This window comes from Marmota monax, unplaced genomic scaffold (assembly GCF_021218885.2).
Source record: "Marmota monax isolate L192 unplaced genomic scaffold, Marmota_monax_Labrador192_F-V1.1 WCK01_AAM20220418_F8-fsc00014, whole genome shotgun sequence".
Classification (NCBI taxonomy): Eukaryota; Metazoa; Chordata; class Mammalia; order Rodentia; family Sciuridae; genus Marmota; species Marmota monax.
The window spans coordinates 29,057,887-29,119,545 of NW_026695222.1; the positions used below are offsets into that span (position 1 = coordinate 29,057,887).

At 43.7% G+C, this 61,659-nt stretch overlaps 1 long non-coding RNA gene across 2 annotated transcripts; it reads left to right on the plus strand.

Moving 5' to 3' along the window:
• The first annotated feature begins 20,780 nt into the window (after positions 1 to 20,780).
• Positions 20,781 to 48,327, plus strand: LOC124085757 (uncharacterized). Of its 2 annotated transcripts, none has more exons than XR_009225794.1 (4): positions 20,781 to 21,790; positions 27,458 to 30,042; positions 41,762 to 41,933; positions 42,303 to 48,327. It is a non-coding gene; the product is annotated as an uncharacterized LOC124085757 (long non-coding RNA). The 2 variants fall into 2 exon arrangements; XR_006849548.2 differs by having other exon boundaries at positions 20,784 to 21,790; positions 27,458 to 29,986.
• The last annotated feature ends 13,332 nt before the right edge of the window (positions 48,328 to 61,659 follow it).

Genomic DNA, 61,659 nt, shown 5'->3' on the forward strand with positions numbered 1-61,659 from the left:
AAACAGACTCAGACACCTCCTGAATTAGCACTAGGACATTCAAGACAACCACCCAGTGTTTACAGAAAGAAAATATCTGCAACTGAGCCAGGGCTGATCCCTAGAGACTTGATGTTTTTGCTATTTAAAGTAGATGGGGAATTTATTAAAAAAAAAAAAAATAGGTAAAATTCTGTACTCTTTACTCACTAAGAGCTCTTAATAATTACTAAGTAATAACAAGACAACTCAAATGCTGACATTATTTACAAAAAAATGCCTTCCTCATCTGTAAAATGGGGGTAAAACTAGGTCTTACCACACTGGGTCATTGTGAAGTAATTATTTTCTTTTCTTCCCCCACCCTCATTGTCATGAAATGAATACTTTGCTAGCTTGTTTCTGATGTTGGGATGAACCCTGAGCCTCACATATACTGAGCACAGTGCTCTGCGGCTGAGCTCCACCCCAGCCTGAGTTTGAGAAGCCCCTTGGGATGAAACCACATGGAAATGCTAAATGTGTCGAGGCGGTTCTAAGTACTGTTTTCCTGCAGATATCTGAGTAAGCAGATGAAACTTTTTGTCCTTAAGTGCAAAAATGCTCAAATGATCTGTCCTTAGATTGTCAGTTTGCTTCCTGAAAACTGTAGCCCAAAATCTTTACAAATAAACTTCATCATATCTAAGTCAGCCTTGAACTTTGCAATATCTTTTGTGATACACCTCCCACTGCTCCCAGGACTCCTAGGAAGGAAGGAAGGAAGGAAGGAAGGAAGGAAGGAAGGAAGGAAGGAAGGAAGAATGGAGGGAAGATGGGCCAGCAGTCTTATGAGTAACAAAAGCAACAGCTGGGGCCTTGCCCTGCTTGTTTTTCCAAGCTGCCAGCTTGAGCGTCTCTTGAGGTCAGGTCCTGCAATTTTTGTTTTCAAGTGTGCAGTCCTCCGGTGGTCAGTTTTGGGTGTTACAAGCTGTACTAAAGATCAGCTACATAATGTGTCGGCTCCAGTGCTAAATGAAAATGCAAGATCCCTTGTTGAAAAATTATTAAGGATGTCAAGGGCTGGGAGTGCAGCTCAGGGGTAGAACACTTGCCTAGCATGCATAAGGCCCTGGTTCCATCTCCAGCATTGAAAACAAACATTATTAAGAATTTCAAGATGGCAACAGCAGAACATTTATCCAAGTGCTCCTGGGCGCAGAGCCTCATGCCCAGGACATACCCTCACGACACAGCTCTGCCTCTAGCAATCCTATAACTTAGAAATAAAAACACTGCCAGGTGCGGTGGCACATGCCTGTAATCCCAGCAGCTCCAGGGGCTGAGGCAGGAGGATTGCAAGTTCAAAGCCAGCTTCAGCAACTTAGTGAGGCACTTAGCAACTTAGCAAGACCCTATCTCTAAAGAAAATATGTTAAAAGGGCTGGGGATGTGGCTCAGTGGTTAAACCACTGAGTTCAATCCCGTGTGCCAAAAAAAGAAGGAAAGAAAAAGAAAGTACTAAGGCCAAGATGTTCACTTGAATGATTTAAGACATTAAGCAAAAAACACCCCACTGTAAGCCAGCTGAATTCTGGTAAAATTTTAAGTGTTGAAAGTCTAAGGGTCCATGAGTGAACCTGGGGAACATCTATGGAGCCCCTGTAGTTGTTCACCAAATGTCTTGTGTGCCTTTTCCTGTCTCTGGAGAGCATCTGTGATTACAGAAGTAGGGGATGGAAATGCCGGGAAAGACCTTAAATCCCTGCCATCTTGGTATCCCCAAAGCTCGGCACAGCATGGGACCTCTAATGGACAGTGTGACCCTACCAACTGCAGGATGGGACAGAAAGGGCGAGCAGGTGGGCAAAGGAGAGCTGGGAAGGCTTCGTATACCCCTCAACCCCACTGTCACTACCTCACCATCCCTATAGGTCCTTAAACTTCTGCTCCTTCACCTGTAAGATGAGAATGATAAACAGTGCCTCCCTCATAAGGCTGCTCTGGGGGTTAAATGGTCTCAGAGTGAGCACAGGCAGGGGCGCAGTGACCCTGCAGGGGTAGCCCTGCACAAGTTCTTTTGTTTATTTATTTATTTATTTATTTGTGCTGGGGATCGAACCCAGGGCCTTGTGCATGCAAGGCAAGCACTCTACCAACTGAGCTATATCCCCAGCCCTCTTCTGATTAATTTTTTATGCCTTCCAGCCAACTATGAAAAAATAGGAGCCCGGGGCGTGACTCTGTGGAAGAGCACCTGCCTAGCAGGCACAAGGCCCTCCCCAGCACAGCAAAGAGTAAAATAACAAAATGAAATAGAGACAACTCCACAGTTCTTAAATTATTTGGTACGGTCTCTATCACAACAGTGTATAAAGACATAAACAAGCTGAGCTGGGCACAGTGACACATGCCTGTAATCCCAGCAGCTCAGGAGGCTGAGGAAGGAGGACCAGGAGTTCAAAGCCAGCCTCAGCAAGGGCAAGGCCCTAAGCAATTCAGCAAGACCCTTTCTTTAAATAAAATACAAAAAAGGGCTAGGAATGTGGCTCAGTGGTTGAATGCCCCTGAATTCAATCCCTGGTCCCAAAAAATAAATAAATAAATAAACAAGTTGAGCCTTTAGGCACTTACCTGTCATCCCAGCAACTCAGGAGGCTGAGGCAGGAAGTTTGCAAATTCTATGCTAGCATGGGCCAATTAGCAAGACTGCATCTCAATAAAAAATAAAAAGGTCTGGTGTGTAGCCCAGTGTTACAGTTCCCCTGGATTCTATTCTCAGTGTCACAATATATATAGATAGATAGATATAGATAGATATAGATTTAGATAGATAGATAGATAGATTAATTTAAAAGGGGCTGGGGACATAGATCAGTGATAGAGCACTTTCCCAGCATGTACAAGGTCCTAGGTTCAATCCTCAGTACAAAAAAAAAAAAAAAAAAATATATATATATATATATATATATATATATATATGAAAGAAAATAAGAAACAATTGTTTTAAAGAAAATTAACTTGGGCTGGGGATGTGGCTCAAGCGGTAGCGCGCTCGCCTGGCATGCGTGCGGCCCGGGTTCGATCCTCAGCACCACGTACAAACAAAGATGTTGTGTCCGCCGAGAACTAAAAATAAATATTAAAAAATTAAAAAAAAAAGAAAATTAACTCTTGTTTTCTTGATTTTAAAAGCGTAGAATGAACCGTTGATGGTAATTTCCTAGCAGGGAGGCAATAAGAGATTCCTACTTTCTACATTCTACCTCTCTGCATTGTCTGAATTTTACTTTATGGCAAGCAAATATTACTTTTGTAATAAAAGTAAAAATAAAGATACACATTTTCTAAGTCAGTGGACCCCAACCCAGCAGTATCAGCCTGGCCAGCAGGACAACTGTATCTGAAACTCTGGGATTGGGGGTCGACCACCTGTCCCTCAACAAGCTCCCAGGTGACTGTGACACACAGTAGAGTTCACAAGCTAGTGCTTTTTATCATGGAGGGTAACGAAGTGTCCCCATTTCACCCAAAAGGGCCTCCCTCTTGGTGCTAGAGATCCCATTGGTTTCCTCTTGGTTAATATCAGTCACCTTCCATGCGAGCAGGCGGTACAGAAAAGAGGTGAAGCCAAGGGTCTCACACAGAAACCCAAAAAACCAGGGCCCTTCCTCAAGGATAAGGGATCCCACAAGTTGGTGCCTCCATTAAATCCAAGCCCTTGCTACTGTTGTTGCTACCTGGGGGGACTAGAACCTAGTGTTGCCTGGTTTCCCCATTTTTCAAGGAAATATTTGAATTTGTATGCAAATCTGCTTCATTCAAAAAAAATGTTTAAATACTCTGTGAGCCAAACACATAATGTCGGAATGCAACCACCCTCCTGGGTCAACAGCCCGAAGCCTTCTATCAAAGGTAGGCGTGCAGGCACCCTCTCTAGCTGCCCTGACCGTCCTCCAACACTGCTAACTAACAGTTGTAATCTAAACAGCAGCTGTCCTTTCTCCTCAATTTTGAGCAGCGCTGGGGATCTGACCCAGGGCCGCCCATCTGCATACACTCTAGCTGAGCTACACCTCAGCCCAGCAGCATGCCTTTCTTGACGATATTGTACAATCATTTTATCATTTAGTCCTTTGGTCACCTCTTAGGCAGATTCTTCCATTGTCCCACTTTATCAGACAACTAAGCCTTCCAAACCTAGGATTGGTGAATTTTTTTTATTTGGGGGGGGGGGGCAGGTAGCTACCAGGGATTGAACCCAGGGGCTCTCGACCCCTGAGCCACATCCCCAGCCCTTTTTTGTATTTTACTTAGAGACAGGATCTCACTGAGTTGCTTAGGGCCTTGCTTTTGCTGAGGCTGGTTTTCAATTCTTGATCCTCCTGCCTCAGGTTCCCCAGCCGCTGGGATTACCACACCCAGCAGGATTGGTAAATCTAAAGTTCATGTTCCTAAAAAATAAATAAATAAATAAAAAGTAAACAAAAGAGTAAAGCTCACGTTCTTGACAGCTGCACTGACTGATAATATCATCAGCTAATGCCCCTGACACTTCTGACGTCTCCGGTCTTCTTTTACAATCAGCCCTGTGTCCACTCAACAGCCCTTCCAGCCTGGCCTCTAAGGTAGCACCTTTCCATGTCCATACCTGGTGCTCCAGTGGCTTCATTGAAATTAATTGCTTCTGTGGAGATGCACCCATACTGCAGAAAGTGATGTGTTGCCACATCTGTCCTCAAATAACAGAAAGGACCACCAGAAGTAGGTATGCCAATGACCAGGAAGCCCACTCCTCAGTTGGTCATGGCAAACAGCAGGCAATATTGACATGTCTTGGTGGAAGGAGACAGAGAATGTCTCGTGTTCCAGTTTATGCTGCCAGTTGCAAGACTCTGTCCGCTGCTCTGAACATGTAGCTTATTTAGGATCAAAAGCAAGAAGACTGAGCCAGACTCAGTGGCCCACGCATGTAATCCCAGTGGCACTGGAGGCTGAGTCAGGAGGATGGCAAGTTCAAGACCAGCCTCAACAACTTAGCAAGTTCCTAAGCAACTTAGTGAGACCCTGTCTCTAAACAAAAAATAAAAAGCCTGGGGATGTGGCTCAGTGGTCAAGCACCCCTGAAGTTAAATCCCCAGTACCCTGCTCCAAAAAGCAAGAAGCCAAAAGATAATATCTAGAATTGGATTTATAGGTGTGTCTGCCAATTTGGAATATTTCATCATCTCTTAAAACTCTTTCCTCTTTTTAATGTCCCAAATATAAATTATACAAAATAAGTTGAACTTGTAAAATAAAATAAAATAAAATGAGCAGAACTCACTCCCCCAGCCCCCAGTGAATACAGTGCCAGGGTAAGAAAGCTGAGCTCTCCTTCACCCACGAGTGCTATCTGTTATTACTATTATTCTTGAGTGCCTATTTTTGGACAAATTTCCCTTTTCTTTTTTGTACATGAAGACCAAGAACAACTCACTGTTACCAGTACAGCTTTATTCCTCCTAGTGCAAGTTGATTAGGTTTTTTTCAAAAAATATTTTTCCACAAGGAAAGATATAATCTCCATGTAATTGTAAAGGTGTTTATCTCAGTAAGAATTCAGTCCAAATTCCAAACTCTGTTTTCTAAAGCACAGGAACATTTTCCAGATGCATGAGTTTACCAGCAAACCCATCTATTTTAAGTTACTAATAAACACACAAAAGCCAACTCATCAAAATAGAAGATACAGAAATAGTTTTAAACATAACTGTGGCAACATATTAGACAACTTTCTTCCCCCAGTGCTGAGCCCTTACACAGAGCTGGCAAGTGCTCTACCACTGGTCACACCAGCCCCGTGCTAGACTCTCTACTACTACCTATCTTGAGGCGGGTGTAGCTTGACACTCAGCGGGCACTGTTGCCTTTAATCCTTGCAACAAGCAAATGTGGTCAATTATTACTAAACCATCGCGTAGACGGGAGAACAGGTACAGAGCAAAGGCTTAATTAATTTATCCAGGATTTACACAGTGCAGCAAGTCCTAAGTGAGGCCCTAAGCAACTCAGTGAGACCCTGTCTCAAAATAAAGGGCTGGAGATGTGGCTTGGTGGCTAAGCACCCCTGGGTTTAATTCCTGGTTTAAAAAAAAAAGCCAGCAGGGTGGTGCATGCCTGTAATCCCAGCAGCTGGGGAGGCTGAGACAGGAGGACCAGGAGTTCAAAGCCAGCCTCAGCAACAGCAAAGCGCTAAGCAACTCAGTGAGACCCTGTCTCTAAATAAAATACAAAATAGGGCTGGGGGTATGGCTCAGTGGTCTAGAGCCCCTGAGTTCAATCCCCCATATACACATATATGTGTGTGTGTGTGTAATGTGTGTGTATATATATATATATATATATATATATATATATATATATATTGCATGAAATCACAGTAGCTTCAGGTCATGAACAGTTCTGGAAATATGGAAGGAGCAACTCAACTTTCTTCCTTATAGCCACAATTTTCTAAGCTTAATCTGTTTTCTGTAACTTTGAGTTTTGCTGTTGGTTACTTGTTTTGCAGTGTTGGGGATTGAACCTAGGGTACTCTATCACTGAGCTACACCCCATCACTTTTTATTTGTTTTGAGGCAGGGTCTCTGTGAGTTGCTCAGGTTGGCCTGGAATTTGCCCTCCTTCTGCCTCAGCCTCTCTCCCTGCCCCGGCCTCCACCCCCCACTCCGAGGATCAATTCTCCACCAAGATTACAAGCATACACCACTGCACCTGACTCCACTGCTGTTTTTGCCACATTAACCAATAAAGCTGTCTTAGCATGATTCTGGTGTCTTCTCCATCTTTTCTCCATAGGGGGCTATAACTGCCTCCCTACCTCATAGTTGGTCACCTAGCCCCTGAGTGTTAGGTGACTTATAGAAAATTCCACACACATCTCCCAAATAATCTGCATCTTGCATTCTGTGTTCTGTTACTTTCAGTCCAGAACAGCTCTATTTACTTTGTCTTAATTGTCCTCCACCTCTTTCTAAGTGTGGTATATTATCGTCTGCTAAATATACTCCAATGTGCTATTTGTGTGCTTCTTGGTGCCAAGGCCTCCCTGTGGCCCTCTGCTCCCACCTCAGGAATTTCCCAAATAAATCCTGAAAGGAAGAACAATTCTCTTTCAGAGTCAATCCCTAGAATCCCCAAGAGGTAGCCCAGGTAAACACTTGCTTACATGTCCCGTTTTCCCTTCCCATAATTTCTCCTAACAGGAAGCACAGCACTTAATAAAAGCACCTCGTTAAACACTGATTTATTTCTGTCTCTGTCCCATGTCCTCTGGGTCCTCCAGGCCTGGCTGACTGGCGCTTACTCATTCAGTCCTTCCTGCAAAGGCTTCAAAGGCCATCCCTTCCGGAGCCTTCGGTCAGGGAGGGCCTCTGAGGTTGTGGCCTGGTCCTTCCTCTCCTGAGATGCATTACCCCAAGCAGCCAGCTGCCAGGTCTGGGACTCAGCGCCAGCCCCCAAGATTGCTCACATCCCCTGTGCTGGCTGCTTATTGAAAGATGTCTGCCTGTAAGAATTTCAGAGTAAACAATTCTTTGTCAGCAAGCCTTTAAATTAGCCTTCAATGAACAGTTAGAGCATTGCACTTTTTTTTTTTAGTTTGGAATATGATTTTTTTTCCTTCTTCAAATGAACATTTAAATCACCCCCCCCCCCATTGTTTTGGAAGCACTGTAATTAGTGCAATTTCAACAATGTAGCCATAACTAAACAAGATTATCTATCTGCACTTAATCTAGCCAGAACAAAGAAATCCATTCAATTTGCCCTAAAGTCCAACTGAATACATAAACACGAACCCAGAAAGTCAACATTCTGGGTAACTTCAACACAATCCTGATTTTTAAAGTAGCACACACACACAAAAAAAGCCACACTGCTCCTTACCTTGGGCCTTACTTCCTAACTCAGCTGCTAAGGTGAGAAGCTCTAAGCGGAAATGGCTTTGTGCAGCCAGCTGTGTACATGTCTCCCAGCACCCTCCAAACTGGATTCTTTAACCAGAATACAAATATAAGCCAGTGTTCAATAAAAATATAGCCTGTCATTCAAAATGCCAGGCTTGTAACAGCAGACTATGTTAGAAGCAAAAATCTGTTATGTCCCTAACTCTTAGAGATATCTCAAAAAATGCCCCTCGGTCAAAAAGACACACTTCTTTCTCCCACCCTTCTTTATCATTTTTCTTTGATAAGGCCAAGTGTGTATTTCTTTGACATGGCAATTGTTGGAAAAAAATTCACTTAACACAATCCAAGTTTTAGGTTTGTTTGTTATTATTTTGTTAATATCAGTATGTCCAAGCGCTCTATGCAACCTTTGCTTTCTGTTTTACGCTATTAATTATCTTCTTGTTATGCTTGTTATAAGCTGCCCCTATCCGCAGAGATTCAAGGAAGATTGAAAGAGCCAGCATATTTATCAAACGAGGGGGGAAATGAAGAAAATAAAGACAGCGCTATAGCATATTGGATATATAAACTCTTCTTCCTGAAAAGATAAATGATTTGGTAATGAATAGATCCTTTAGGCCATAAAAAATCCATTTATTTTCTTTTGAATTTGAATAGAAGAGATTTGCATTTTTCCTGCGCAGTTACACTTAAATTAAAATGCAGAGCATGAAGCGAGCCTACAATCAAACTAAATAATAACTGGGCATACTGTATTATTCATAAAAACAAAATTAATAGTTTGGGGAAGGAACGCATTATGGTAGGAAAAATGTACGATGGCACCAAACACCTACTGTCGGAGAAGAAAATACCATAAAGCCAATTTAAACTACCTACGAACTGGTAATAGAAGTTGGGCACTCATTGTTAGATAATTCCGGGAGGGGGGGGGGGGCACCGGGCACGGTGCAAGGAATCCGCCTGGTCTAAATGTCTGCTTTTCCCACAGCAAACTCTGTGTTTTGATGTCTAATTATATATGGCAAGAGAGGTGTTTGTTGTTGTTGTTGTTGTTTCCCAATCAAAGTAGAGCAAAATCAAGATCCCGTCTCCCCCACACACACACAAAAAAATGTCGCAAGAACGCGACGTGGAGCCACCCGCAGACCTGCCGGCCCCAGCAGGCGGCAGCGCCCGACCCTCCCTCACCCAGAGTCGCCCCCTGGGTCCTCTTCCCCTCCCCCGCCCACGTGCTCGGAGCCAGAACTGGGCGTCCCGACTGCCATCAACCTGCAGCGGGGAGGCTGCAGACATGTCCCCCAAGAGTTGTGGCTTCCACGGAGGGGGGGTCAGGAGCGGGGAGGTCCTAAGTCCTGGGGAAAGAGAGCGCCAGGAGATTTATTTGAATTGAGGGAGCAATCTAAGATAAGCAGCTCTCCCCCGGGCACCCTCCTACTTTTTTAAAGGGGGCGTGGCAGCGGGGCCGCGCAGGTAGCCGCCGGGCGGGCAGCCAGGTGGGCCTGCGGCGGCCAGCGAGCGGGCAGGGGCTCCCGCGCAGCCCTCGGTGGCCCGAGGCTTGGAGCGAGGCTTGCGGTGGCTCCAGCTCATGCTTTCTTAAGAAAAGCCAGAAATCCAGATTTTTCTGTAAGAACATGCTTTAGAAAGGTTGGCCACGCATGCTAATTCGAAGTTTTAAATACCATCTGAGCCAAATAAAATATGGCTGCAGGCTAAGGCGCCCATCCCTGCCTGCAGGCTGTGCTACCAGGAGCCTGAAAAGCCAGAGGAGGGATTATGGAAAGCCTGCTTACACCCGGGGTTACCTATTGATTGTTCCTGAATAACTCTGCTGATTAGATAGACTCTGGCTGATAGGACAGTTCACTTTTTAACTTCGCTATGTACCAGATAGTCATTCACTTCTTCTTCTTCTTCTTCTTTTTTTTTTTTTAAATGAATGCCTACTGTGTGCTGGAAACTGGGCATTGCTTAGAATGCCCTTGTGTAGAGAGACACTCACCTTTAGAACCCTATTCTTTTTCTTTCTTTTCATATATATATATATATTTCAGAGATTGATGGACCTTTATTTTATTCACTTATTTATATGTGGCGCTGAGAATCGAACCCAGTGCCTCACCCAAGCTAGGCTAGCACGCTATCACTTGAACCACAACCTCAGCTCAGAACCCTATTATTTTTGACATATGCAGTTAATAAAAACATGAACAGGAAAAATTTGAAAGGCAGTGTTCACTTCTAAGTGAGCAGGTTGTTTATGGTACACTATGTAATGACACTTTAGTTTTGGAAATTCCTGTCTACTTAAAGGGACTCATTAAGGATTTCCAAGAGCTAAAAAAAAAAAAAAGACTTTTTCTCATGTGCTTTTATTGCAGTATCAAGCCCAAAGTTTACCTCCATGCCACTTAAGATACTAATTCCGTAAAACAAATATTTATCTTCTGACATTATATGCAGAAAAACTAACTTGTTTGCTATATTTTAGGAATTATTCTTTTCATTTCACAAAACTAGTCTTTTTTTCTTGAATACTTTAAAGTGGAGATTAAAAGTGACCTCATAAACTGTGCCAGGTGGTACACACCTATAATATCAGCAGTTTGGGAGGCTGAGGCAGGAGGATCATGAGTTCAAAGCCAGCCTCAGCAAAAGTGAGGCGCTAAGCAACTCAGTGAGACCTGACTGTAAATAAAATACAAAATAGGGTTGGGGGTGTGACTCAGTGGTTGAGTACCTCTAGATTCAATCACAAGTACAAAAATAAATAAATAAATAGTTTAAAATTCCAAGTGTATAATCTCAGTGACTCAATAGGCTGAGGCAGGAGGATTGCAAGTTTGAGGCCAGTCGCTACAAATACATGAGACCCTGATTCAAAATAAAAAATAAAAATGACTTGGGGGGAGTGTAGCTCAATGGTAAACCACCCCTAGGTTAAGTCCCCAGTACTAAAATAAAAAGGTAAATGCTACTGAGGTGGCACAAACCTATAATCCCAAGTATATTTCTGGAGGCTCACGAAGGAGGGGCACAAGTTTGAGGCCAGCATGGGCAACTTAGCAAGACCCGTCCCAAAATAAAAAATAGAAAGGGCTGAGGGTGTAACTCCACAAATTGATTGTGTCTGGGTTCAACACCCAATACTGAAAAAAAAAAAAAAAAAGTAATTTCTTGAACATACAGAATGAGGGTGATTTTGTGTAGCTTTTCCAGAAGGTAATTTAGCAATATGGAACCAAATGTTTACAGGTACACTTTGACACAGATGTCTTACCATTAGGGATCTACTGTAAGTAGAACATCTCTCAAATGTGAAAACTAAGGACTACAATGTAGCTCAGTGGTAATGTGCTTGCCTAGCATGTGGGAGGCCCTGGGGTTTGATCCTTAGCACTGAAAAAAAAAAAAGTGAAAGTCTAGATAGAAAAGGATATTGTGTTGGACAAAGGCCCAGTTGGGAATAACTGTAAATTGCAAATAACCTGAATGTCCCTCAAAAGCACTCAAAAGTCTACATAAACTATGGCACAGGCTTTTTGTTAACTACTTGGGTTATTGCAGAAAAAATGTCTGTGACATACAGAGTATAATGGTATTTATGTGAAAAGACTATATGTGTTGGAAAAGTGTTAAAATGATATTCATCAGGATGTTAAGCCAGGCATGTGGTGTACACATGTAATGCTGGCAGCTGAGGCAGGAGGATCATAAATTCAAAACCAGCATCAGCAATTCAGCCACGGCCTTTAGTGACTTAGAGCCTCTCTCTAATAAAATATTTTTATAAAGTATTAAATAAAATAATATTTTATTTAAATAAAATAATTTTAAAATATTTAAATAATTTAAATAAAATATTATTTTTTAATTTAATAACATTTTTTAGAAGGGCTGGGGATGTGGCTCAGTGGCTGAGCACCCCTGGGTTCCATCCCCAGGGCCAAAAAAGATGTTAAGATGTTTTGTTGGTTGTAGAATCTTAGATGATTTTAACTTTCTTTGTGCTTTTCTTTACAGCTGAACTCCAATGGTTTAAACAACAAAATCTCCTTGATGAGGAACTGGGAACATAGGAAGCAGAAAAATAACTTGAATGAAGAATAAGGACAAGAAAAAAACAAAACGATCAATGAAGAACGCTGAATAAGTGACTCTCTCAATTCAACAATTGCATTGACTCCAAGTTGAGTAACAGCCCTGGCTGCAATTTCCTGAGCTTGGGAGATCTCTCTCCATAAGCAGCCACCACATGGTGCCCAGAGGTTTGCTCTGCTCTGAGCCACTGCCCAGCAGTGCTCTGTAAGGGGGCGTGGCCAAGAGGACCTGGTGACATCCGCCTGTCATGCTGCAATGAACACACTAGGGGCTTTTTTTTTCCTTCCCACTTCTAGCTACTGTTCACCAGTTCCTCCGCCTTTTGTGACTGGGAGTTTGAAGCCACATCTGCACACAACCACAAGAATCCATTGAAAAATGAATGAGCTGGCCCCTGGCTGCCCGGCCTCCATTATTCTCCCCAACATCTCCATGAAGTTACCTTCTGGTCCTGATGAGTTTACACGTGAGTTTCCTGTAAAACCAGCAGCACATTAGAGTTTTCCAAACAACACGACGCAATGCTAGTAATTCACAGAATAGACTTCAACAGAAATCACCATCAATTGGGAAGTGAGAATCAGATTTGACTGGGGAGTGCTGGATTTGAGAAAATCAATTGTTTTTTCTCCTGTGTTTTCTTTCCTCCCATCTTGGTGCCTTTAACATGTAAACAAACACTGCAGATTTTCCAGGGAAGGAGATTGTGTTTCCTGAGCTTATTGACCATGGAGCCAGTCCTCCCCAAAGAACAACCAAGTTCTATAAAAGGATAATAATATGTGAGTCATCCTGGATTTAAAAAAAAAAAATCCTTACTCTTTTTTACCTTATTTTAAAAATATTCTATTTCCTACTAATCCTCAGCTATTCTTTTATTCTGTTTTCTCACCATCTCCTGGACCAATGAAGTGCACAGATTTTTAGCTTAAGGGACAATTCAGGAAAAAAACGTGGAAAGGTTTATAAGGGCCCATGGAGTCAGTCAAAGCAAAAGAGCTTTATTGCTTTGGGTGGGGTCTGTTTCTATGATGAAATGTACCTGCCTTGCTGGATTCTAGGGGTGGTGATGGGGATGAGGAAACATCTCACACCTCATCAGTTCTGCCTTCGTCGGCTCAGGCTGATATCTTACCAGGGACAGGGTGGCTTGGACAATAGGCATTTATTTCTCACCACTCAGTGGCCAAAGTGCAAGATGAGTGTACTCCGGTGGCGGGCTGTAGCCGGCTGACTTCTTGCATCCTTTCATGGTGGAAAGAGGGCAGTGGTCTCTCTGGGCTCTTCTTCTAAGGGCACGTTAATCCCACCCCTGAGCACTCTACCCTCATGACTATTACCTCCCCGAGGCCCCACCTCCAAATACCATCACAGTGGGGACTAGATTTCAACATATGAATCTTGGGGAGATGGAAACATTCAGAGTCCATGCTAAATACCCAATAAGTTTATCCAAACCTAACTATTCCTGTAAGTAAGTCCATGAGGGTCCTTCTGCCCCTCTCGTTTTACAATTAGAAAATGAAGGCCCAGAGCAGTTAAGCAAGTTGCACAAAGGTACACAGTAATGAGCCATGGGACAGAAATTAATACCAGACCTTCCCATCCAAGAGCTCGCACTCTAAATCAGAAACGGTTTTAATGAAGGGAGCCCATGGGAGGCAGAAATCAAAAGCTCCAGGGCAGCTATCCTCATGCTCCTGTTCTGCCAAGTGCAGGGAGTGGCTGTCGGCACTAACTTGAACTTCAGTCTTACAGATGAAGGGCACTACCTGAGCCCTGGATTATTGGTAAGGAAATTGGCTCCATGTTCTGTGGGCAGCACCTTCCCCCAGGTGAGGTGCACCCCTTTCTTCCACAAGTCCCAAAGCCGGCATCCAGCCTCCAACCCATCCTAGCACTTGCTGAGCACCTGTTGGAAGCCAGGCGTCCTGGCCAGCCTCATGTCCCACAGCATGAAGGGGACACTCAGCCCAGCCCAGACACAGGTGAGGGCTACACATTCCCCAACAAACAGCCAGCAAAACAGTGTGCATTTCAAAAGGTTGGAATTTAAGAGTAAGTCAGGGGTTCGGTTTTCAACCATGAACTTGAAAATGAATTTCACGTATCCATATTAGGTATGAAAATCAACTTGTGCTCTCCAGCCACTGAAGAAGACAGTGCTTCTTAGGACTGATAATTAGCTGCTTGTGCATGTGATGGAGTAAGGTGTGTGCCTCAGCAGACGCTGCTCCAGGGACTCTCCTGGGCCTGGGAGAGGCCAGAAGTGGAGACCACGTCCTCAGCCCTTTTTCAATTTTTGTTTTGAGATACAGAGTCTCACTAAGCTGCTGAGGCTGGCCTTGAACTTGCAGTCCTCCCAAGTTGCTGGGGGTCACAGGCAGGCACCACCGTGGCCTGTCTTTGACTGGGGCCTAAGTTCAATGGTTATTGTTATTTTTATTGCCATAGGCCGGTCCCCTAATACCTCAAGTCAGTGAACATATCTCTTCTTTACAAACGTGAAAAGTCTGATACTCATTTGTTCCCAAGTGTGTGTGTAGGGGGGTGCTCTACAATGTTCCCTGGGACTGGGTGCAGCTTCTATGCAGAAGGCCTGGGTTCAATACTGAAAAAAAAAAGTGTAAAATCTTCCTTGTAATTGCTAAATGAAATAGAGGTCAAGACCAACTACAAACTAATTCTGTGTACTTTTTGGCACATTAGTTTTTTTTTTTTTTTTTTTTTTGTTTAGAGGGATATCACTAAATTGCCCAGGCTGGACTTGAAGTCGTGATCCTCTTGCCTCAGCTTCCTGAGTAACCAGGATTACAGGTGTGCACCACCGTGCCTGGTTCATTCCACGTTAGACACCTTTAAAATATACATGCAGGGCTGGGGATGTGGCTCAAGCGGTAGCGCGTTCGCCTGGCATTCATGCGGCCCGGGTTCGATCCTCAGCACCACGTACAAACAGGGATGTTGTCTCTGCCGAAAACTAAAAAAAAAATAAATATTCTCTCTTTCTCTCTCTCTCTCTCTAAAAAAAAAAAAAAAAAAAAAAAAACCTAAATGACTAATTTAAAAATAAATAAATAAAATACACATGCATGAGATCAACTTTGCTTCCACAGCACTGGGGCCTCACACATACACACTTTACCACTGAGCTCTATCTCCAGCCCATGATCAACTATTTTGTTCCCACATACGAGGGCGGTCACATGGACTGGTCTTTCTGTACCTGGCTTATTTCACTTAGCATAAGGTTTTCAAGGTTTATCCATGTTGTCAAAAATGGCAGGATTTCACTCTTTCTTATGACCAAGTAGTGTACTGCTCTGTGTGTGTGTGTGTGCGTGTGTGTACATACACATATACTACATTGTTAAAATCCATTCACCCATTGATGGATACTTAGTGGTGACCAAAGCTGGGAAGCAGGAGGAGTATGAAGAGGGGGAGGAGAGGTCGGTCAAGAGGCACAGTTACAGGTGGGAGAAATGTTCTGGTGATCAGTTGCACTGTCGAGTGATTATAATTAACAATACTCTATTGTATATTTCAAAATAGCCAAAAGAAAGGATTTGAATATTCTCACCACAAAGGAATGATAAATGATTGAGGTGGTAAATATGCTGATTACCCTGTGTTGACGATTGCCCAATGTATACATGTGTGGAGACGTCACCTTTATCCCAGAAATATGTACAATTATTAAGGGTCAATAAAAAATAAAATGAAATGAGTCTCAACAGTTCTTATTGTGGTGAGATTTGGCCAACTGTGGTTCCCAGGCACAGGCACAGTGGCAGTAACAATAGTTACATGTAGTGAGGGCTTGCTCTGTGCCTGGCCATGTGCCAGCCATCTGGGGCATGCTGTCACACACAATCGTCACACACAATCGTCACACGGCCCTATGAGTGGGTGCTGTTATTAACTTCACTTCACAAGGGAAGAGGCGACAGGCTGAAGATGGAAGACATCCCTCAAGGTCCTAGAAGGAACTCATAATGAGCTCTGGAGTCACAAAGACCAGTAGGAGGGGAGGGGGTCCCTGTCTTCAGAGTCTTCAAAGTCTTCCAAGCAGGGACTTGAAGGCAGAGAGGGTGTGTGTGGTGCTGAGTGATCCACTGGGTGCCAGATAGAAAACACTAGAAGTTTCACTTCCATTTGCTTCTGATATTAAAATGACAGAGAAAGAACTGAAGCTTTAGTATTATTTAAAATCCAACTGACCCTGACTGTGCCTGTCAGTCATTTGGTCCCTTGTCATTCATAGTATTTCACACACCCTGATGAAATATTAAAAAAAAAACTACAACATAAAGAGTTGATGGTAAGGTTGCCAGAAAAAATACAAAGCACCCAGTTAAATTTAACTTTCAGATAAACAACAGATAATTTTGTACTCTGAGTCTGGCCCAGTTACTGCATGTCAGTGTTGCTTGTCTAAATCTGGCAACTCTCACAAAAACTCGGAATCTGGCAACACTGACAAGTGGCACTGTCTCCAGAGTTCTCAGTCAACAGTCCCTGGCTGCCAGAGCTGACCTACTGAGGACTGTACCTAGTTGTACCTAAACCAAACTTCCCCAGCAGGAGTGCTTTGTCAGCACTACTTCTGGACAGTGATGCTCCAGAGTCCAGACCTTCACACAGCTACCTTCATGGCTCTTGGGAATCCTGATGCCATTGAGCCAAGAAGCTTGGAGTACCCTGCCAGGGACAGATGACAACATGGAACAAGAGACAGGGCATCCCAGCTGATGACACCTATGCCCTCCAGGAGACAACAGCAGGCGTGTGAACAGGCCACCCTGGAGCAGCTAAGGACAAGTGCTGAAGACCAGCCCCCCTGACCTGATCTAGAAGAATATGAAATACAAAAATGGTGTTGCTTCAAGTCAACAATTGTTGGGCTGGTTTGTTACACAGCAAATGCTAACATATACACTGAGTAAAGATGTTTAGCTGACCAGATATTGCATTGGCCAGAATTTTTTTTTTTTTCTGCCAGACCTACTTCAGCTCTCCAAGGTCTTTGGCTTTAACAGGGGGGCCAGAAAGGCACTATCTAAACCCTTTCTTAGTTTTCAACTCCTAGAATTCCTTTGATGCTTATCTTCCTTCCACAGTCAGCCCTTCCTTCACATCTGTGAGTTTCATTGATCTGAGGATTCAACCAGCTGCAGATCTAAGCTATTCAGAAAAAAAAAAAAACGCATGTTGACTGAACACAGATTTTTTTTCATGCCATTATTCCCTAAACAACATAATATAACAACTACATAATAGCATTTACATTATATTAGGTATTAAAAGTAAGTTACAGATGATTTAAAGTACAGGGAGGAGACAGGTAGGTTTTATGCACATACTACACTATGGTACACAAGGGACATGAGCATCTGAGGGGGTTGGTATCTGATGGGCCCTGGAACCATCCCTGCAGATACAGAGGAATAACTGAGTGTCCTTATTGTTTCTTGTGTTACAAAAACCTGGCCTATCTTAAACACGTGATGAGTGACAGAAGCAGCATGTATGCAAACAAAACTGTGGTTGGAAACTTTTAATTGAGCATTCAGGTGGCCCCTAGAAGTTCAGATTAAATGGTTGGCCAGGCTGGGCGTGGTGGCTCACACCTGTGATCCCAGAGACTCAGGAGCCTGAGGCAGGAGGATCAGGAGCTCAAAGCCAGCCTCAGCAAAAGCGAGGGGCTAGGCAACTCAGTGAGATCCTGTGTCTAAATAAATAAAATACAAAATAGGGCTGGGGATGCGGCTCAGTAGTCGAGTACCCCTGAGTTCAATCCCCTGTACCCCCCGCAAAAAAATGGTTATCCACCCAGCTACTGCATGGTAAGTTCGGGGAGAATCTCCCACAAGTTTTAATGACCTGAAATGATATACAAAGTGCAAGCTACTGTAAGCAACCTAGTGAGACACTGTCTCAAAATGAAAAACTGTTTAAAAGGACTGGGGATGTGACTCAGTGCTTAAGCACCCCGGGGTTCAATCCCTGGTACCAAAAAGTGAGAGGGAAAGAGAAAGTAAGTTCTGTCTCTTTGCTCGCTGCAGCTGAGCCAGACACCATTCATTCACCAGCACATTTATTGAGCACCTGCTCTGCACTGGACACTTTACACTCTCGTGTGTAAAGCCCAGCAGAGAATAGGATCTACCTGGTCCCTGGAACTATGGTGCTTGTGATTTTTTTGGGGGGTGGGGTGGGGGTAGGGATTGAATCTAGATGCACTCCACAATTGAGATTTAAAGTACAGGGAGGAGACAAGTAGTCAGTATTATCTTTTTAAATTTTGAGACAGGGTCTTCCTAAGTTGCTGAGGCTGGCCTCGAACTTGCAATCCTGCCTCAGCCTCCCTAGTTGCTAGGATCATAGGCAACTGCCCCTAGCATGGTACTTGTGTTCTACATACAAAGTACTTTGACTTCCTAAATGTCCATGGCTAAGGTCAAGAAAGTTCTATTAGACAATTAAAGTTTGAAAAGCACCAAGAGAAATGAGAACAAAAAAAACCTTTTATTTTTATTTCTTTTATTTTGCAGTTCTGCAGGTTAAACCCAGGGCTCACACAGGCTAGGCAAGCTCTCTACTGTGGAGCTATCCCCCAGTCTAAAAGATGTGTTTTAAAATTTTGTTTCAACAGTTCTTCATGACACCAAATAATACATCTTTCTATATTTTTTCATGGAATTGCCTGATGAGTTCAATGAATAAAGAATACATTGTTGTAAGCACTGGAGCTGCACCAACTGTGTCACACTATCTGGATGCCTAAGGCCAAACCTCAGAGGCAGTGCAACTGGAGAAATGTAGCCACCATCCACAGGACTGTGCAAATCACTCAGAAGAAAGTCATCTTCAGTTTGAATTATTGGGATAACTGTCTCAATCCCCCTCTCTCGGTCATGACCGGAAAAGGGGGTGAAAGGACATTAACAGCCTCATTCATTCACAAATAACTTCTTTTATGTCTCAGGTACTGATCTAAGTGCTGGGAACATAGCAGCAAAATAAAACCAACATCCTGCCCTTGGGGAGCAGCCGTTTCAAAATACACGAGTTGTATGAGAAAATGTGCTCGGAGAGCATATGATGGTCCATCCATGATTTTATTTCTTTATTTTGGTACTGCGGACTGAACCCGAGGTGCTCTACCACTGAAGTAGATCCCTTGTCCTTTCTATTTATTTGTAACAGGGATTGAACTCAGGGGCGCTTGACCACTGAGCCACATCAACAGCCCTATTTTTGTCTTTTATTTAGAGACCGAGTCTCATTGAGTTGCTTAGCGCCTTGCTTTTGCTGAGGCTGGCTTTGAACTCACGATCCTCCTGCCTCAGCCTCCCAAGTGGCTGGGATTGCAGGCATGAGTCACCGCGCCCAGCTCTCCTTTTTATTTTGAGAGAGGTTCTCCCTAAGAGACTGGCCTCAAACTTATGATCCTCCTGCCTCAACCTCCAAAGTAGCTGAGATTACAGGTGTGTGCTACATTGCCGCCTGGCCACAAATGTGTCTTGAGAACATATTTGGAGGTTCTTGCAGAGGAGCTCCTGTACACGCTTGCTTGAAGAATGGTACTCTCCTTTATCCAGGGAAGGTCATACTCTTCAGTCTGGGGAGGGACCTGCACGGATCCGTGAGCAAGAGAGGCGATCTAGGCAGCCAAAGTAGCCAAATCAACCCTGGCAGTTAAGGGAGTGAAAGATGCCATGGCCGGACGGCCCTCCCATCCCACAACTCTGTCTTCATTCTGTTCAAGTTCATGAGATGCAGGGCTTCAACATGCAAGGAGGAAAGACAAAGCAAGCGGGTACCCATTTCCTTCTGCTGAGCATCCGCAAATATTACACCATATCATTACATAATATAAGGTGGTGGCCCCTCAAGAGATGTAGCTTCGGGGTGCTACAGAAACACATGCCCTTCCGGAACATTCTGTGTTGTCTCCTGATGTAAGATCATCTGAGACACAGGCTGAAAGTTTGAATTATTGGGGCTGGCCTCCAAGTGATCTTAGGGGCAGGAACCCGGGTAGGTAAGCAAGAACTACCAGCTGGGGTTGTGGCTCAGTGGTAGAGCACTTGCCTAGCACGTGTGAGGCCCTGGGTTTGAGCCTCAGCATCCCATAAAGATAAATAAATAAAATAAAGGTATTGTATCCATCCCAGCACCACAATAAAAAAGAAGAGAGAACCAAGAGAGAAAAGCAAAAAGATTCCTTAAAAAGAACTACCAACTTCTTGGTAATTCTATATCATAAACTGTAAAGCAACTTTCTCCCAGGATATGTCTCTCCAGCTAAGGTGGCCAAGCCTCTGCACAGGAAATCTAAAGCTTCAAAGGCCAAGATTCCTGTCCCTCCAACTGCAACAGGTGACTATGATACAGAAGGAAAGCCTCCTTCTTCCCTTTTGGTCATGGAAACCTTCCCCCTTTTCAAAACTTTGTAAACAACATGCCTCTGTACTGTGGAATCCCTTCTATTGATTTGTTTTAATAAAAGATTCCTCCTAAAGAAAAGAGATCTTTGATCTGACTTAACAAAAAAGGATCTAATCAAACAATAAAATCTATGTGGGGGGAGGGCAGGTTCTCTGAGCCACATCAAATATATGAAAGAGAAAATACATTTAAATGCTGGGAACTGATAAAAAACAGCTTGACATGTAATAACTCAGCTGAAGAAGTGAAACCACATGTTGATCTGACAGGAGCTTCTAAGACAATTAAAGGTGGTTCCTTGAACAAACCTCTCACTGCACTTGGAGAAGGTGAATTGCCGGCTGTATTTTTAGCCACTGTGTGTGGGTCAGGGGCTCCCACCTGGCACAAGCCACCATGGCTGGTCCCCAGGGGAATCAAGGTGATGCCCACGAAGCAAGGGCTTCCACTGCAGCCACTTCCAAATAAATGTCCCACGCTGGGCTGCAGCCATCTCTCCTTGAAGGCCCAGGACACGAGGACAAAACGCAGGAGGTTGGAACCCTGGTTAACTCAAGGCCACTCCTTCCTGATCAAAATCTCTTCCTTTGGCTCTGCCCACCTTCAGCTCAGGAGTGGAGTTCGGGTGCTGGACCCCCAGAGCGGCCTATGGAAAGGCCTTCCAGCAGCTGGGCCGGCTCAGCTCTTGGGGAAAGCTGGGCTATTAGGAAGTGACTGCACACCCCTCCCTCCTTGCTCTTGCCCCCAGGCCTGACTCCTTTGAGAAAGGAAGTGCTGGAGAAAGACTTCAAAGTCTTGCTTTCAAAAGGGAAATCACATCTAGAAAGCTTTTCTCAGAATGAGAAAGAAACAAATTATTTGATTTGAAAGAGGAGTAACTCTTAAGGCCAACGAAGGAGGAGGATCAAAGACCAAGTTCATGTCAACTTCAGAAGCGATCCTTTCCAGCGGAACATGACATTACTCTTCCGATTCACTCAACGCTTCTGGAGAGGGTGCGTTTACTGGAGGATCAAAATAAAGAAGCGAGTCGGCCTTCCAAAAAGTCACGTGGTCCCTCCCCTCCCCCACCTCGTGGAGCGCCGGGGCTCCCGGGCTCCGGCCGCCGGCACCGACTCCCACCGCCCCGCGTGCGCGCGGCAGCGGCGGCGACTGCGAGTCCCGACCCGCCGGCCCTTGCGCACTTGGGGGGAAGTCCGTGGGTAGGGGCGACAGAAAGTGGCTGAGAACCCGATGACCCGAGAAAGCAGCTCGCGTCGGGCCCTCCTTTTTTCCTGCCCGCGCCCGGTCTCCCCAGTCCTGCTCTTTGGACCTGGCAGGTGAGCCTAGTCTAGCCAGCACATGGTTAAGGAGTCTTGGGGTGCTTGCTTCGTATTTTTAATTATTCGAGTAACACCTGAAAATATTCCAATAATAATAATAATAATAATATTTTTTTTTAATCTCAAAGCGAAACTTAAAAAAAAATAAAAGAGGGGGTAATCTCTGTTAATGGGAAATGATTGGATCACCTGTGAAGTGCCCCTGGTAGCCCTGGTGGCTCCCTTTCCACTCCCCTACTCCAAGGCTATTCTCCATTTGGTAGGTACTTTCCAATGCCCTAGGGATACGGATGTTATCTGTAGATCTAAATAGAAGAAAGGAATTCTTCAACTTAAAAGCAGAAATTTGCGGCATAAAAAACCAACAGATCAATAAAAAACAATCATCGATTCTTGGCAAAGTCCAATAAAATCGAGACATTTATTGGCAAGGCTAAGTAGGAGAAACAAGGGGGATGCCCTCTTGTACCAAAAATGGAGACATTGGGGCAGCTTCGCAGCAGGCTGGGGCGTAGCTCAGGTAGCATGGGCTTGCGGGGCCCTGGGCTTGATCCCAGCACCACAATAAAAAAGAAGAGAGAACCAAGAGAGAAAAGCAAAAAGATTCCTTAATCTGTTAAGTACAGCTGCATACTGTCTGACCTACAAACCTGACTTTGTCTGGGGGAGGGGGGAATGAATTTCCCAAATCCACCTAATCAATTCCTCTATTTACAACTAAAAATATTGTTTTTTAAAAATTTTTTATTTTATTATTATTATTTTTGATACAGAGATTGAACCCAGGGATGCTTAACCACTGAGCCACATCCTCAGCCCAATTAGTATTAGTATTAGTATTATTTATTGAGACAGGACCTTGCAAAGTTGTTTAGGGCTTCACTAAATTGCTGAGGCTGGCTTTGAATTTGTGATGCTCCTGCCTCAAGCCTCCCCGCGTGCTGGGATTACAGGCGCGAGCCACTCATCGCAGCCTGCTTTTCTTTACCTGCTTGTTCCAAATTGTATCCCTTTGTGGGAAACTATTTCTTTTTTCACGAAGTTACTATGTTCTTAGAAGACAAAATGCCTAAAATGTCATATCTCATTTAGAAACAGATTGAGCTTTTGGAAGTTTTTGCAGCAAGTAAATTGTGATACCCATGAGATAAACTTTCTCAAAACTTACTTATCTTTCAGGGGCTGGGATTGTAGCTCCGTGGTAGAGCGCTCGCCTAGCATGCTTGAGGCACTGGACTTGATCCTCAGCACCACATTAAAAATAATAATAATAACAAAGGTGTTGTGTCCACCTACAACTAATATATATATTTTTTTAATTACTTATCTTTCATACTTTCCTGATACATTAATTCAATTCCAGTCTGCAGCTATAACAGGTTCTTAACTGACAACCCAAAATGACCACAGAAATAATGGCCCATCTTTGTTTAGGATTTATTCATTAGCGTATTTGGTCCTTTTCAGGATTTCAAGCTGAAGATGGCGATATTGTTAGTATACCCTTTTTTGTGGAGAGGGTTACCAGGGATTGAACTCGGGGGCACTCAACCACTAAGCCCCATCCCCAGCCCTATTTTGTATTTTGTTTAGAGACAGGGTCTCACTGAGTTGCTTAGCGCCTCACTGTTGCTGAGGCTGGCTTTGAACTGATATTCCTGAGCCACTGGGATTAAAATTGTGCGCCAAACACCACGCCCTGCCCCGAAGTATACCCATTTTATGGATGGTGAAACTGAGTCAGGCAGAGGTTGACCAAGGTCACCCAGCTTGGATGGCAGAATGGGCATGCCAAGGGAGAAAGACTTCACTGTTCAGAGTATCAAAGCCTATATAAGAATTCAGCTCTATCTACATCTCCTTTTAACTGGGAATTTAGCCCTGAATAATGCACCTGTCTGACGTAGATGACCCCTAGCAAGAGAGTTTAAGGTAAGAAAAACATCAAATGCCCTCAGGAAAGATGACTAAAGGATTTTAGAAACAGAGAGAACGTCCACTAAGGTGAAGCTGACTTTACTGGAGGTTTAAGGAGAACAGTAGAAGGCCAGTCCCTAGCCATACGTGGCATTTCAGAAATGCCAGGGCAGGGCAGCTAGTGTCATTGTTGCCATTACTGTCACCATTACCCTCTCTCCCACTATTACTTTTTTTTAAAAAGAATCCCTTTTCTTCTTTCTCCTCTCCTCCTCCTCCCCCACCCACCACCAATGACTGACTAAATGTTAATCCACTCAAAAGACCAGATTAGCCATGAATGCCGTATTTGCATTCCAAAGAATGACTGAGCCGCAGCTAAGGAGGGTAGGTGTGGAAAGGTTTTGAGGCTAAGGGTCCTTCTAAATCCCCCTCCTCCCTGCTCCTCTCCCCTTCCCACCTCCGGGGGCTGTGTGCACTCCCTCACCCCTGCTTCCCCATCCTATCCAGAGAAAGCAGGTGTGGACGTCATTTGTGGGTGTGTGGGGGGGGGGTCCTGAGCCAGGCACCATTAAAAGTCTAGTTCTCCAATTGTTCTGTGTGGTGGTAGAGCCTGAGGGGTGGACCCAGACTCCACCTTCTTTTGTATGTGAACATTCATTAAATACCCGTTCCTCCCTGGACAATCTTTCAAAATACCCTGGCCACAGAAAACACACTTTGAAAAAAACAAAAAAAAAAAAATCATTTTTGGTTTAATTTATACAGGACCTAAACTAAACTGTTTCTGCACTTTGCTTTTTTGTGTTTGGTACCTCAGACTTTCCAAGCACACGTATGACATCACTCAGATTCCATGCTCTAGCTGTAGGACTGAATTCTTTGAATAACTTACTGCTTTCTGTTGAAGGTCATATATGTCCCTTTTGAAGTGATACAAAAACAAGCCATTGTGCTTTCCTGAAATCATAATCCCAGTGGCTTTTTTTAAAATAACTAAACTTCAGCCAGTGTGATGGCGCATGCCTGAAAGCCCTGTAATCCCAGTGGCTGGGAGGCTGAGGCAGGAGGATGGCAAGTGGGAGGCCAGTCTGGGCAACCTAGCCAGACTCTTTCAAAAGAGAGGGAAAGACCTGGGGATGTAGCTCCGTGGGGAAGCAGCCCCGAGTTCAATACCCAGGACTGGAAAAATAAACATAGGAAAAACCAAACAAGTAAACTTTTCTGTGGACAGAAGAAAAGCATTTTCACCTGCATTTATCACAAAAGTTCTCTAGCATTTTGGTGCAGTTTGTAACAGTTCAGATAAGTTTTTATCTCGTTTTTAAAGTGTGGGGGCGCTGGGGCTGGGGCTGGGGCTCAGTGGTAGAGCACTTGCATGTGTAAGGCACTGGGTTCAATCCTCGGCGCCACATAAAAATAAATAAATAAATAAAACAAAGGTATTGAGTTTATCTACGACTAAACATATTTAATAATAATAACTTTAAAAAGTGTGTGGTGCTTTCAGCGACTTCAGTAACCCCTCTGTGGCAGTATCATGCTTCTATGTGACCTTTCCGGAAACTTCATAACAACAGGAGCTATGTGTGAAGGTGGAATCAACCAAGAAGCAGGAATATTCTTGTGTACTTTCTGCATTTTACACTCTCTTTCTCAGGCTTCTTAGTGTTGGGAGGATACACATTAAGCAACTTGTTTCTGAATTAAGGTGTTGCGTAATCTGTTTGCTTTCTTAAGAATTGCCTTAAATCACTAGCCCGTGTATGTATGGGATCCTGGTTCTGAGCAAATCAGCAATGAACTTTTCAAGTTCCGTCTACCTAGAGGAGTCAGTGTGATTGATTTATTAATTAGCAAAAGCCCTCCTCTGAAATTACCTTGCATTAATCACAATTCGTGCAAAATATATCCAATTAGTCTTAAGATGTTGGTTTGACAAACTATCCTTTCTTCAGAGACTACAGTCAATTTTAATAACCCTCCCTGGATAAATCATTAATGTTCAGCCTGAGATGATAAGTGGTGCAGGAAATTCCAAAAAGTACAACAGTCTCCTTCTGGCAAAACTGAAAACTATGTGAAATGGAGACAAGGCGGCTGGGTGAAGCAGGAAGCCAGGTTCTGACAATTCAGGATAGTCCAGTATCTGCTGCCACACGCTCTGAAGGAATCAGGAATCAAGGCTAAGAGGATTCTCCGGAGTCCAGGGCTAGTGAGAATGTACAGAACTCTGCCTTTTGGTTAAGGACTCCTCATATCTGTTCAGGGCCCAAACAAACTGATCCATTGGCAAAAAGTTCAGGCCTGCTAGTCACTTGGACTCCTGGATGTCCTCTTTTGCATGCTTCAAAACCTGTGCTTGCAGGCTGGGGCTGTAGCTCAGTGGTAGAGCACTTGCCTAGCATGTGTGAGGCCCCGGGTTCGATTCTCAGCACCACATATAAGTAAATGAATAAAATAAAGGTCCATCAATGTCTAATATATATATATATATATATATAAAGGTCCATCAACAACTAGAAAAAAATTATTTAAAAAATGTGCTTGCAAAATCACACAGGTTTAACCAACTTAAAATTGTTTCTTAAAATTGGTCCTGCCTTACAGATAAAGGAATAGAAGCCCTTCAGTTCACATGAAAAATTATACGGCAAATCCAGGACCAGAATCCAATGATCCTAAGGCAAGCCAAACAGCTTCTCTCAGCCCAAGGATCTCTTTCTATAATTAAAGAGCTGGAATAAACAAAATTGCATGGTTTCCAATCCAGTATCTTGATTCTACATCTACTTTCTCAATAACCTCCCTGTGCCTAGACTAAGTATTTATATCTGTAAAAGAGCAGCTATAAATACACACATATATTGTAAAAGTGTCAAACAATGGAAGGGTCTACAGGTCTAGTGGTTTTGTTTGTTCTGCTGCTGCTGGGGACTGAACCTAGGGCCTCGAGGCTGTTAGGTGAGCATTCACCACGGAGACTATCTCCAGCCCAAATGGAAAGTTCTTAGAGGAACAAAGTTTAAGGGATTCCAGTTTATTATTATTTAACTCATATGAATTATGCAAATTAATGGTTTGACTGTGACATTTCCATGCATGCATGTCTGACTCAAGTGAAAATGATTTCTGTGTAACCAAAAAATTTATACATGTGTGTTAGGTGTTTAATTCCTTACACATGAGGGATTTTTTTTTTTTTTTACCTAATGACTATAAGAGGGGAAAACAAAACAAAACAAAAAAGCTAGATATTTCTGGACATTTAAAATTCCCCATTCTTGAGGGAAAATGAAAATGATTAGAGAGAGATGGGGAAAACAGTGGGTTTTTTTTAAAACCCCAACTCCTCATTTTATTGCAAAGATTTAAATATCTCTAGATTCTGTTTAAAAGGATGAATGCTGAAGAATGATCAAGCTTGAGTAACAAAACCCAGTAAATTTTAGCGAATTTGACTCCTAAAGATAGTCCCCAGCCAGTGGAGTGTGCTTCCTGAATGATCTTCTGAGCCCAAATGATTCATCAAAAGGGAAGCCAAGACTGAGATTCAGGGAGTTTTCAAAAAGAAGTGGGAAGCTGCAGGAGTGACTTTCCCTTCTCGGTGGGGACATTTTACAAAACTCTCTTAATAAGTGTTAATGAACTATGAAGTACTTTGAGTTACTAAAAGAGAGAGAGGGAGAGACAGACAGACAGACAGATCTCTATCTTGCAATAGAAAAATGCTATTTGCACTTTCAGGCCTGAAAAACAAAGGAGGTTCCCAGGCTACAAGCAGGAGTCCTCTGGAGACCAGGCTGGGCAGTGCATTCACTGCTTCCTTATCTTTGAAACCCTGGGCTCTGGCTCCCTCCGCACTCAGCTACCTTCAGTTCTGCAATTAAGGAAGTTAAAACCTGAAGCCGGAGCAGCCCCTGTGAATCATGATGCGAGTCTGCCCAAGGTTCCCTTTGGCCAAAGATCCTCACTCAGCGTTTGGAAAGGACAACCGGTGTTCACAGTTCTTTTTCAATGCTACACTTGTAAAATCCATCTGGGGAATACTACCTCGCAGGGTGAATTTACAGAGCGATTGCACTTAGCTGAACTTTGGTCTTTTGTTTTGAAGGCCTCTGGGGAAGTTGATAAAGTTATGATTTATTGTTTTGTGAGGGACATTCCAAAAAAGTAAGCAAAGGTCATAGAGACCGACTCAATTTTCAACTCAGTTTTGGGAGGGCTGGTGTGTGTGTGTGTGTGTGTGTGTGTGTGTGTGTGTGTCTGCTGTATGGGCCCGAGGCAAGTGTTCTACCTCTGGGCCTCATCTTCAGCCCAGTAGTGTGGGGGTGCAGGCCTGTAATCCCAGCAGCTCAGGAGGCTGAGGCAGGAGGATCCTGAGTTCAAAGCCAGCCTCTGCAATTTAGCAAGGCCCTAAGCAACTCAGGCAGACCCTGTCTCAGAATAAAAAATATAAAAGGGGGGCTGGGGTTGTGGCTCAGTGGTAGAGCACTCACCTAGCATGTGCGAAGTCCTGGGTTCGATCCTCAGCACCACATAAAAATAAATAAACAAAATAAATGTATTGTGTACAAATAAAAAATAAATACTATATATATGTGTATATATATATATATATATATATATATATATATATATATATATGGGCTGGGGATGTGGCTCAGTGGTTTAGCCCCACTGGGTTCAATCCCTGGTACAAAAAAAAAAAAAAAACTATAATACAAAATGTGTTCTAATTTTAAGAAAATTTCATAATGTAGTAAAAAGGTTTATTAAAAAATGGATTTCATAAGGCATACCCAAAACTAATCAACAGGTACCCATCTCATCAAGTGCATTCCAGGGGCAGGTGATGTGAGCTGGGTTGTACCTTACCCAGTTGGAACACCAGAATCCTAAAACCAAATTGTTGGTTTTGGTCCACAATTTGCTGTGTGCCTGAGTGCACTATGTATTTATTTTTCAAATGGATGTTTTAGCAACCAGCTGAGGCCTCTGCTTCCTTCAAATATGCCACAATCCTAGTTACTTCCTCCTCCTCCTTCCCTCCAGTGGGCCCAAAGTGCAAACGTAAGTAACAGAGTCCCCCCAGTAAAGGCTGACAGCCCTGTGAGCAGGCTGCTTCCCCCAGCTGGGGCAGGCCTTTTAATATGTACCAGCTCCCCGCCCCCCCACAAATGAGTCTCAGTTCCCACCATAGCTTTGCAGAACTTTACTTGGCTAGAAGGATCTGTCTCCTGCAAAGTAGACAATTAAAATAGATTTTTTTAATTTGCAGATAAACACATTTTAATGCAGCGATAGCTCTTGAACTTCTCACTCCCAGCCTAATCTTTAATTTGTCCCAGAAATGCAGAAACCTTGAAGTGTTCTTTAAATATAAAGATCAAAAAGAAAAATTTAAAAAAGGCACTAAAAGCTTTAAAAGATACCTGTCCAAATTACCCTATAAAGAGCCCTTTAAAAAACAAAACTCCACATTCCCAGAGATTAACTGCAGGGGATCTATGTTGAGAGTGATGTGATGTTGTCATGAATGATCATGATAACCGACAAAACGACAAAACGGAATCAGCCTCAGTGTGGGGCCTCACAGTTAAAGAAGTAAACAGAAAAAAAAAAAAAAAAAAGGTCTCCTGTGTAAGAAGTGTTTCAACATGAACTGCTGTCAAAGGGGGTTTTAAAGTAAAACCTGGTTGGGAATGTAGCTCAGTGGATGAGCCTCTGCCCTGGGTTCCATCCCCAGCACTGAAAAAAAAAATAAAGTAAGAAAAGCAAAGAAAAATAAAAAATAAAAAGAAAGAAAGAAAAGAAACCAAAGCATGGAAGAACTGCTTCCTATGTACAGTGGAAAAGTTTACCCAAATGACAAGCTGTCGTGTGGGGACGTCTCAACAACATTCTAGTTTGTTTCCTCAGATCAAAAAGCAGAGACACAAGCTCAGCATTTCTATCTGTGCTGTGGGTCATCTTCCCTGTTCCCTGGAGTAATCATATGCTGCATCCATGAAGCAACTGTCTAACACCTGAATGTTCTCAGTACAAAGACCAGTGGGGTCATATGACAAGGCTATATTTAGAGAAGGACTCTGTTTTCTGTTTTGCTCAGCCCTCACCATTTTCTGCTCCAAAGAGGAGTTTCAAATGCACATTGATCTTTCTCATTTCGTGAATGAACTGAATTAGCACCTGTTTTCAACTGCCAAAAAATGCACTTTTATTTTTTTTAAATGGGGAAAGAGAAGTCTGTGTGCTGTTAAGTCAACATGGGAGGTATGTTTTTTTTTTTTTCTTTTTTCCTACTTTCTTCAAAAGAACTCAACCAGAAGGTACAGTAAGAATATTTACTAAATTTTCTAAATGCTGGGGCGTGTGCCTTAGGGAACCAAGCAACATATGGGATAGTGGTAATATTCCAAGGGGATTTGGATATAAACCGTCCCCCTTACTAATGTTGGGGAAACTAACTCGTGTAACCACAAAGTGACTGAAAAGTCAGCTCTAGGAAGCAAGAAAACAACTTGGTAGTCCCATTCGTACCTCTGTGAGCCCTTTCCTCATAAAAGGCCTGGGAAAAAATAATAACTTTCAGAAATTAAATGTCATAAACATTAATTGGCCAAGACAAGACCCAACTTTTTGGAAGATGCTTTCCACCTATATTCTTTCTGTGGTGGTGACCTAAATATTTTCCTGAGGTTGAGCATTGGATTGATTAAATGATTCTTTTTTAAAAAAAATCCTGCCCATTCATAAGATGGATGTGGCTCACATAAGCCACACTGACAGCGTGGACTCTAATCTCATGAACTCTCCCGTGTGTTCAAAGATGATGCTGAAGGGCTCTGCTCCGGTTAACTGAGCTGGTGGGGAGGTGCCTGGCTGTTGGCAGTTGTATGTTTGTGGTTCTGCCCCCCCCATCCCCTGCCTGCCCTAGAGAGGCAGAGTGGAAAAAATGCACTAGAATGAGCAGAAACTAAATAACAAAAACAAACAAAAAGCCAGACATGGTGGTGGCACATGTCTGCAATCCCAGTGGCTCGGCTCAGGAGGCTGAGGCAGGAGGATCACGAGTTCAAGGCCAGCCTAAGCAACTTTGTGAGGCCCTAAAAAACAGTGAGACACTGTCTCTAAATAAAACATAAAAAAAAATAAAGGGCTGGCAATGTGGCTCAGTGGTGAAGCACCCCTGGGTTTATTCCCTGGTACCAAAAACAAAACCCTACCACTGAAAAGCCAGGAATGGGGTTGAAATGCCAGGATTTGTGGTGCAGGAAAGCAGGGCTGATTTAAATCTTGCATACTAAAGATGCCACTCGTGTTTCCTGTCCATCCTACCCAGCTGTGGGCTAGCCCACAAGTGAACTATGTGGTAATTGGACAGAGATTTAGATTCAGGCTCCGTAAGCAGAGAACTCATTCCTTCAACATGTATTAAAAGTCACCCCCTGAGGGGGCTGGGGTTGTGGTTAGCGTAAGAGCACTCGCCTAGCATGTGTGAGGCCCTGGGTTCGATTCTCAGCACCACGTAAAAATAAATAAATAAAATAAAGATACTGTGTCCAACTACAATTAAAAAATAAATATTAAAAAAAAAAAAGTCAGCTGAAACGACAGCTACCAACTCACAGGAGACAGGATGAGTATTCAGCATGACCGGATCATACCTGGTGTGGTGTGTCCAGGGGATGGAGAGCTCTTCTGGAGCACCCACTGGTCAGCCCTGCCATCTTAACTAAGATAGCCTCTGTCCAAGTCTCGCTTCTTTCTGCTTCAGTTTTCCACCTGCCTTCTCCAGGGTGCTTGTGGTTGTGTCTCATGATATTCGTTGCTGCTTAGACTCTTTGTTTGTTCAGTACTAGGGTCTGAACCAGGGGTGACTTACCACTGAGCCACATCCCCAGCACTTTTAATTCTTCATTTTGGGACAGGGTCTCACTAAGTTGCTGAGGTTGGCCTTGAACTTGTGATTCTCTGGCCTCATCCTCCCAAGCCACTGAGATTACAGGCATGGACCACGATACTTGGCGTGCATAGACCCTTTTCCATTGTTGCTTTAACAAATTCTTTTCTATTTTATTTTTATTTTGTTAATTTTTTCAGTACTGGGGATTGAACCCAAGGGCACTCTTCTGTTGAGCTACATCTCCAGTCTCTCTCTCTATACACACCCATATATGTATATATATCCACAAACATATACATATATGTTTATATATGTTCATATGTGTGTGTGTGTGTGTGTATATATATATATTTTTTTTTTTTTTTTTTTTTTTTGGACAGAGAGACATGCAGCATCTCTAAATTCCCCAGGCCAACCTCAAACTTGTGCATCTTCCTGCCTCAGTCTCCCAAATTGCTGGGATTACAGGTGTGCGCCATTCTGCCCCACCAATTTTTTTTAATATTTATTTTTTAGTTATAGGTGGGCACAATATCTTTATTTTATTTTTATGTGGTGCTGAGGATCGAACCCGGTGCCTCACGCATGGTAGGCAAGTGCTCTACCTCTGAGCCACAACCCCAGCCCCTCTAGAAATTCTTTCATTTTTTTAATCATTCAAATTTTTCCTTTAAGGTTCAATATTAAACAAGGTTTGCCTAGGTGCTTAAAGACCCTAGAATTTTCGTATTATGGACTATTCAAAATTTGCCCACATGGTCAGGCATGGTGGTCCACAGGGTGACCAGGTCAGAAAGGACACTTCTCCCTCTCAGCAGAGCCTGAGGTCGCACTTCCTGCCTCCTGGCCAGGTGTTGTGCTACCTGCTGGACAACAGCTATGAGTAGATTTCTGTCCTTGGGGCGGGGGGAGCTACTGTCTTTGCATAAACAAGAAGGAAACTAGACCCACCAAGGCCCTGTCAGGGAGCGCCATTCACCCTTACACCTAGTGAAGAAAGGTGAACTCCAAGCTACTGGGGGGTTCCCCGAGGATGCTGGGTTTTTGTTTTTTCGTTTTTATTTTTTCATTTTTATTCGTTATTTTCGCTGGAGCTAGAACCCAGGGCCTCATGCAAGTTGCACTCCTGCCCCTGTATTTAGCTTCTAAGTACTTTGTTTAGACAGGAGTCTTTGTTGCTTCTTTTTGTCCTGTATCCATAGCAGAGATGAGCACACGGGTCTGCAGGGTTGCGGACCAGCCTGCCTTGCCAAATGTATTTTGGAAAAGCTGAAAAGCTGGCCATTCCCATTCTTGGAAATTCTTGAGCATCGCCTCTGGTCATGTTCTGTTTAGAAATTAGCATTCCTCGATTTAAAACAAAATGTCCATCGAGGGTACAGTACATAGAAGTGTCGGTGCTGGGAACCACATGGGACAGGCCTGCTTCCAACACGTGGCTGCTTTTCAGTGGCTTGGTGAACCCAGGAGTTTCCTTCGCCCTGCCCTCTTTCCTCCTCGGCCTCCACCCCACAGTGTTCAAGATGATTTTATTTTGTAACTACTCTGAGAGCTTACTGTAGCGGGGGTTTAAGCGGTTGCAAAATGTTGCCGTGCTTGAAGTTTACAGAATGTATTTACGTCTCATCTTATGATCATGACCGCTTCAAAGGAACCAAAGATAGCAAAGCTGGTCCCCTCTGGCCCCAACCAGCCAAAGCCAAGACAAGGCAGTTGAATGACACTGCTCTATTATTTAAAGACTTGCTTTACACACAAGACTTCAGAATGATGAAAATGTAAATCGGGGGTCGTTTTATATTGGAAATGTACATGAAGTTTCATCATTTAACGGTTTCCTCAGAATGCTGGGTTGTTTTATTATCACACATTATGCAGATTCTATCTTTTATAAAGCACCTAGTATGTGCAAGAATATTCTGGGGCTGGGGATATAGCTCAGTTGGTAGAGTGCTTGCCTTGCACACACAAGGCCCTGGGTTCAATACCCAGCACCAAAAAAAAAAAAAAAAATCTAACAAGAATATTCTAGATCTAAGGGGGAAAAAACTATCATAAATAAGAGCTGATCTCCGTCCCTGAGTTAACATATGAATAGTCCCTGAGGAGTAAGGGACTGTAGTAAATATTTTAGATCTTTTTAGATCAAGGAGTCTATAAATCCTGAGGCACTACATATTTTAAGTTTAAAGAACCATATAGTGGGGGGGAGGGGCTAGGGTTGTAGCTCAATGGTAGAGCGCTTGCCTTGAATGCATGAAGAACTGGGTTTGATTCTCAGCACATAAATAAATAAATAAATATCCATTGACAACTGAAAAACTATTTAAAAAAAAAAAATAGAGTCTGGATCTTAGTTACTCAACTACCCCTAGGAAAGCAGCCATAGCCAATTACCCGTAACTGAATGAGCACAACTGCATTCCAATCACACTCTACTTCTGTGTTTGTTTTGAGGTACTGGCTACTGAAACCAGGCCTTTGTGAATGCTAGGCAAGCCCTGTACTAATAAAGCTTTATTTACAGCAGTGGGAGGGGGCAGGGTCCACACCTGGATCCCAGTGACAGCGGAGGCTGAGGCAAGAGGATCAGAGGATGGAAAGTTCATCAGAAACTTAGTAAGACTGTGTCTCAAAATTTAAAAAAGAAGCCAGGTGCCATGGGGCACGCCTGCAATCCCAGCAGCTTGGGAGGGTGAGGCAGGAGGATTGTGAGTTCAAAGCCTGCCTCAGCGACAACATCAAGGGAGATCCTGTCTCTAAATAAAATACAAAATAGAGCTGGGGGTATGGCTCAGTGGTTGAGTGCCCCTGAGTTCAATCCCCAGTACCAAAAGAAAAAGAAAAAAAAAATTAAATACTTTTTAGTTATATATGGACACAGTGACTTTATTCTGTTTTTATTTTCATGTGATGCTAAGGATCGAACCCAGTGCCTCACATGTGAGAGGGAAGCGCTCTGTCACTGAGCCACAACCACAGTCCGGAAAAGGTCAGAGATGTAGCTCAGTGGTGGAGCACCCTTGGGTTTAATCCCCAATGCCACACAAAGAAATAGCAATAAGGCTTTATTTACAAAACTGGTCAGCAGTGCAGATTTGCATGTGGGTGACAGAGTCTGAGAGCTTCTTTAGGTGTATTAAGTCATGCAGCTGCCACTGCTCACATTGAGGCTGGCCAGCTCTTATTATCACATCAGCACGTCTTAGATGGGGATACGGAAGCTGGAAAGAAGGTGATCTTAGCCCAGCTCACACAGCAAGTGACTGTCAAAGCTGAGATTTGGAAACTCATTTTCCCTATTCTGCAAGTGGGCCTTACCTGCTAACTCTAATAATAATGGTACCGAATTGAACCAGCCAGGCTTGAGCCAGACAGGCGGAGTCAAATCCTAGCTTCCTCACTGACCACCTGGAGGGCCGTGGGCAAATGAAATTCTTTGGCCTTCTCCCCCATCTGCACAATGGATAATGGGTAGTCACAGCATCTGCAACCCAGGGAGGACCAACGTAGCTGACACAGAAGAGTGTGCTTGGTGTGCAGACTGGCAGGAGATCATTAGGTGGTGCAGGCCTCTCACTTCAGAGACTTGGGAGGCTGAAGCAGGAGGCTTTCAAGTTGGAGGCCAAACTGGATAACTTAGCAAGACCCTGTCTCAGAAAAATGAAAAGCATTGGGGATGTGGCTTAGTGGAAGAGCCTCCCTTGGTTCAATCCCTAGTAACACACACACACACACACACACAGAAAAAAAGGAAAAAGAAAAAGGAAAGAAAATCATTTGATGATAAATGCGACCTATTTAGGGGTGGGGGGAGATACTAGGGATTGAACTCAGGGGCACTCAGCCACTGAGCCACATCCCCAGCCTGATTTTGTACTTTATTTAAAGACAGGGTCTCACTGAGTTGCTTAGCGCCTTGCTTTGGCTGAGGCTGGCTGTGAACTCGCCAACCTCTGGTCTCAGCCTCCAGAGCTGCTGGGATTCACAGGCATCCACCAAGGCAATCTGGCTAAATGTGACCTATTCTTATGATAAAGTGCTTGAGGGAGGTCTCTGAGGGTGTGGCTGGAGGAAGGAGTCCATGGAGAGGCATCTCCTCCCAAGGCCAGAAACAGAAGGACGAGGAAACGTCTAGGTGGGGATGTTTCCGTCACCCCTGCCCCTCTCCTCCCACTTCTCCTAAGGGCAGCTGAGGTACGTCACCCCAGAGCTGAGTGTGGCAGGAGGCCTGGGCTCACCAGCCCCCTTGGCACCTGCGGAGAGATGCCCTGACCTTTTGACCCACACGCCTGCCAGGCCACACCTTGCACTTGGGCTGAGGTCCCGCAGCGGCCAGGGCTGGCCTGTCTGGCCATCCTGCCCACAGCCCCACCGCTTCTCTAGGGCTGGTTTTCTGTGTCTGCTTTCATATCTCCCTCTGTGTCTGTCTCTCTTTCCTTATTTGTCTGTCTGTCCAGATGTAGACAGAAGGTGTTCCTCTGTCCTTTGGAGCACTCTGAGATACAAAAGATGCCACTTCCCTGCCCCTGTGACCTCACCGGTCAGGTGGCTTTAAAGCCCTTTCACTAGCTGAAGAGTCCAGCTGCCTCCTGGACTTCCGTCCTCTGCCCTCTGACGACGGAACAGAACCAGCTCCCTCACCAGTTTCTGCATCTCCTCAGAGTTGTGTCCTCACCTGAAACCCGTGCAGAAGGGTCACTTGCTTGATTATTATTTGCTCTTCAACATAGAAATCTAAATCACGTGGAGTATGTGAAGGCAAAGATTTTGTTCTACCTGTGTCTAGAATAACGCCGGGCTCAGGGGACGTGCTCAGAAAATCCCTGAGGAGTGTGTGAATGAAGGACAGAAACAAGCAGGGGGGATTTTGAATTACAGGTCCATGTCGCAACCAAGGAGCACCACTAAGCTCCCAGTGACCGGGCCTCCAGGACCTCCTGGATATGTTCAACCTCAGTGAGAAACCTGGATTTTATCATGTGAACGCTCCAGGCTATGTTACTTTATGTTTACTAAAAAATTACCCTTTGGTATGTTTTGGAAAGAAAAATAAATTAACAACTTTATATAGATTTTTTAAAAACTCCTTTGATATTTCAAATGCAGTATATGCACATTTTGGGGGGGTGGGTACCAGGGATTGAATTCAGGGGCACTCAACCACTGAGCCACATCCCCAGCCCTATTTTGTATTTTATGTAGAGACAGGGGCTCACTAAGTGCTCAGCGCCACCATACCTGGTTCAAATCCCCACCTCTTCACCTGAGCTCTTAACCTTGGGAGAGGTGTCAGGGCTGTGTCCACCTGGGTGAGATGAGAACAGTGGTAGGCCCCTCCTCAGAGAGCAGCTGTGAGGGCCAGGGGAGTCAGCGTCTGTGGAGTACATGCAGCAGCATCCAGCATATAATAGGTACTATGTAAATGTTTGCTATTGCTATTGTTGTCGATACATAACTTGCCTAATTCCTCATGACTAATGCACTGTGTTGCTGGTAGCAACCTAGCTTCTCAGTTTTCACAACCAAATGCCTCCAGACATTGACAATATTCCCTTTAGGAAAAAATTGCACCTGCTTGCTGGGCACAGTAGTGCATGCCTGTAATCCCAGTGGCTCAGGAGGCTGAGGAAGGAGGATTAGGAGTTCAAAGCCAGCTTCAGCAATTTAGCACAGCCCTAAGCAACTCAGTGAGACCCTGTCTCTAAATAAAATATAAAAAAGGGGTAGGGATATGGCTCAGTGGTTAAGCACCCCTCGGTTCAATACTCAGTACCAAAAAAAAAAAAAAAAAAAATTGTACCTGGTTAAGAACCACTGGTTTAGGAATGGACAGGTAATGTGACTCTGGTCACTGAGCCGTGTCATTTCATGCCACATTATTCTTCATGACTATGTAGTGTTCCATAGTGGAAAGAGCCCATTGTTTATATAACCAGTCTCTTGATGGAGCTTAATTTTTTTCAATGTTTACAATCATGAATATCTATGTGTTTACATAATTGTACAATATGATAAATGCAGGAGTGTGAATTTCCCAGCTGCTTGGACACTGAGGCAAGAAGGTCACTTGAACCTGGGAGCCCAGGTGTTGGACACCAGCCTGGGCAAAACAGCAAGACCCTGCTTTAAAAATATTAAAATATATGTGTGTGTAGATGTGAATTTAGATATAAATCCCCATACATTTCTGCACTTATGAGAATGAATTTATAGAGTAAATGCCTGGAAGTAGAATTTGCAGTTTATATTTCTTGTTTTCTTTTTTTTGGTCCTGGGGATTGAACCCAGGGTTGCTCTACCACTGAGCTCCATCCCCAGCCCTTTTTATTTCTTATTTTGAGACAAGGTCTTGCTGAGTTGCTTAGGGCCTCACTAAATTGCTGAGGCTGACCTTGAACTTGTGATCCTCCTGCCTCAGCCTCCTGAGTTGCTGGGATTTCAGGCATGTATCCTAGTCCTCACTGCATTGTTTGTATTTCAATAGATACCACCAATGTGCCTTCCAAAAAGTTCTCAAAAGTCAATGTTAGTTGACCCACTACATGTATGAATGCCTGTTTCCACAAATCTTCCCCCTAATTCTATGTGAAAGACCCTTTAAAAATATTTTTTGCACTTCAAACAGAAAAAAAATGGTTATCTATAGAAAGAAAAAACATTTTTTGATGTAGAGTAACATACTGTTTAATAAAGTTACCATAATTTATTTGTATGCTGATGTTGAACACTCAATACCTCTTTAGTGCATACTGAAGTTTTTTTAAAGTGAGTACAATTATTTTTCATAATTATGTCAATTCATTGGCAGATTTGAATTTGTGCATACGAGGTACTATGGATTGAACCCAAGGCCTCGCATATCATCAGCAAGCTCTCCATCACTGAGCTACATCGGAAGCCCTTAAAATTGATTTTTAATTGGCAAATAATACTTGTGTATATTTATAGGGTAAATGTGATATTTTGATTTAGGTTTACATTGTGGAAAGATTAAATCACACTCATTAACATAACTGTCACTACCAACTTCTCATTTTTTTGTGGTGAGAACCCATCCATTTGCCTATTTGGAAATATATATTCTTTGTTTTAGTTTTGCAGTTTGGTTTTGCAGAATGCTCTACCAGTGAGCTACATCCAGCCTGCCACCCCCTTTTTAAAAAATTTTTTATTTGTTATTTTTGAGACAGGGTCTTGATAAATTGTCCAGGCTGATCTTGAACTTGTATCTTTCAGTCTTAATCTTCTGAGTTGTTGGTACTACAGGCATGCACCACCATGTCCAGTGAAATATACATTTTTTTTGGGGGGGTATCAAGGATTGAACTCAGGGACACTCGACCACTGAGCCACATTCCCCAGCCCTATTTTGTATTTTATTAGAGACAGGGTCTCACTGAGTTGCTTAGCGCCTCACTATTGCTAAGGCTGGCTTTGAACTCCCAATCCTTCTGCCTTTGCCTCCTGAGCCATTGGGAATACAGGTGTGTGCCACCGACGGCACCAGGCCTATCTATTTATTTTTGTACAAAGAATTCCACAAAAAAGTCTTACCGTGGCCCTGCCTAATTTTAGTGTTTTTATTCAAAATACATATATCAAGTCTGATGACCTCCCTGCAGAATCAATGGAATAAAAACAAGAACTTGAATCTCAATGTGTAAAATATTCAGATTATTTCCCTCCAGTAGTGATCAATTTTAAATTTTGAAGTAAAAGTAAACAAAGGAAGATGAGAAATATTTCTCATCACTTTTCCTAAGAAGGGTGAACTTCTGTAGTTTGTGACCCGGGCATCTCTGTGGTAGGCCTTACTAAAACAAGGAGAGGGAAATACAACAAAATGCATATCTTAAACTTTTATTTCTCCACTATTTTGTTTTTATTGTTTGATATCTTTTTATTGGTGATGGATGTGTTTGGTTTGCAGCACACATTTCTGGTTTCAATAAAAATATAAGTACAACTGGGCACGGTGGCGCGTGCCTGTACTCCCAGTGGCTCGGGACGCTGAGGCAGGAGGATGGCAAGTTCCAAGCCAGCCTCAGCAACTTAGGGAGGCCCTAAGCAACTTAGCAAAACCCTGTCTCAAAATAAAAATAAAAAGGGCTGGGGACATGGCTCAGTGGTTACGCGCCTCTGGGTTCAATCCCCATTATCAAAAATAAATAAATAAATAAGAAATAAAAGACATAAATACAAAATGAAAACATAGTAGCCTGGGAAGATCCATGTAAACAGACATGGCTTATTTGAAAAATCTCACTTTTGTAGGTTTCTTTTCAAAATTAAAATGGAGGAAGAATTCCCAGCATCTTGTTACTGGGACAGAGGAAATAGAACAGGAAGGACCCCATGGGAGCCCGCCAAGCTGGGCGGGGCAGGGGTTGGGGGTGCCCTCTGGAAGTGAGGGTGAAGAGGACAGGCCCTGGTGCCCGCTGCATGCTGGTAACTAGCATCCTACCTGCCTTGCAACCCCAGCTCGGGAACACCTGCTGCTCCACACTGGGGTGAATCATTTCCTTCCTGGGCTCTGGGTGATCTATCACACAGGCGCCTTGTCTAGATTTTAACAACACTGTCAACAGAAAAGGTTCCTCATTCCAGAAATGCAAAACAAATTACATAAGAAATGTGTTCTTAAAGGAAAAAAAAAAAAAAAAAAACTCACCTAAAGGCATCATGATCCCTAGGAACAATTAATTAAGCTTGGGAACATAAATCTCCTTTTTAAAAATGCTTGTCAAAGAAATGAGGCGGTTTCTCTTCCCTTGCTGATTTACAGCAGTGGATTACCTTTCTGAAGGCAGGAACAGACGTGTGGGGAGCCTCCTAGGAGTGTGTAGACCCAGGAAGGAATAATGGGTGACAGGGACAGGCTGGCCGAGCCCAGGATGGCTTGTCCCACAGGAGTTTGGGGTTGCCAAATCCATACCCTGGTTGTCCTTGAGAAACCCGCAACTGTTTTTAATAGCTCGATATCCAAGTGAAATGACTTAGAGCAGACTCACCTTTGATCCATTGATCTACTTAGAAACTGCTGCAGACAGAGCCTGTGGCCCCAGAGATCATTAACCAATTAAAGAAGGAGGAAGAGAACCCTGTGAGTTAGAGAAATACAGGAAGTCTGAGGTTTGTCAGTCGTTGAAGCACTTGGTGTTGTCTTTTAAGAGCCCGAGCCTGAGAATTTTCTTTGGGATAACAAAAGAGTCACATTAGAAGGTAACAGAGGGGACAGGGCACTGCTTAGAGGCAGAGTCCTGCAGGGATCATCCCCAGCAAGGCACAAACCCCAGAGCCCAGCAAAGCCACATGCTGCTCAAACTCAAGAAGGGTGGCGCTATTTGGAAGCAGAAAAAGGTGACAGCCCTTGTTCCCCAGCTCCCTCAGGGTTCCTGACCCCACCTAAATATGTTTCTATTTCCGAGTCATAAGGCAGGGAAATGGGAGTCATTTTCCTCCCGAGTTCTGCACTCATTAAACAACGCATCTTTTAAGTTTTTTTTTTAATTAATAGACTTTTTGTTTGTTTGTTTGTTTAGAACTACTGTGGTCCATAGAAAATTAAAGGGTGTAGAAAATTCCCATATACCTCCTTCTTCACCCCCCACCCCCATGTACCTTTCCCCCTATTCTTAGCCTCTGACCTTGGGAGGCACATCTGATACACTCCATAGGCCAATATTTTGGGGTGGGGTGGGGCGGGGTACTGGGGATTGAACTCAGGGGCACTCGACCACTGAGCCCCACCCCCAGCCCTATCTTGTATTTTATTTAGAGACAGGGTCTCACTGAGCTGCTCAGCACCTTGCTTTTGCCTGAGACTGGCTTTGAACTCTCCATCCTCCTGTCTCAGCCTCCCCAGCCGCTGGGATTACAGGCGTGGGCCACCTCACCTGGCCCTAGATGACCCAATATCAATACATCGTTTTTAACTAAGGTCCTTGCCTACATGGTTTCAGTCTCGTGTTGTGCATTTCTGCAAGCTTTGGGAAATGTCCATATGACATGTATTCACCATGACAGCATCATAGGCGTAGCTTCACGGCCCTAGAAATCCCCTTTTCTGTTTTAGCAAGGTGCCATTCTAAGTTATAGTTTCAACATAACTGTTAATTTTTTTTAAAACCTGATTTTAGGAACAAAAGAAAGAGGATTCTCCCTTTTGGCAGAAACCTACAGTCACTTGAGCTGTAACTGGGATATCCCGGGGAAGAGGTCAGGTCCTGGCGGATGTATCAGCGCCCACGCAGGAAAACACCAAAATGTGTTTGCTAAATCAGGGGAGGAAGCCCCTCCCTCCGAGGACAGGTAAGACCTGGAAGGGGCGTGTCCAAGGATCACCTGCCGCCACCCAGTTTACAGTTCCACAACCTGATCACCTCATAAAGCTGCCCAAACCAAGCACTTAGAAAGCTCCTTTGGCTCTTGGACGGAGCATTGGTGGAAAGGAGTGTAGCTGAAACTAACCAAAGGAGGCCTTATGCTTCCAGAAAAATCTTAAGGAAAAGTGTTGAAAGCAACAGTCGGGCTGTGAGATCAAGCTCTAAAGGAGAGAGAGAGTAATCCCTAGGACTCAGGAGGCTGAGGCAGGAGGATCGAAAGTTCCAGACCAGCCTCTTTTTCCTGAGGGAGACCCCGCCTCAGAATAACAACATTTTATTTTTTTTCTTTTAACAGTTGGAGATATGATAGAGCACTTGCCAGGCATGCGTACCCTGCTTCAAAACCAGCATGAGGGCGTTGGGGGCAGGGGTTGAAGAGGTTCAACTATGAAGGTGTAAAGCCTTCGCCCACAAAACAGAGGTGCCAAAGGCAGTGCTAAAAGACAAGGATGACTTCGCATTTAGAGATGGTGACACTCTTGGGACATACATAGACTAAAATAAATGACTGCTGAAGCTGCCACCGATGCAGTTCTGAAAACTCTCAGCATGTACATAATCCCCAGGCCTCTCTTTTAGAATCCACTGGTATCTAATCTAATAATAATAGGAACTGAAAAGATAAAGCTCAGCGTGCTGCGTCCTGCGCCCTCCTGGAAGGTTCTCCTGGGGACTGTGCCCAGGTCTAGTGTGGAGGAGGCCTGGGAGCGAGGTCGAGCCTCTGCGGAGCCCGGTGTTCGGGAGCTGGACTGTGCGGCTCGGGGCAGAGAATGCAGAACATGAACTGTTCCACTTTCCAGCTAATATTTGAGCACCTGCTGTATGTGAAGTGTCGCTCAAGAATAAGACAAAGTCCTGGCCCTCCTGGAACCCGTGGTCTCGACAGAGAAGGCAGACGTCAGACTAAACGTGCGAATTTATGAGTTAGGCCACGGAGTCTGGGGAGCAGGGGAGGCGCCTGTGTGTGGAGGCAGTTGGGGTGAAGTGGCCCCCGGCCACCAAGGGTCTCTGGACAGCAGAACAAGCAGCCAAGAGAAAGGGACAAGGGCCCTGGGCCGAGTGCCCTGGGCTGGCAGGGCAGGGCAGGGCAGGGCGGTGGGCAGGGCTGGACCAGGAGGAAAGGGGCAGGACTAGATCCGCAAGGCTGGACCCGGTGAGTGCTTCCTGGGGAGTCTGCTGGGAAAACGGAAAGGCCCCTGGGGGGTCGCGGGGAGGGGCGACAGGCACCCGAGTGCGTGCCCTTTTCCCTCCCACCCGTTGCCATGGCCTCTGTTTTCAGCGTGGTGGCCCCATGAGGACAGCCAGGTGTACATCCCATAGCAGGGCCTTTCCTGATTGTCACCTCCCGTATCCAGCAGCTCTCTGGACGGCTGCCCTCTCGGACACCCAGACACCCGGAAGGTTCTCAAGCTCAGCGCCACCCACCAGGAGCACCACGGCCTCCCCCCCCCCCCAGCCCGCTCCTCCTCAGGCTTCCCTGTCCCAACACAGAAAATTCAGGATTTATTGGCTCAGCCTCAAAGCCTCGGTTGGCCTCGACTGCCTCCTCCTGTGTCCATTCCACAGCAAACCCCGCTGACTCCGCTTCAGAGGGGGCCCAGAACCCCGAGGGCCAGGCCACTGGCTTTTCTCTTTCCATATCTGTTCCCTTTTCCATTTGTTCTTTTTCATTCTGTGTCTCGGCTTCTCGCTGGTGCTGGAGAGGGAACCCCGGCCTCCAGCCAGGCAGACCCGCACTCTCCCTAAGACACGGCCAGCCTTCCTTTGCCTTCCCATGCACCCAGGCTGGCCTCAGGCTCCTGGCTCAGGCTGTCCTCCTGCTCCATCTTTTTTTTTTTTTTTTTTGGCAGGGGGGTACCAAAGATTGAACCCAGGAACACTTAACCACTGAGCCACATCCCAGCCCTTCTTGTATTCTAATTAGAGACAGGGTCTTGCCAAGTTGCTTAGGGCCTTGCTAAGTTGCTAAGGTTGGCCCTCCACTTGCAATCCTCCTGCCTCAGCCTCCTGAGCCACTGGGATTACAGACGTGTACCACTGTGCCCGGCTATCCTGCCTCATTTCTAAAGTAGGCGGGACTACAGGCACATGCCACCACAGCCAGCTTTGGTCTGTCCTTAAAATAGTTCCATCAGTGAGCAATGGTACATGCCTATAATACCAGTTTAGGAGGCAGAAGAGGGAGGATCATAAATTCAAGACCAGCCTCCACAATTTAGCAAGATCCTGTCTCAAAAGGGACAGTGATGGGTTCAATCCCCAATACCTACCAACCAATCAACCAATCAACAAATAAAATAAACAAAAAGAGCTTCAACTCCCAGCTAGACTACATCACCTGTCACTTCAAAACTGCCATGGCTGCCATCTCCCTGGGCTAGGAGCCAAAGCTCTTACCATACATGCTGCTTTTCTGACCCTCCCTGCTTTCTGGCCTTGCCACTCTGTACTGATCACAATGAGCTCCCTTATCTTGCCAGGAACACAGCAGACATGATCCTACCACAGGACCTTTGCGTCTGCTATGATATCTGCTTAGATGTACCCCCAGATAAATGCAAGACCTGCTCCGTTACCTATTCCAGGTGTCTCTTCAACTGATACCTGATGGCAGGAGTCAGCCAACATTTTCTGCTAAGAGCCAGAATGTAAATCTTTTAGGCATTGTGGGCCACCAGGTCTCTGCTGCAACTACTCAGCTCCACTGCTGTCAGGGAGGAGCAACCACAGACAATACTTAAGCAACAACAAACACGCTGTGTTCCCATAAAACTCAACAAACACTGTAGTGGGACTTCACGTGACGTTCAGGTGTCATCCACCATTCTTCCTTTGACTTTTCCCCAACCGTTTTAAAAGGTAGGGCTAGGAGTGAGGCTCAGGGGAACAGCGCTCACCCAGCATCCCCATGGTCCTGGGTTCAGTTCCCAGCAGCACAGAAAATATATCAATAAAATAAAACAGAAATGTAAAAATCGGCTGGGCACGGTGACACACGCCTGTAATCCCAATTACTCAGGAGGCCAAGGCAGGAGGATTGCAAATTCAAGGCCAGCCTGCCCAATTTAGAGACCTTGTTTCAAAAAAAAAAAAAAATAGGTAAATAAATAAATGAATAAAGGTAGCTGCTGGGTAGGTTCTGCGGCACTTGCCTGCCATGTGCAAAGCCCTGGGTGTCTTTCCCAGAACCACACACACACACACACACACACACACCAAATCCAGGTCCAACGAAGCAGGCCTCCATGTGACCTTGGGCAAGTTACCCAGTGTGGAAATGGGTTCCCTGAGCTAATAGGAGTGAGTCTCTCCACACAGTTTGACACAGTGTCTGCAGTAAATAGCAGCCACAGCTTCTTTTTCATTAGAAAGGCATCTTTTCTACCAAAAAAAAAAAAAGTAATAAAATATAGATCAGCAAAAACTAACATCAGTCAGACACAGTGGTGCATTTCTATAATCCCAGCAACCCAGGAGGCTGAGGCAAGAGGATCGCAAGTTCAAGGCCAGCCTCAGCAACTTGTCGAGGCCCTAAGCAACTTAACAAGACTCTGTCTCCAAATAAACAATAAACAGGGCTGGGGATGCAGCTCAGTGGTTAGACCTACCTGGGTCCAATCCCCGGTACCAAAATAAAAACAATAATAATAAAACATTTAAAAATAGCATTGTTCCATTTTCCCCAAATAATTAAAAGTGCTCTACCACTGAGCCCCAGCCCTAGCTGGAGCACTTTAAGAATAAATTTAAAGAATAAATTTATTTATTCTTAACAAATAAATTTTTAACAAATCCAGGAAACCATCTGGGAAATTTAAACGCTGGCAATATCATTGATGACATTCAAGACCCACTGCTTATTTTGTGAGGTGTGACAGGATAGACCTCCCCCCCACCTCCCCCGCCACTGGGGATTGAATCCAGGGAAACTTTTACCACTCAGTTACATCCCCAGCCCTTTTAATTTCTTATTTTGAAACAAGGTCTTACTAACTTGCTGAGGCTGGCTTCAAACTTGAGATCTTCCTGCCTCAGTCTCTTCAGTGGCTGGAATTACAGGTTTGTGCCACCAGCCCTGACTGTGAGTATGCTTTTAAAAGGAGTCCTTAAACTGGGTGCAGTGGCACAGTGGGGCACGCCTATGATCCCAGGATCTTGAGGCAGGAGGATCACAAATTCAAGGCCATTAGCAAGGCCTGTAGCAACGGAGACCATCTCAAAATAACAAAATAAAAAGGACTGGGGAGGTAGCTCAATGGAATAGCACCCCTGGGTTCAATCCAGGTAACAACAACAACAACAAAGTCTCTAGTATCTTTTAGAGATACTAAAGTGTCAGTGAATAAAATTTTATGGTATCTAGAAATTTCATCTAGACGATAGTCACCAGTATTCCCAGCCACTCGGGAGGCTGAGGCAGGAGGATCACAAGTTCAAAGTCAGCCTCAGAAATTTAATGAGGCCTTACGCAATTTAGCAAGACTGTTTCAAAATAAAAATAAAAAGGGCTAGGGATGCTGTAGCTCAATGGTTAAGTGTCCCAGGCTCAATCTCCAACACAAAATATACATATGTATATATATCGTTTCCTCTCTATATATACTCTCTCTCTCTCTCTCTCTCTATATATATATATATATAGATACAAAGATAGATAGATATAGATATATGTGTATATCTATATAGATATAGATCTATACAGAGAGAGAGAGAGAGAGAGAGAACGCGTACACAGGAGTAGGGTTCACACTACGCCAGGGGATCATGAGTTGACCATTATTAAACTGTACGATGGGTAGGTGCAGTGGTTTGAATGGCCCCTCCCCAGTAGCACTGTTGGAAACCTGACCCCATGCTGCAGTGTTGGAGGCGTCTGGGTCTTGAGGGCTCCCCCTCCTGAATGGGTTCCTGCCCATCTCGAGGGCTGGCAGCAGCTGGCACTATAGTAGTGCACACTTATAATCCTACCACTGAGCTACATTCTCAGCTCTTTTTATTTTTGTCTTGAAACAGAATCTTGCTAAGTACACAGACTGACCTCAAACTTGCGATCCTCCTGCCTCAGCCTCCTGAGTTGTTGGGATTACAGGTGTGGGCCACTGTCCCCAGCTAATAACCTATGTTCTTTATAAGTTCCCCCGTCTCAGATATTCTGTTACAGCATAATAAAATGGACTGAGACAGTGGATGGAGGTTTATTCTGCTCTTCTCTCTACTTTTGTATTTGCTTAAAAGTGTTTATAATTAAAAAAAAAAAAAGGCGGGGTGGGGAAGCTGGGGGTGTGGCTCAGCGGTAGAGCACTTGCCTAGCACTTGCCAGGACCTAGGTTCAATCCTCAGCACCACACAAAAATAAATAGATAAAATAAAGATATTGTGTTCAACTACAACTAAAAAGTAACTATTGAAAACTGGCTGCCAGGTCAGGGGCCACTGGTTACCCTGTGTCTTCTCCTCCTCCTCAGCTATAAAGCCCCCATCTTGAGAGGCTGTGTGCCCACGCAGACAGCAAGGCATGTTTCCAAGATTTCCTAGTCCCAAGAACAGCCACATGACACCCATTCTGCAATATTTGAAAGAAATGGCATATTTGACTTCTTGAAAGTGTCTTTAGCTAGGCGTGGTGGTGCACACCTGCAATCCCAGCAGCTCAGGAGGCTGAGGCAGGAGGATCACAAGTTCAAAGTCAGCCTCAGCAACAGCAAGACACTGAGCAGCTCAGTGAGACCTTGTCTTTAAATAAAATGCCAAATAGGGCTGGGGATGTGGATCTGTAGTCGAGCGCCCCTGAGTTCAATCCCCAGTACCAAAATAAAAAAGTGAAAGTGTCTTTAGACTGGGGATGTGGCTCACTGGTAGAGTGGTTTGATCTCCAGTCCTGTCCCCACTCCCCGCCCCTGACCAAAAAAAAAAAAAATGCCTTTAAAGAGGCACATCTTTTCTTCTGATCTCCAGCTATTCTTTCTGCTTGTTGCAATATAGTCTGGTAGCTGGAGCCTCAGCAGCCATGTTGGATCATGAGGCATAAGCTGGATGAAATGATGTTGTGACAGGAAGAAGGAAGGAGTCCAGTTCCTGGTTGCACGGAACATCCTTGATTAACTGCCTCCAAATTTATTTTTCATGAGGAGGAAATAGGGCTCTTTTACTTGTTTATTTTTCAGAGACAGGATTTTACTGTGTTGCTTAGACTGCCCTCAAATTCCTGGGCTCAAGAGAACTTCCTGCCTCAGCCTCCTGAGTTGTGGGGATTGCAGATATGTGCCACCGCACCTGGCAGCCACTGAACTCTTTCCTACAATAAAATCATTTAAACCCCCTCTGGTGGTGTTGACACTGAGTTGTAAGATGAGAGCCTTCTGGTCTTCCACCTGCTGGTTACAGGGCGGTGTCCAGCTCTGCCTGTCTAGGCACTTGCCCGGCTCCTGGGCATTGAGCAACCATGCTAACAACCCGCATCGGGCTGGGTTCTTTCATTATGTCCCAGAAACAATTTTTCTTCCTCTAGTTAAAATTACACTGCAGTACTCTCCATGTAGTGCAAAACAAAACAAAACCTTTGTGTGTGTGCGTGTGCGTGTGTGTGTGTGTGTGAAGACTGTGCCTTTTATTTTTCACTTCCCCTTTAGAAGGAGGAAGAAATAAATCATCAGAACAGAACTGGTATTAGGGATTTGGTCCAAAAAAGAAGCTTCTAAGGAATGTTATGAAGTCCATGTGGGTAAAACTTAATTGTGCTTCTATTTCAACCATGAATGATTATTTGAGTTCAGAATGAGGACATTGAAAAACCATGAATTCTCCCATGAAAAGAGATATTTTTTCCCATGGGCAGTTTAGCTTATTGATATCCAATCTTTGTTTCATAAAAAAAGGCATATTTAGGGGGCTGGTGTGGTGGCTCAGTGGTAGAACACTTGCCTAGCATGTGTGAGGAACTGAATTCGATTCTCAGCACCATAAATAAATAAATGAAATAAAGTTCTACCAACAAATAAACAATAAAACTACAAAGTTTTAAATGACATATTTACCATTTATACATAATGAATGATTTAATTGATTTAGTGTTCTAGGGATTGAACCAGGGTGCTTTATCACTGAGCCACATCCCCAATCCTTTTTTTTTTCTTTTCATTTTTTTTTTAATTTATTTTGAGACTGTCTCACTAAGTTGCTTAGGAGCTTGCTAAGTGGCTGAGGCTGGCCTCGAACTTGAGATCATCTTATATCAGTCTCTGGAGCTGGTATAGGTATGTGCTGATACAGGTCTGGGCCACCATGTCCAGCTCCATAATACACATAATTAAAGACTGAAAAACATTTCTCAAGTCAGCTGTGGTGGTGGCCCATGCCTGTAATCCTAGCAACTCAGAAGGCTGAGGCAGGAGAATTGTAAGCTGGAGGCCAGCCTTAGCAATGTAGCAAGACTGTTTCAAAATAAAAAACAAGGGCTGAAGATGTAGTTCAGTGATAAAATGCCCTGGGTTCAATCTTTAGTAGCGCATGCACACACACACACACACAAAGGGAAAAAATTTCTTATATTAAAAAACGGATGATAAACATTCATATATTCATGCAAATATGTATGTATGTATATATATATATATGTGTGTGTGTGTGTGTGCGTGTGTGTGTGTGTGTATAAAGTGAAACAACTTTTATTTGTGGCTGAATAACTAGAAAATGTAATGAAGCAAAATATCTATCCCCCAGACATGATGGCTGGCTGTATCTAACTTGTTTGGTTTGTTATGTTTGTGTTTTGTTTCTATTTTGCTTTTTGGTTTTTAGATACTTTTTTGATTGTAGATGGATACAATACCTCTATTTTATTTGGTTATTTTTTTATGTGGGGCTGGGGATTAAACCCAGTGTCTCCTGTGTGCTAGGCGAACACTCTGCCACTGAGCCACAGCCTCAGTCCCATTGCTGCTTTTTAAGATGGAAACTCTGAGTCCTTCAGCTAGTTAAGACATTCCTCCATGTTGTAACTTTTTTATGGTTTAAGTTTTATAAACAGTGAAAATGAATTGAAATAAACATATTTATCCATAACCATCTAACACCGACTCTTAAGTGTATGTTGGACTTTCCGCTGAGCTGACCTGGCTTGGAAGCTGCTGTGTTTGTGATGTACAAACAGATCTGGCTCCTAGATTTGCAGGAAGTATCAAGGAGTAAAAATAAGGTGTTGGCACACATCAGGTCACACACCTTTGTGGTTTTCAGTGGGCTCCAATTTTCTCTTCAATGTGTCTCGGTAGTGAGACTCCCTGACTTTCACCTACACTTCTGAGGTTGGAAAAAAAAAAATTCAGCCTCTAGGACAGGGGTCATTGAGCTAATCCCAGCTTGCAGATTCCACTGGAGGTTTGCAGGCTGTGTGAATAGCTGGAGGCAGCAAAGACTGGTGATGCAGAGCCGGGCTTTAGCTGTGTGATGTGAGGCAGGTTAGTTAACATTTCTGTGCCTGGTCTCCTCCTCTGTGAATGGGGATACTCACAGCGTCTAATCTGCCTGGCTGCAGTGAGATTCTGAGTGGATACACTGGGGCTCTCCGGACGTGCGTGGGACGTGGTAGGTGCTGTGTATAATGTTTGCCATGATCATGACGTCAGCTGCCTTCAGCTGCCCCTGCCCCAAAATGGCCACTGCTCTGCAAGTAGCAGATAAGCAAACCAGGCTCCAGAGGGAGGGATTTGTAGCCAGTGGGGGAGGAAATCATGGACTCAAGAACAAAGTTTCCTTTGACATATTTTGAAAATGAAATCGTTCACAGGAGACAACTCTTGGGCCTAGAGAAGATGCCAGGAAGGGAGAGAAAAATGTGGGCTCCTCCCAGCCCGGCAGCAGCAGGAGGGCAGAGCCAGGGACTTAGCTGAGTCATGAGCCGTGTCCTCCCACTAGTGTGCTTCTCCTAGAGATTGTAGGACTGGACGGGACCTGGGACCTGCCAGGGCTCCTGGGTGTTCTGTGGAAACCCTCGAGAGAGACTTCCCCGGGGTCCTCACCCCTAGCCAGTGTCGCCCAGGTGTATTCCAGGTCACCGAGTCCCAGGCACAGCCTCCTGTCTGTCACAGGGCTCTGCAGTGTGTTTCCCTACCCGGCTGGTAATCGCCACCCCCTGGGTGAGCCACACCAGGCAAATTACACAGAAGTGGTAACACAGTTTTTAAAGTAGTTTTTCCCTAATAGGCAAACACACAAAGGAAAAAAACCAACCCTCTATCCTTGTGTAAAACGTGAAAAATGACATACCCACAAAGGAAATGAGAAATCACTGGTGATCCTTGCTGACCTTAGTGAACGGGAAAGGTTCAATCTGGGATTTGGGGGAGGAGTTGGGATGAAACGATACCAGAAGAAGATCAGAGGAAGCCATTTTACACCAGCACTGCGCTCCTGATCACTTCCTTCTCAAACAGGTACTTCCCCTGTTGCGAAAAGGACCTGGATCTTCAAGATAGGGTACAGAGACAGATGCTAATGTGCCTTTAGAGTTCCAGGAGTTAAAAGCACAGGTTTAAGGTAAAAAAGCAAAGCCTAGAAGTTTGGGGTTGCCCCCCGACCACTCCCGCAGAGGGAACCCCCAGACCCAGTTTCCCAGGGCAGGACTGGAGCAGAAGGGCCCTGAGTGTGAGTTGGGCCATGGGAGGACTGTGTGACCTTGGCAAGGCCTTGGTCTCCTGAGCCACCCTTCCCTAATCTCCATTTCCCCTCTCTGCCTCCCAGAGTCCCTTTAAGATAGATGTATCTGTAAAATCGTTTTAACTGTACAATGCAAACATAAGGTACTCTGTGAAGGAGGCATACTTCCAAGCTTTTCTGTATTGTTTGGATCAAAACATTGTTTCCTTGTCTACACTATTTATCTACATGGAGTTACAGTTGTTTGTAAAGATGAAATGAGCGGCTTCCACTAATGGCCTAGCTCGAAGCCTCGGTGGTCTAACCTTAGGTGAATTTACCTAAAATTATGTTTTAAAGATAAGTACCTAGAAACCCTCCCCATCTGCAGGGAAGAGACAGGATGAAGCCGTCCCCAGGTTAAAGCCACCACACTCACAGTTTATGCGTGACACAAACATTTGTTCCCTGGCTTTTGGCTGCAGTTCAAGGCACCAAGCTCACACACTTAATGATAAATGCATCGAGAAGTCAGCATTTCCTAGCCAAACTCCTTCTCATCTGTATTCCATCTCTGGCCAAATTCTGTGGGGCTGGGGCTGTAAATATGTAATGCCTCCTAGGAACACAGGCCAGCCTATCTGGGGGCCCACGCCCAATTGCAGTTCCACATGAAACTTGGAGGCCAGCCAGGGGTATGGCCAAATAATTACTGTGCCAGAACTAGTTCATCACAGGCCCTCCAGAGGTGGGGACAAACCCCTCCACTGTGGACTTGGGCATGGCCGGGGAGGCTCTCTGAGTTTGCCACCCTGGGAGCACCCTACCCGCGGGGGGCAGCAGGAGTCTGTTAAATCTCTCCAGCCCTGAGCTAATTTGGTGCGGGCTCCCTGGATTATGGCCCCGGTTGGTTACTAGTTGGCTTTTCTGAGCCTGCTTTTGGCACAGGTAGGGAAGGAGGAGGGAAAAGAAAATGGTGTAAGCAAGTTTCGAAATCTTAGATCATTTCATGAATGACTCAGTGTTTCCTTTTGGAAAAGTGTAATCATTGGCTTCCATGAATAACTCGGCTCTGAAGACGTTCTAAACATTGAGGAGTTTTTCAAGCTCTCTGAACACAGCTACCCTCCCAGCTTTCATTTTTATAGCTTCCAGAGGAATTTCATTCACTTGATAACGTGGACTTGTTGAAAAATAAACTGTCACACACTTCCTCCTTGGGCTTCCTGTCCTTTCTGAGAAAAGCCTTGAGGTTGTCTTTCTCTTTCTCTCTCTCTTTCTCCCCCCCTTCTTCTTTTGATTTTTCCTTTTAAAACTATTCAGCAACAATGCTGTCACTCTTTTTTTGAGAAACTAGTTATATTCGGCACGAGAGTGGGGTAGCTGTCCTTTATTCTTGTTAGAACCAGACAGTCCTACTGCACATTCCTTTAATGGATAAAAAAAATGCTTAACTAAATCTATTTCAGACATTACCTTAAATTCATTGGAGCACATGTCAATTTTATTTTATTCTTTGAGCAGTGCTGGGGACTGATCCCCACCCCCCACCGATGGAGCTGAATCCCCACCCTCATTTCCATTTTAGAATATCAAGAAAGCCTGGCTCTATCCCTTTGACTCTCTGCACATAAACAATCCTGAAGCTTTAATCCAGGAGATGTTGGTTCTTCCAGCATTAGAACAGCTGAATCCAGCTTCAGAGCTGCAAACTCAGGAGATGTCTCTAATGACTCAATAATGGAATTAAACGTTTCTAATGTTAAAGGTATGCAAATAGAACTTCGTGGGATCAAGGCTGATTCTGTAATTCAATAAATGAAGTTGAGAATGTTACTGAGGTTACGGGAACATTATTTGCATACAGGCTTATCTTGTTTTTAAAGCAGAAGGGGAGGGGGGGAGAAGGAGGAAGGAAAAAAAAATCCCAACTTTCACCAAATGTTCTCAAAATACAATCTCATAAGAAGAGGAAACAGTTCTCAAGCAGAAAATGCTGAATATAGGAGAATCCAAAACGCGTGGAAAACATTTTCTCAAATGTGGAGCACAAACACACAGCTAGCCTCAGGTCATCTTACCCAGAAAATGTCGCAATCAAGCCTTTTTTTTTTTTTTTTTTTTTTTACTCCTGTTGTGTTAGGTCAGGGCTGACGCTGTTGCTACTCTACTCACAGGAGTTGCCCTGCTTTGGTTCAGGGCTCAGCATAGCGTGGTCTCTGGCTCTTTCTCCAAGTCAGACAAACAGCCCGATTTAAACAGGATAGGAAGAGCCAAAGAAAAGAGACACTCATCTTATATTCTCACCCTGGATATCAAATTACTGACCTTGCAACGTTTAATCCCATGAATTAAAACCAGAATCACTGTTTATCATTTTCAGAGAAAAATTCAAGTTTTTTTTTTTAACATCTGTGAATACATACTATCCATTTTGTGTCCTGAAGGAAACGTGCTCCTAAGTAACTGCTCATTCTTGTAAGGTGGAAATATTCCAAGGACATAACAGGATGAGCAAAGTTCATACTTATGCAGCGGGAGAGTGGATTTAAATTAATCCATTCAGAAACTAACTAACGAAGCTAATCACTTGCGCTGTCACGTGTGAAGACTCCATCCAGAGCCCATCAGCAGGCAGGGTCTGTTCCAGAGAGATTCCTGGACTGTCTTAGGAGACCCCCCCCCCTAAAAACCCCCTTTGCCTGGTGCCGGTGATGGCCTCTCTTGCTTAGCCCTGTAGCAAGCCATGTCTCAGGAGCGGATTGGCCCTCCTTCAGGTTCACCATGTGCAAAGGAGGGAGGGAGAAAAGTTTGGAGAAGAAACTATAAATCGTGTCAGGATTCTTTGCATAAACTTTTTGAGATGCTTGTTTTATATGGTTGGGTCATCTAGTTCTGAAGTGTGGTCAAGACATCTGAGAATTTACTGGGGACGAAAGGGGGCAGGTGCCCTACTTTTGGTTATTGTGCCCTCCCACCCCAAAGTTTGATTCTTAAGTAGAAAGTGAGAGAAGGGAGAGGTGTTATGTACTGACAGAGGTGATAATGTTTCCTATGTGATAGGCTTGGTCCCCTGATGGCATTATACAGAGGTATGTGTTGCTGTACCAGGGATTGAGACCAGGGGCTAAGCCCTTTATTTGTTTGTTTGTTTGTTTGTTTGTTTATTTAGTGGTGCTGGGAATTGAACCCAGCGCCTTGTGCATTCGAGGTAAGCACTCTACCAACTGAGCTATATCCCAGCCCCCCAAACCCTTTATTTTTTATTTTGAGGCAGGGTCTCACTAAGTTGGAGAACCTGGTCTCAAACTTGTGATCCTCTTGCCTCAGCCTCCTGAGCTGCTGGGATTACAAACTGCTACCACTCCCAGCTCCTTTTACATTTTTTATGAAGTTAATATAAGATTCTGAGTGGCAGAGCCCTGGCCTAGCATTCAAGAGGCCCTGGGTTGGAGCCCAGCCCCACAAAACAAAAACAAAAACAAAACACGATTCCCATGCAGAAAAGCCAGTTTCTCACACTGTGCAGGGCCTGTCCCATCTCTTGAGGTCACCACTGCAACCAAAGTGAAGACTTTCAATCTGGTTTTCCATTACGATGTGAACACCTTTTGTGGGCTTTATTCCTGAATGTTTTTTTTCCCAAAATATCTTAAAATATATATTTAAGAAATATCTTAAAATACAAAATTTTAAAACTTTCAGATACTAGTGTGGTATTTTTCACTTACTAGGTCTTTAATTCACTTGTCAATAAACCCCTTCCATACCCCCACTTTTCAGAGGTATTCTGCTCGGTTCTGCCCAACCAAGAGGAGTTGGGGATAGGGATCCTCTATAGGATCTGCATTTTATAAAATTTTACAAGAGAAATAAAAGCAAGACAGGATTGAGGGAGTTTCCATCACCATCACCATCATCATCATTTTAGTGGTGGTCCTGGGATGGAACCCAGGGTCTCACACATGCTGGGCAAGTGTTTATACCACTGGGCAGCACCCCCAGCCCATGTCTGAATTATTTTTAACACCTGAGAATAATAATTATGGTAAATTATCAGGTGAAAACAAGTTAGGTATTAGAAAGTACTATGCCATTTAAAATAACCCACAAGCATTAATATGTTGGATTTTGGGGTGTTTTGTGCAGTTTTCAAATGTTCTGCAATAATAAGGCTTTCTAATCATTAAAAAAAAAAAAAGAAAGTGTCATTCTTAAGAATTATACATGACATACTAGAGTGTGTCCTTTAATCTTTCCTGAGTGACTTTAAGTTTTTTTTTGTATTAGAGATTAAACCCAGGGGAGATAGGGGAGATTTACCACCAAGCTAAATCCTCAGCCCTTTGTATTTTTTATTTTGAGAAAGGGTTTTGCTAAATTTTCCAGGCTGGCTTCGAACTTGTGATCCTCTTGCCTTAGCATGCCAAATTGTTGGGATTACAGGCAAGCACCACCAGGCCCAGCTGGAGGGTGGTATTTTTAGCCCTGTGCAGGTCATTCTGTATGGGGTCAATAATTATTCAATTAGAATACTGAGGATTGAGCTGGGTGCGGTGTGCCTGTGTTCTCAGTGGGTCAGGAGGCCGAGGAAGGAGGACCATGAGTTCAAAGCCAGCCTCAGTAATTTAGTGAGGCCTTAAACAACTCAGTGAGGCCCTGTCTGTAAGTAAAAAATAAAAAGGGCTGGGGGTGTGGCTCATCGGTTAGGTGCCCCTGAATTTAATCCCCAGTAACCCAAAACAAAAATGGAATACTGAGGATTAGATTAGATTTTCTTAAAGAGCCAGTCTTGACACCTACAATAAACCTGCAAATGGGCTACAGACACTATACCTTAACATGTTAAAGACTTCTGGTGGTATTTTCCTGGCTTAGTCAGTTAAATGATTCATGTGTACCTGTAATGATATTTTCAGTTGTATGTCTGTATGTGCTTTAAAAAGCATAAGGATATGTTTGGAAGAAAAAAAAAACATTTTAATTGCTTTCAAATGTCCAATAAATTAAAACCCATATACTCTTACTCAAGAATTTCCTTGCCAGATTATTACATAATTGGTTGCCAAATCTCTCTAGCTTTTTCCTATTTTCTCAATCTTAGGAAATGTAGAAGATATTAAGCGTCAGCTGGTCAGAACATGTAAATGCTTTCAAAAGATTTAAATGTTCAAATGTCACAGGAAAGATTTAAAAAAATCAGGCCTCTACTTTGAAAAGACAGCTAAAAGTTTAAGAATCAGAAAATAGTAAAAACAAAACAAACAAACAAAAAAACATCTCGGTCCCTGAAAAAGAAAGAGCATATATTTTTTTTCAATTATGTTTAAATAACCATTTGTTATCTTCAAATATAGTTCCTACTTATAACATCCCAATAAACGGCCGGTCTATGACTAAGGAAATACTCCAACTAATGATCCGCTGATAGGTGAAGAAATATCACCAAGGCCAGGAGGCCTCGCAGGCCGCTATCTAACAGTTCTGCAACAGCAGCAACCGTGGTACAAACAAGCAGTGCTTGAACCCAAACCGAGACAACTGTGCTAAGATTATTTCAGCCCACTGATCGAGTCCCTTCAGGTGAGCCCATCCACACTGGATTTTGTACAAACAGAACACAACAGAATATATTGACACTGTGGATGCCCTGGTGTCTCAGGCTACAGAAGACTTAAATTTATTATTATTATTATTATTTGCCTTGTGTATGCTAAGCAAGTGCTCTACCACTGAGCTACGCCCCCATCCTGGAAGGTTTGAATCATAACAAGTTAAAATGTTATTGTTTCCCTACGGGATTTATAGTATTTTGCCATATGCCTTCAACCTTTTATTTTTTCTCTTCTTTCTTCCCTCTCTTGCCCTCTTCTTTTCAAGATGGAGTTGTACTGGACAGTGTTGCCCAGACTCATTTCCAACTCCTGGGTTCAAGTGTTCCTCCTGCCTCAATGTGTGTGTGTGTATATAAAATTTTTATATATAAATAATATATTGTATATAATATTATAAATTAGTATATATCTAATATTATATATAATATATAATATACATATAAAATATATGTATATTTTTTCTTTTGAACTCAGGGGCACTCAACCACTGAGCCACATCCCCAGCTCTTTTTTTACTTTTTATTTTGAGATAGGGTCTCACTGAGCTGTTTAGGGCTTCACTATGTTGCTGAGGCTAGCCTTGAACTTGTCATCCTCTTGCCTTAGCCTCCTGAATTGCTGGAATTACAGACGTGTGCCACCACACCCAGCTCAAATATGTTTCTTTATTATACTTACCATGTATTATTAGAATTCATAACTCTCTGAGTTCAGAAAGAAGGGTTCTTATTCTCAAGAGACCCAGTCAGGGGTTGGTCTGTCCCACTAAATATCTGCACAAGTTCTCAAATGCCAGAAATGTCTTTAGAAGAAATAAAATTCCTAAATACACCCTCTATGCTCCCTCTTAGACCTCTAGGACAGTTTTGCCACTAAGGAAAACTTTTCTTTTTCTTGGAAATATAAGACTGTGAGTTTTGGGGCTGGGGGTGTAGCTCAGTTGTGGAGCACCTGCTTAGCATGTGTGAGGCCCTGGATTCGATCCTCAGCATAAAAATATATAAATAAAATAAAGGTATTATTAAGAATGTGAGTTTTTAACATGCATTTCTTCTCCTTCTTGCTTATGGGCTTTTAAGTATCTACCTTCTTATTACAGTTAAGGTACTTAATTAAAAATCAAATATGAGTCTGGTGGTCAAAGAGAATTCTTTGAAAAGATATAGTTTAAGGGCTGGGGATGTGGCTCAAGCGGTAGCGCGCTCGCCTGGCATGCGTGCCGCCCGGGTTCGATCCTCAGCACCACATACAAACAAAGATGTTGTGTCCGCCGAAAACTAAAAAAAAATAAATAAATATTAAAAAATTTAAAAAAAAAGATATAGTTTAAGGCAGACAGGATTAAGGAGAAGAAATAGAACAGTGCACAGAAGTACAAATTTAGTGTCCTTCAATGTGTTTTTTCAAATAGTTTACAAAAAAGAATTGTCAAATCTGTCAATTGCCTGTTTAGGATTATTTTACATTTCTTTAAGACTTCTGAAGTTCAAAGTAAATAACTGTTACAATGGTTAGGTGCAATATTTACAAGGAGAAAATATTTCTTGAGAATTTAACATTTCTATTAAGTTGCCATGGCGCTGCCTGCCACAGCCTCTTCAAACCTCATCAAATCCATCATATTGGACATGTGTGGTCTGGTTTGGAAGCCTTCCTCAGGCTCGGTGTCCATAGGAGTTTTACCAGAGAACTTTAATATAAATTATAAACTTATTTCCAGTAACTGGTACTAAAACAAACAACAACAAACAAAACAACAACTTCTGGCCCTTTATTGTGAATCTTTATGAATAACTGAGAAAGCTGTGTTTTCAAGTTGGTGAAGTGTTCATGCATCCTGCCTGGGATCTCAAGATACACAGCTTGTCCCTGGGTCTGGAAGCAAATAGAATGTACAAAATCTGATCACCCTCATTTTCGCCTTGCAGACAGTATGAGTAGAATGGAGTATAATAAAATAGCATAGAATAAAACAAAACAAAGTGAAACAAGCTAAATTACACTGTCTCCAGACTTTATAAAAAGCCTCTATATGAACCTGTGGGGTGTGTGGAGCCCGCTGGGTGGAGGATGAAATGGGAACTCCATGCCGGAAGTGGAGTTCTTCTGATGCTGCTAATTAAGGAATGTGGAACCCGTCCTTCTGAGTCAGCGTGGCGGTATGTACAACTCTGCCCTGCTTGCTGCTTACATGGTTATTGCAAGAACTTTAGAAAGAAAACCAGAGTCTCTGAACCACCTCACATTTAAGGGGCAGGAGGTGGTGTGTGTGTGTGTGTGTGTGTGTGTGTGTGTGTTTGAATGGTTCCTAATCTTTAAAATGGTTCTTGCAGCTGGGCTTTTTATCAGCTGATCGCATTTACAGCATAGCCTCAGATGGCAGGGTGCTAGTCCAAAAGAGGAATGGGTCATTTACTAGCTTGCATTTTAAGGTACACAGGCTTATCAGAGCATTCTTAGGATTCGCCAGAATTACACAGCAATAAAAACATCTCTGTGGCACTGCTCGCTCTTCCTCTTTTCATTTCTTTTAGTAAAATGCATGTTAATGTGTTTGATTTCAAAGGTAGTACAGGCAGAGTAGAGAGAATAATTAGAGAAAATAGGAAGTATAGAAAAGGTCATGCATATGCCTCTATTGGGAAATAACCATTTAAAAATGTTTATAAAAACTTTAAAAGGTGTGTGAAAGGTAGAGAAACTAGTAAAATAGTTTCACAACGTCCAGTTCTATCATTTCAGGATGTTAACCACATTTGCTTCAATTCTTTTTTTTTTTCTTTGCTGAAGTATTATAAATTCGAATATATCACATCATTCTTCTCCTTTAAGGTTAAATATGCTTCTCTAAAAAGTATGTATATATTATATATCACATATTCAGTATACCTCTCTAAAAAGTGTGTGTATATATGTATTATATATATAATTATACATAAAATTATATATATGTATATACACACACATAATTCTGTAATAATCCATATGGCCATTATTACAGCTAATGAAATTAACAGTAAGTTTCTTGTTATCCCAGAATATTCAGCCAGTTCGTACTAGAATTTCCCTGATAAGAAAACCAATTTTAATATTTTCATGTGTACCTATATCCTACCTTTTCGCTTACCCACAAAGAGATTTGGGATTTATTAGAAATACCATTTTGCATCTTGGCCTTTCCATGTGCTATTATAACTATTTCCCAGTGGCACGTTTTCCAAAACGTGAAAAATGAAGTTCTAGTTTCAACATGGCTGTGTGCAGCAGTGTGGGGATACCCCGTGATTGACATTCCTCCCTTGTCTCCATACTTCTATGGCGAGCGCTCCTTTCCCCCTCCTGTGCTAACCTCCTTGCGGTGCATCTCTGCTCACAGCGCCTTCTCCTGCGGGAGGGCTGCTTCCCCGGGCGATTCCACGAGTGTTATTGCCGCAGCCCCGCGCGGGAGCATTTGTAAGGCCCTTGACTCGTCTTACCGAGTTGTTTACAAAAGGACTGTACCAATTTACACTTCCACTTACAAAGGGCGAGAGAGCCCCTATTAAACTGCTCGGAGGCAGTGCTTTTCAGAGCTGCTATAAATCATGGGCTGCAAGAGGCTGACTTAGGTTTGTCACATGGTCACGATCACCTCGGAATAAATAAATACACATTTTCTATAGCTGTAAAAACATGGCATGCGCACATTGCCAAACCGGCACCAAGTCACTCGGATTCAACGAGGAAACCCGCTGAAAACGTGGTGCTGCGAGTTTCCACCCCGGGCAGCCCGCGCGGAGGGGGAGGGGCGCCCGCCCCGCGCATCCTGCAGGAGGTGCCGCGCACAGCTCCGCGCTCTCCCCTCCCTCCGCCGCTCTCGCCCCTGCCTTTCCTTTCCTTTTTTTTTTTTTTTTTTAAAAAAAAAGCAGAATATTCTATTTGTCTCTATCTGGCTAAGTTGATGATGCAGAAGTTGGAAAACCGGTTGAAAACTCGAGGCAAACTTCTGGTGCAAGGGTTTCCTGTAAACGCAGCCCCACAGCCTGGTGGCCGAGGATTAAGGCAGAGCCATTTTAGCCAAATTCTACTTCGTTGCCTTGGGGACACGCTGTTTTTATTTGTCGACTTCGACTAAAACTGCTTATTTCTGTTTACAGCATGCTTTTTTTCCTCCAACCGTATTGATTTGGAGAAATTAGTGTGACAGATTTTTTTTTAATGGCGGGGGTGGGGGGGAACATGACTTGTGTGTTTATGGGAGGGAGAGGGGAACAGGAAGTGATAAGAAAATACTTAGCAGGATGGTTCTTGGTTCTTAAAAGCCCAGCGTCTTAATTTTTAATTGCCTTTTCTTTCTTCTGGAAGAAGTTCAGGAAAGATGGTCCTCTTATCCTCATTTGCCTTTCAGAGTTTCAACTCTGGCAG